Source organism: Sinohyriopsis cumingii, chromosome 7 (assembly GCF_028554795.1).
Source record: "Sinohyriopsis cumingii isolate HCF-2022 chromosome 7, ASM2855479v2, whole genome shotgun sequence".
In the NCBI taxonomy this organism is placed as follows: domain Eukaryota; kingdom Metazoa; phylum Mollusca; class Bivalvia; order Unionida; family Unionidae; genus Sinohyriopsis; species Sinohyriopsis cumingii.
Genome location: NC_142967.1, coordinates 63,061,126 through 63,133,214, shown reverse-complemented (window position 1 = coordinate 63,133,214; position 72,089 = coordinate 63,061,126). Strand labels below are relative to the sequence as shown.

Genomic DNA, 72,089 nt, shown 5'->3' with positions numbered 1-72,089 from the left:
ACTGCTTCAAATCCCACGTGTTTTGATGCACTCCATATTAACTTCTTATTGTCAATGATTGCGCTCGCCTCTTATCAGCTGCCGCGAAACCTTGGTCAATTTTTATCACGGATAGAAGTCGATGAAGACTAATGTTTTCTTGATCCCGGTGAAACATCCTTCGTTCAGAACGACACATTTTAGACTTTTCGATATTTATCTTTATCACTTTGAATTTCTTTGTTTAAATTTCAAGAGCAGACGGAATTAGGTGACGTGCTAATTTAGTTATTTGTTCATAATTTCCCAAACCCAATGATTATGGTTCGAACCATCTTACAGTAATCAAGAATACTTACTTATTGCATTGCACTTCATTTAAGAAGGCAATTATTTCTTCGGTTTAAATATAAAATCCGAACTTTATATAATTGAAAATCTATAAATTCCATTCAGCGAAGCACTGTGTTCTCTTAGGTATGTACGTACTAAGCTGAATGAAAAACATGGGCCATATAATGTTTGGTAACTTAATTCCTAATTGGCCTAAACATGGACCACATGAGTGTTAACTGAATTCTTACTCGGCCTCGAGCAAACCAGTAGTTGTCTGTTATTCACAAAATTCTGAAAGTATGTGTTCAAAGCAAATTGAGAGTCTAGTTCAAAACTTTCGTAATAGTTTATCCCAGATAAACTGTATCCTCTGACAAAATCGATCCATATGAACATAGTACATCTGGAGTGAATATTACATTCCGTATTATTTGTAAGCTTTATGTGACTGACTGGCCGACTTTCTTTGTTTCTTTATCTAAAGATGTTCAAATCAATCAAATATATTAACATATGGTCAACTACAGACCTTTAATTCAATACTTTATCTCCCTTTCGCGTGGAATCTGGATAAAGAAAGGGTATATTAGTATTTTTAATTTAACAAACAAAACAAAACAAGACAAAACACTGTTTAAGAATCAATGAGAAAAACCACACGAAAGGTCGTTTTAAAAAAATAATTAAAATGTATGTTTAATTGATTTTAAATTCAATGATAAAACATGTTAAAGGAGAGAGAAAATCGATGACGGATCAAGTAAGCAATATCTAATGATTGCACAATTGTTTTTACTGTTTTTCAATTGATAATTTTCTTCATTAATTAACACGTTTCCCGTGGATATCCCATGTTATTCAGATAAGTAAATAAATTCATTCTTTTTCTCTCGGCTTTTAATTATTTATTTTTTGTTGGCTTTACTATTGTAAGTTATTCTTTCTCTGCCTGTAGCTTGGTTAACTTGCAACGTTGGGAAACTGTTAGTAAGCTGTGTCGTTACAAATTCTTCCAATTTTTGAGCTTATATATGTACGTATTGCAATTATGGAGGTAAAAAAGAAAAAATATCAAATGTATGTCTGCTCCAGCTATTAAATGGTTTGATAAATGGTAGTGTATGATGGATGTTGTGCATAATTTGACTTAATGGTGACCGGTTTCGGACCTCTATCTGTAGCATTGTTTACATACTGCCGTCTGAAGCAAACACGGAATGGTTTACAACATTGATTGATTTCTCCATCCAGTCCATTATGAACCCAAGGCCGAATAATTGACTCATAGGGTCCGCTACAAAAGTAGTTGTATGATATTAAAATATAATCTTCATGAATATTGATCAGAAATATCAGTTTTAATACATGCTAGAGGTAAAATCTACATTACCGCCGTACCTGCTTTTAAGACGAGTGCAAACTGCACATACCCAGATCTACCGTCGCATAATGCGCCAGCGATCTGGAACTCCACAGCTTCTTAGGACTAATCTGCAGAAGAAACCCTGATCTGCAGGCTCATGATGCTATGACAGATCAGGATCTTTGTTGTTTTCAGTTTGACCCGACTTATATACGAGTATAATAATATAAAAAAATACGTATTTTGATTCAATAATTACAATGGATAAGCACTTCTTTGTACATCTGTATTACAATGCATGCACCTCTCATGTATGGGCTGGTATGGATTTGGAGATGTGTGGTTATAATTTGCTCTAGAATATGTCTCTTACATGTAAACATTTGAATCTAGTTCGTTTTGTCTTCGCAGTGTGTGGTGGTCGACGGTTTGCAGCCGCATAGGTTAACTTGTCGGCAGTTCAAAGAATACTCATTCCTACTATACATGTTCAAGGACGTGCGCCGTAAAATCGACCCATGAAGGTATCCATGGATTGCACATTATTCAAAACGTATCATGAATTTGTACAGTTTAAATTATCAAGTTCAGCGTGACACTCAAACCTGCAAAATCGCCTTTATAATCGTGCCTCTTTAAAATTATTGTATAACCGTTTGACGCCCTTTGTCAGGTAATATCAGTGTTCGGTAAACCCGTACACGATATGTGTTTCAGATGTTCTTGTAAGGCTCGAAGATAGAACTTTATTTGCATTTAGCTGATTGGACACCAGAAAATATATACATGCATTTAAGTTTCTTATAACCATTTATGGTGACGCGTTTAATACAGGAATGCAAATCTATCGAATATACAAACATTCCATAAATCCTGAAGATAAACTTACGTATAAATACACACATTTCCAAGGAAACTCACACTTGCATATATATATATATATATATATATATATATATATATATATATATATATATATATATATATATATATATACTCATTTAAAGACATACACACACATATAAACTTACATACCTTCATTCATGTATACATGGAATATGATACTAAAAAAAGTATATAACGCGTAATGTACGGCCCATAAAACACACCAGAGTGCTATTTCAATCACATGCCTGTACCTAAATACAAGCTATTTTGGGAGAAGACACAACGTGTAATCAGTATATAAACAGTACAATTAATAATAATAATAATAATAATAATGACAATAAATAAATAAATAAAGACGAATTAATTAAATCATGTAATTTTAAGCAGTATACGTTACTTAATTACGTTCAATTAGTGTTCTATGAAAATGATTTCACAAATTTCTAATTTATGTAGATTTAGTGAAATTTTTAAATTTCAACATATTCCAGAAACAAGAGTGTATATACTACGAATGTGATGGAGCAGTCATGGCGTCTTCTTTTGTTTTTGTTAGCATTGTTTTTTTATCCAGGTCCCAGCAAAAACAATGACATAAGTCGCAAGCCATAGGAAAAGAGAATGTAACAAATTTTTGCTCGTGACATGCGACGATGTTCCGGACTGTAAATGAGCTTTGCAATTGTTCGTTGGCTTAGTATATTTAAAGACTTTTGTAAATCGCCAGATTTATATGTGTTAAAAGTCTGTAAAATTCAGAATGCATATCCATACCGGAACTTTTTTTTATACAACATAGATTAGCTTTCTTTGTAATGAAACATAGAAAAAGAAAAAGCATTAAATTAGTTATTTTGTTTTGTTACTATCATTATGTATCTGGCAATTGTTCTCATCATGCATGTTTGGAATTTTGATGTCTTAACATCTCCATTTTTTGACACGTTGTTTGCTCTCTGTCACATTTTGATAAGTCCTGAATATTTTACATCTGCCGATTGATCCGCATCCGTCGTGATATATGTTGTTCTTAAAATGAAAATTGATGCCCCGTGTGATGGAATGGTCTAGCGCAATCAACAATATCGCACTGAGATTTGTAGTTTATTTGATTACAAATAGGAGCAATAAAATGTCTATCATTCATTGGGCCAAGCTAATCCGAGTCGATCTCTCGTCTAACCCAATATCGGCTCCTCGACAGCACTGTCATATTCAATAGACAGATAATGTTATGTATTCTGAGGCAATTCTCTATGAAACCCACCGTAACAGTTTTCCGTCACAAGCAGACAATATTAATAAAGGCAACAACATTCGATAACACAGCACTAACCGCTGCTGTTTCCTCTAGTCATTTTCCATTTATTCAAATAAAATATTTATGTAAGTGATTTGATATGATAAGAATAAACTTCAAAGTCAATTTTTCTAGATACCTTCAAATAGCAGAGAGAGAGAGAGAGAGAGAGAGAGACAGAGACAGAGACAGAGAGAGAGATTATACTATTATACCTTCACTACAAATTGTTTCCTCCTTCTCTCTATTAAAGAAATACCCTCCCCCCCCCCCAACAATAACAACAAAATTCCAACGTGACGAGAAAGTTTCAAAAATATATAAAGTGGACTAAAAGAACCTTATGAAAAATGTTGATATGTTTTCCGTCCCATTTACAGGGTAGTACGAGTAAATATCGTTTTTTTTTTTTTAGTTCTAATTTTTCAAGGCTAGACAATCAAACAGAGCTGAAATTCCAATCTCCTAAACTGCATTCCGATTGTCTCATCTTAATATGGTTAGTGCTATTTAGTAATTTAGCTTTAATGTGTACGGGTAACCTATTGCCTGCTAGGGTACAATCCAACAATGAACAATGAATTCAGACTATGAGCCTAATGTCCTTGAACATAGTATATATTTGGTAAAGTGCCAGGAATATTAGCGAATAATTTGCGAATGGTTCCTGGTTTTGTCCATTTTTTTTTGTTCAAATCCCAAACGCAACTTGTATCAGACGACACTAAATATGCATTTTAATCACTCTGTAATTGCATGGCGAACCTTAAAAATGTGGTTTCTGGTATGAGTACGAATTCTGGAACAGACAATTATGTCTGCTAACTTCCTTGCATAAATATATTCTTTTTTTCCTTTTAGCACTGTCACTGCTTAGTTCGTATATCTATAAGTCATTCTGACAGTAATGCTATGCATTTCTATCAGAACAATCAATTAATTAGTTAACCAATCAATCTACCTCTCAAAAAAGTGTCAGGCTGTCAATTTATTGTTTTTTTCTTTAATATGTATTTCTCACATAACTCTCAAATTGTTGTATATTACACATACATACATACATACATACATACATACATACATAGACATAAATACATACATACATACATACATACATACATACATACGCGTACGTACGTACACGTGTTTGGACATGAAAGTGAAATAGCGTACAAAGTGGACAGATGTTTCACCAATTTCCGTCACGTCTGGAAGAATTATTGTTTGCACACACAAAAATGTCTAATTTTTTCTAATGTTTGCGCCTGACTTGTACAGCAGCTTCCCCTTGACCTGTGCCGACATTTTTGTCGTAATTCTTATAATGTGGGAAGGAAGCATTTGATTAAAATTTCTAGGGTTAGCTAAATGTCGATAGCCATTAAGCTCCCCATCTTATAATCAACGCTGCGAATAAAACAACTTTCTTTATGAGCATTGCATCTAACGCAATTACAGTCCCAACAAGTTCGCAAGTCGATGCCTTCACCAGGCAGATATCGTTACTCGTATCATTGGTCATAACGGCGGATTGATACTGTGTACCAATAGATTTCAATTAGACTCGTACAGCAAATACTCAACATTAAATGGACAGATAACCACACTTTGCGACATGCGCATTTCTTTCTATTTCAATAGACAAGGAATACATTCTGAATCATTTCTACGATGTTCCCAATAAAATCACAAACCTATCAGCATTCCGGCGTCTGAAATGACCGGCAATGATTAACTTTACGAATAGAAAATTGTATGTTTTTATCTGATCAGAAGGATCTACGCTTTTCTGTGAAATTAAAAACTGTTTTATTTCCATCATCTTCATTTTGTTCACCTAATTTATTATGTTTTTATTCCTCATATCGGAGATCCGCTGCTAATGAAAGAAAGAAAACAAAAGGTGTAGCTGAAGAGGAAGAACATTCGTGAATTTTATTTTAAATTAAGAATTAAATTAAATTAATTAACAGAACGCATGGGATGGGGTGAATCTGCAAGGATACTTATTGTTTTTCCCTTGATTTATTTAAACCACATACCTTTAAACATGCTTTTGATAGATGCACTGCATATACCTCGAAATATAATTTGACAAATATTATTGAAATTAAAAGAACTTGCTTATATTTGTTTGGTGTACAAGAAGATAAAATAAATTCTGTGTATTATTTATTATTTTTATCAACATATTGGGGAAAAGGCACCACTGCCACTACTACTACCAATACCACTACTACAATTATTATTATTATTATAGATCTCTATATTCTGGATGCTCAAAATTGTTTATCAACACTATAAGTATATGTACAGGATGTGATGATTTTATTCAGAAGACTTTCCAACGCCGATCTCAGTTTCCAAGTCCAAATAAAGTTCACCTAGCAGTGATAGTCTCTTTGATTTTTAGCGCTCAATATCAAGAACGGCAACTCGTCCGAAAGGCGTATTGTGAAAGCGGTACATTGAAGTATTGTTGGAAAATGTTCAGTTGAGCGACTAACTAGTTTCGAATCCGATGATTAAAATGGCAAATAATTTAGTACTGACCTACAGTAGGAGGAACAATGGTGCTATCTGGTTTTTTTTGTTGTTTTTTTTTTGTTTTTTTTTTAAATATTAATGTAGAGTGATCGTAGATTATACCCAGGACAAGTCGTTGATTCTGTAATGACAATAGTGGCCATAAGAATACAAATATCAACAAGAACTACCAAAAACACATTAATAATTAAAGGCGAGTGAACAAATAGAGGCTGTAAATAGTTGATTTTATTTGCGTGTGTGTCCTTTTGGAGTTTTATTGGTTTCAATGTTCTATTAAAGCATCGTATCCTGTAAGATTCCATTTCTTGTTTCAGAGTGGGCAATTGCAGTAAGTGTAATAGCACTGAAAGTATGTCAAGGGGAAGATAAGTGTTCTTCAACTGAACCTCTGTCCAGCTTGTTTCTCATTAATTTAGATAGAAGATTTCTTGCATTACATGCAAATTAGTACAAAATCGCGACATAGTATTAGGAAGATTCGTAGCAGGCAATGGTACACTTACACAGTTAACCATAATCACGTATGCAATCGAAATAGAGAGCTTTGACTTTTTTCGTTGTTTTGGGCGGTACAATCACTTCTGCTGGAATTCACATAGACACGGTCTCTCTCCAACCCTATAACTCCAAAACGAAGTCAAGGGACTTCTATCGGGAACATGATCAGAAACCTAACTATTGCATGTGGAAGACAGAGTCTTGTAAAGAAAGACGAAATGTTGTTTGAAAAACAGTATGTACTATATTTATGTTCAAATAAGTGTTCATATAAATGTTTAAACCTTGCTTTTTACAGTTAACAGAACTAACATAGAAATTAATTCACTTTGTCTTAACATTGACTGATCGGCTAGAAACTAATCACGGGAGGTGTCAGGACATGAACGTTCTCCCTCCAGATGGAAATTATAAACTTCCTCCAGCACAAAGTGAAACCTATACGGACTATTTATGATAAAACATCTAAGATGTCCGGTCCAAGTCGCAAGAAAAGTTCATCATCCAAGCTTCTCTTGGGAGTGATAGATATAGAAGAGGCCAGAAGGTAGGATGTTCATAACTACAAGAGAATGAGGGAAAACGATCGGCGGTTGGGGCTGATATATTTACTAAACATTGAATTAGTGTCGTGGTTTTGTTGTGGGAGATACCGGGATGCCGTCCACAAGGAGGTTTTATTGATGACTATTTGCCACAGTTAGGCAGACATAATGTCCAATGTGTGTCATGTAGATAGCGAAGGTGATGATTTTATCAGAGTTACTGAAATTGACTACTGTGCAAAGTACGTAACGTTACAGTTGAGAAGGCTGTGTGCATACGCCTATTATAAATGTATCGCGTCAGAGATTTTCCTTTTTTCACGTTTTAACTGATGGTTTGTCGTTTGACATGGACTGGAAAAAACAATAAACACCAATCAAAAGTGAACGTAATATATTTACTGCCTGACATACCGGATGTGTATACTCTACAGTTCAATCCAGGTACACAAGATACGAAGCAACATAGAAACTCTGCGTTAAATTGGCTACGTAATGATTAGTAAATTACTTAAATCGTACACGACGAAAAATATTGGAGATTCTCGTTTTAAATTACAATAAATTGTGAGTGGCTGAAAGCGCCCATGGTATAACACATTAGCACATAAAGGGGTAGAGTTAACGGCATGAGTTAGAAACTTTATGTGTTTATTAATAGAAGTGGAATAGCTTTTGTCGTCAGTTTTAATTCCTTCTGCTTGTACGCGTGAATCTCGTGTACCGGAGCCTTAACGCAATCGTCTAAGCCCCCCCCCCCCACCGTACAAAAAAGGTTGTTAAAAAAAGAAACAATGAACGAAGACGAACATGACTCAAGAATTGGAATTGAAGGAAATTTCGCGCGCTCAGCAACAGGGATTTAAAACTTAGCATTATGCATAAACTTACTGGGTTTCTCTTTCGAATATGATGTGTATAAATGAAACAATAATTATAAATTAACACCAATGTACCAAACAAAGACTATATATATATATATATATATATATATATATATATATATATATATATATATATATATATATATATATATATATATATCGATACTTATGAGTCACGTGACACTTTTAGTAACTCAACGGTGTTGGGGTTCTTGGATATGAACATTTTCTCCACTCATTTGATGATTAAGTATTTGTCATTTCCCTTTAATAAGATTTCATGAGATTTCTTCCACAATGATATGCAACGAAAAACGAAATTTTAAACCAAGTGGCAACAATTTCTTTGTAAACATTAAAATGGTCGGAAAGACGATCGGTAATTGCTTTTACGCCTGATTAGGACCTAAGCGTCCAGGCGCATAATCTCAAAGCCAAAGTGAAAATGAAAAAGTAACATTAATGTTCAATAGTTCGATTTCCAGCTCAGCAAATTGTTAACTACTCGAGCTTAATGGCTGAAGCATCGTCGTCAAGTAAATAACACTTAATTAGTTCCCATCTTTAGCACAAAACCTTGCTTCAGTAAAAGTTTCCCGCCAGGGGAACAGAAGAGTTCTGACGGACGACAATTTAATACGTTATAGTTGGAATTACAAGATTAATTTCTATTTGAGGTCAAAATAATTCATCAATACGATGACACTTTTCTGGAATGGTTACCCATAAACAGGCTTCAACTGAATGGTTATAATGATATTCAGATATATTCTATTTACACGAAATAAATAAATAAATAAATAAATAAATAAATAAATAAAATTAATTGATAAAATAAAACAAAGCATAAAAAATTAAATTGCTCATGTTGAAATATAAAATATGATACGCTTACCTTTAGCAAAATGAACAATAGTTCTTTCCGCCATGCAAGCTTGTTATTACTATGTAAAAAGAAGAATAAAATTACGCATTGCTATCATACGTAAAGAAATTATTTTTCATCTTTCACAAGACAGTATAGATGTATAAGAACACAACTTAAGCAGACAGTAATATTATGCTATCTCTTATGTAGTATTTCACTGCTCAATTGAGATTTTATATATATATATATATATATATATATATATATATATATATATATATATATATATATATATATATATATATATGCATTGTCTCAATTGCGAAATGAAATATGATAGTTGTTTGACATATGCAGATCTTACCTCTCAATAAGTATTACAAAAGTGAGGTTTCTTTTATGAATTTATAAAAGTGTTTTATTTCTTTCTATTCACTATTGTATACTTGGCATGTCTTTGTATTGTGTACATTATAAAAAGATTTTTAAATTGTGTATTGCATAATGGGCATTTCTTTGTATTGTGTATTGAATAATGGGCATTTCTTTGTATTGTGTATTGAATAAGGGGCATTTCTTTGTATTGTGTATTGAATAATGGGCACTTCTTTGTATTGTGTATTGCATAATGGGCATTACTTTGTAATGTGTAGTATATAATGGGCATTACTTTGTATTGTGTATTGCATAATGGGCATTACTTAGTATTGTGTATTGCATAATGGGCATTACTTTGTATTGTGTATTGAATAATGGGCATTTCTTTGTATTGTGTATTGCATAATGGGCATTACTTTGTAATGTGTAGTATATAATGGGCATTACTTTGTATTTTGTATTGCATAATGGGCATTACTTTGTATTGTGTATTGCATAATGGGCATTACTTTGTATTGTGTATTGCATAATGGGCATTACTTTGTAATGTGTAGTATATAATGGGCATTTCTTTGTATTGTGAAGTATATAATGGGCATGAATTTGTATGGTGTATTGTATAATATGAATTGTTTTGCTTTGTGTATTTTATTATATATATTATTTTGTTTTCTCTGTAATATAATATGCATTACTTTTTATTGTGTATAGTAAAATAAGCATTTCTATCTTGTTGTGTATCGTATAGTAGTACTTTTTTTAAGTATCGTGTAATCTTTTTTATTGAGTATAGTGTAATTTCTTTGTAATGTGTATGGCATAATATACATTGTTTTGCACGTGTCTCTTATAATATGCATCCCTTTTTACTGTGGATCACAAAATAAGCATTTATTTGTATTGTGTATCGTATGATAGACATTTCTTTGTATTGTGTATTATATAATTTGCATTTGTTTGTATTGTGTATTGTGATTGATATAATAGGCATTTCTTTGTATTGTGTATCGTGTGATAGGCATTTCTTTTTAATATTCCCCATACATATGTGACCATGGATCGGGGAGTCATCCCACAGACTGCCTTACAATTCCTTTTTTTTTCTAAGTATGTCTTGTCTTCTGTATAAAGGCTTCAAAAAGCTCGGCTTTGAGATATTAATACGGGGAATAGGTACAATAAATAGCCTGAAAAAAGAAAAGTGAATGGAGAGTGTAGGAAAAGAGATTAAGAAATAGAAGCATTGTAAGAGTATAAGTATAACTATCAATCTTATTAAACTAGTTCTAGATGCTCTGTACAAAATAAAACCAAGATGTTAGATGTATCAATAAATATGTCTAAAACATTTCAAAGAATAGACAGAAAATGACTGTACTATACAACTAAATTAATAAATTTATGCAATTCAGTTTCAAAACATTATTGTTTCCTTTGGCTAATTCCATCTCGCAAATACAGTATTGTTTTAAAAATATTTTAAACAAAGGTAGGGATGTAGATTTTCTTTCATGACGTATATTGTTTCTGTATTTTTTTAGATATCAGCAGTATAAAATTAATTACATTGCTTTCTTCTAGCATACCAACAATTATTCCTGTAAGTGAAACGGTATGCAGGAAAGTAATGTTGTTTCCAATCCGCTGGCTTAAATCATTCAAAAACTGATTTACAGTTGCATAATTCCAAATAAGGTGAATTAAAGTTTCAGATGATCCATACAAAAAGAACATTTATTGTTATTTGCTATACCAGTTGTTTCTAGTAGAGTGTTTGTTGCAAGAATTCAATACATTAATTTATACTGAAACCAAATTAGATTAGAATCTTTTGTAATTTTGTACGTTTACTCACAATGCCTTGTCCAATTGGTGTCTTTTACCAAAATACTATAGACATTTCTGCAACCTTTCTTAGTTTCAAGAAGAAGTAAGGTCTTTTTTTAAATTAAAGATTTTTCCATAATTTCTTTCTGGGATTCGATAGATAATCTATTGACATATGATTTCACGGAATTAAGGACCCGTGCGTATTGTATAAAGTTACTGCCAACATTAGATATTTCATTAACTTTTTGACATGATATCCTTTACTGTGGACAAAATAAATCGAGCTTTTTCGAAGTCAGTCTGTAGTAGCATATCTTATATTTTCACAAATAGATCTACCAGCCATAAAACCAGTTTGATCGTCATTAATTAAGTACGATAATATTTTTTAAAGTGCTCATTACAATACATGCTGAGGCTACTTCATAGGTAATAGTAAGAAGAGATATTGGTCTCCAATTTGTTAAAAAGATTTCCATCTTTATCACCTTTAGAAATACAAGTAATAACGCCTTCCTTATGAGTTCCCGAGAGACTATTTATTTCGTAACCAAAGTTAATTAACCTAATTAGAAAATATCCCAAATTATTACAAAAGAACTTAAAGAAATTTAGCAGAAACTGAATTCTTAAAATTTGTAATGTTTTTAGGGCAGCTAAAGCTTTTAGAAAAAGAAATCTTGCCCACCCTTAATTCTTGGCTCTGTTGTGTATATAGTTTTGGAATATCAGAGTCATCGAGTATTAAGTCGAGATCTATTTTTTTAATCTATCTTGAGGCATATATATTTTCATACTAGGACTGCGTCTCTTCAACTATTTCTTTTTGTTTGTAAAAATATTGTTGTCACTTTTTATGATACTTTTCATAAATCTGCTCATATAGCATTTCTTTGTGTATCGTATAATATACATTCTTTGAATTGCCCTTCATATAATAGGTATTTCGTGGTATTATGTATGGTATAATATACATTCTTTGTATTGCCCTTCATATAATAGGTATTTCGTGGTATTATGTATCGTATAATATACATTCTTTGTATTGCCCTTCATATAATAGGTATTTCGTGGTATTATGTATCGTATAATATACATTCTTTGTATTGCCCTTCATATAATAGGTATTTCGTGGTATTATGTATCGTATAATATACATTCTTTGTATTGCCCTTCATATAATAGGTATTTCGTGGTATTATGTATCGTATAATATACATTCTTTGCATTGCCCTTCATATAACAGGTATTTCGTGGTATTATGTATCGTATAATATACATTCTTTGCATTGCCCTTCATATAATAGGTATTTCGTGGTATTATGTATCGTATAATATACATTCTTTGCATTGCCCTTCATATAATAGGTATTTCGTGGTATTATGCATCGTATAATATACATTCTTTGCATTGTCCTTCATATAACAGGTATTTCGTGGTATTATGCATCGTATAATATACATTCTTTGAATTGCCCTTCATATAATAGGTATTTCGTGGTATTATGTATCGTATAATATACATTCTTTGCATTGCCCTTCATATAATAGGTATTTCGTGGTATTATGTATCGTATAATATACATTCTTTGCATTGCCCTTCATATAATAGGTATTTCGTGGTATTATGTATCGTATAATATACATTCTTTGAATTGCCCTTCATATAATAGGCATTTCGTGGTATTATGTATCGTATAATATACATTCTTTGCATTGTCCTTCATATAATAGGTATTTCGTGGTATTATGTATCGTATAATATACATTCTTTGCATTGTCCTTCATATAATAGGTATTTCGTGGTATTATGTATCGTATAATATACATTCTTTGCATTGCCCTTCATATAATAGGTATTTTGTGGTATTATGTATCGTATAATAGACATTCTTTGCATTGCCCTTCATATAATAGGTATTTCGTCATATTATGTATCGTATAATAGACTTTTTTGTATTGTCCTTCATATAAAAGGTATTTCGTTGTATTATGTATCGTATAAAAGGCATTTCTTTATTTTGTGTAACGTATAATAGACACTTCTTTTTACTGCGTATCGTATAATAGGCATTTCTTTCTGTTCTGTATTATATAATAGGCATTTCTTTTTATTGTGTGTCATATGATATGCAATTTTTGAATTGTACGCATTTCTTTGTATCGTGTATCATATAATAGGCATTTCTTTGTATTGTGTATCACGTAATAGGCATTTCTTTGTATTGTGCATCATGTAATAGGCATTTCTTTGTATTGTGTATCATATAATAGGCATTTATTTATTTTGTGTAACGTATAATAGACACTTCTTTTTACTGCGTATCGTATAATAGGCATTTCTTTGTGTTCTGTATTATATACAGTAATAGGCATTTCTTTTTATTGTGTGTCATATGATATGCAATTTTTGGATTGTATGCATATCTTTGTATTGTGTATCATATAACAGGCATTTCTTTGTATTGTGTATCGCATAACATGTATTACCTTGAGGTATTCATGTATATTATGACTTGTACAAAAATAATAGAAAGAAAAAAAAAATAGAAAAATATATATTCACCCATACCTATAACAAAACATCTTTGAATAATCTTCAATAGATTAGATTTCAAACATACGACAGTATCTACCCTGACGAACATATGGCAGTATCTACCCTGACTATCCTGACAAATTTATGACAGTATATACCAAACATGAGAGTATCTGCCATGACAAACACATGACAGTATCTACCCTGACGACCCTGACACATTTATGACAGTATATACCCTAACAAACAAGACAGTATCTTCCATGACAAACACATGACAGTATCTGCCCTGACAATCCTGACAAATGTATGACAGTATCTACACTAATAAACGTATGATAGTATCTACCCTGATAAACATATCACAGTATCTACCCTGACTACTCTGACAAATTTATGACAGTATCTACCCTGAAAGCATATGACAGTATCTACCCTGACTACCCTGACAAACTTATGACAGTATGTACCCTAACAAACATGACAGTATCTGCCATGACAAACACATGACAGTATCTACCCTGACGACCCTGACAAATTTGACAGTATATACCCTAACAAACATGACAGTATCTGCCATGACAAACACATGACAGTATCTGCCATGACGACCCTGACAAATATATGACAGTATCTACCCTAATAAACGTATGACAGTATCTACCCGGACAAACATATCACATTATCTGTCCTGACTACCCTGACAAATTTATGACAGTATAAACCATAACAAACGTGACAGTATCTGCCACGACAAACATGTGACATTAATTTGTTCTGACTACCCTGACAAACCTATGGCAGGTTCTACCCCTAACAAACATTTAACAGTATCTACCCTGAAAAACATAGGTCAGTATGTACACTAACAAACATATGACAGTATCTACCCTGACAAACATATGGCAGGTTCTACCCTAACAAACATTTAACAGTATCTACCCTGAAAAACATGTCAGCATTTACCCTGATAAACATATGACAGCATCTTCCCTGACAAATATGATAGTATCTGCCATGACAAATATGACAGTATCTGACATGACAGACATATGACGGTATCTGCCCTGATTACCCTGACAAACATATGGCAGGTTCAACCCTAACAAAAAATTAACAGTATCTACCGTAAAAAACATAGGTCAGTATCTACCCTGATAAACACACGACAGTATCTACCCTGACAAACATATGATCAGTATGTACCCTGAAAAACATGACAGTATCTACCATGACAAACGTGACAGTATCTGCCATGACAAACGTGACAGTGTCTGCCCTGACAGTAATTCTGAGGCTCCATTGCTAAGTAACCACTGCCTGCTTGTGTCTTTTCTCTATATTAAGGGATTGTCTATATATTGAAAAATCATAATTAATTTTTACTTATATGAATTATGGATACACCTCGGACACAAAAAAAGATCACCAGTTCTATGACCAACGCATGGAAAACATCACTCAGGACAATTTGTCTAATATAGATACTATCTATTATATTTTAACTTTTTTTCTTCTTCGTATTCATCATCATCATCATCATCATCATCATCATAATTTTCTTTTTCTTCGACGCAGACTTCAGGGCCATAGAAGAAAAATCAGTTCATAAAAATAAATTAATACGTCACAAGAAACCAGAATAATTACCGTTTAATTAATAATCAGAAATTTTTTAAAATAAATTTTACTCGCTTTAAAATTTTCATTTGTTCAATGATGTCATTCATTCATAAACAATTTACCATAATAAACACGTGATATATTTTTCATGCCAATCTTCCATAAAAACATTAATCGTATCTCTTTGAATGCAATTTTTGTCCATTACTTTCTCATTTGATATGTCACATTACGGCGCGAAGGGGTTCGGGTGGGAGGGGTCATTTCCTTCGGGCGCAAATGGGGCGGGCGCGAGGCGCTGTTGGAAGGGTTTTTCTTTCGCTGACATTTTCATAGTATTTCACTTTTACCTCAGCGTAAAGGGGTAAATTCTTCACAAAACATATATTTATGAGGGGAGGTGTGCAATGGAGGAAGGATGATGTTAGCTGACATAAACAATTGTTCTCTGCAGCAAAGTACGGGGGTCACTAAAGAATATTGCCCTCGAGCGCCTCGAACCCTAGCACCGCCACTGCATTAGTCAACGCTATATAGAATATTAAGATAGAAGCTTTCAACGCTTATTTGGTTCTTACCTTCTGACAACAAGAGCAAATGAAAATGATATGATTTCAGCTTCTCGGTTCATATATTACATTAATACTGTTTGTCCCACAGCCGTCAAATTCTACATCAGCACCGTGTGTCCCATTATAGTCTAATTGTACATCAACTTCGTTTGTTCCATAATCCAATAAATGTTAAGAAAATGTACTTTCTGGCTCTGGATGAAACATAATAACTCTTTCAGTACACTGCCTTAGAGGTCAGGTGCCGGAATAAGTGGGCATTGTGTTGCGATGGGAATTTTTCCTGGGCTTTTAAATTTGCCTATTTTTTCAAACAGGTATTGAACAGTGCTGTGTATGCTGAACATTATTGGGCCATTTATTATCGTCCAACTGACAACTTTATGTGGAGGGTGTGCTTAGCAAGTGAAAAACTATTTACAGGGTTGAGGGGAACAGGGGGATGCGTGTGGGATTTCGGTGTTCGGATAAATCGGGGTTTTATTTAATTATATAACTTGCATCACGGTGCAAGAAAAACTCTGTTAAATTTAGTTATCAATTAATTTGACTTTAAAAAGTACAAAAATATTAGATTAATTAAACATTAAGTTCTATATCGTCTTTGTAAGAATTTTGTACCTGTTGATGCCAAAGACTCCTGTCACCCAAGGAAAAATTATTGATATCCATCCATAAATTTGGCTTATTCCTACGACAGTTGTGTATCTCAGCGTAGCTGATCCATCAGTATGTATGTGCGTTCAGAGATATCCATACTGGCCTACATTAGTAAATATGTTGATTGTAGTAGATGTAAGTAATGGTATAGAATGGATTTGTTAGAGGTATATCCGTATAACAAGTTATCTTGTGTGCCAGAGAATTTTTTCCAATATGCATATAATTGATTGTTCAATATGAATTGAATAACGGTATCTTATCTTCTTTGACGTTTGCAGAAATATGTAAAGCTCTTACTGCCTTGTGCATGCGCGAAAAAAGGTGAAATTGCTTGATTTAAAAAAGTTTATTATACACATGGAGAAGAATTGTGTCTTTGGAAGCTCTCGCAAATTTGAAGAAAAAAAAAAAGAAAAAAAGAAACAACGTTCTACAATATTAATGTTTTACACATATCCGGGCGTGTTTAGAAACTCACTACTTTGTTCCTGAAAAAGTTCCTATCCTTGATGGAAAGTATAAAACTTCAATATAAATGCCAGTGTTTTTGTAGACATATTTTACCGGCTAGCTGAGAAAGCTCGACTTTTCTCTCTTATTTCTAAGGGATTGAGGGATTTAAGCGAGTTCCGAGGGTTTCAACCTTACATCAAGAGATCGTATCTCCATTGCTCTTTGCGAAGAATTCTCTGTAAGTTAGGTCTCAAGTGAGCAGTTTACCAGTATTTCGAGAACAACACATAAAGATGTTTGGTAACAAACAAAGATCAAATTAAAATTACAGTAGATTAAGTAGGTGGTTTGCCTGTCTGGCACTTCATAGTTATTCGTTTTAGAAATACATCGGGGCAGAGTGATATAAATTTAGCTCCGCCCATCGCTGCCAATAAATGCGCGCACCCAATAAGCAATGAAGTCGTTCTACGGCAAGAAATTAAGTACAAATTTATCTGTATCAACCGAGAGGAGTTGAATTGTTAGAAAAGTAAGATTAAAACTATCACACAAAATGACGGGGTTAAACCCAGCGAGAAACATTTAGAAATAGCTTCGTATGCTTGCTCTTTCGCCATTTTTGGAACATTATAGATTCGACGTGGGTCTGTTTGGACCTAAGAAAATCTTGATAATAAGGCTTTCAAAAGATCTGAATGAATACGGAGTCTGAATTTTACGGCTACCTGTCGATGGGAATAACTGGAGAAATTTGAAAGAGTTTGCGGGATTTTATATTTCAGTGTTATATATTTTTTGTATAGAATGTTATAAGTGAACACTATATATATTTTGCTATCAAGACGAATTTAAATGTTATGGTTTTCTAAGATGCCCCTACATTTCTGGACAATTACTGAAAATCAGGAAATTTAGTATAACGTGTTTAAAGGCGTAAAACAAACAGAAAAACGACAATGTTGGATTACTGCTCCGTTGATAATTCCTTTGCTGGCTATCAAACGCCCTCCCCCACAATGGCATCGTTCTTCAACATGGGAGGGATGAGTCGGCCGTCGGACTCTCCCCGGCAGTCTGCCTTCGTGCTTAGCAGCCCACCATTGGCTGCCCTGCATAATTTGACTGAAATGAAGCTCCCTGGGACAGGGGTGGGTTCAGGAACCAGTGTAGTCCCAGGAGGCGGGGTATTCTCTCAGAGTGACTATAATTATACGCAGGAGACGCTCAAACAGCTTGGACTGGCTATGTCTCAGGCCTCTTCCTCCACCCCCCATGGAATCAGTGACATTCTTGGCCGCCCAAGCGTCCACGGCACCATCGGGCTCTCGCGGTTGAGTGGCATGTATCTCAATCCTCCGGTTCGACTCTCAAAGCTGGCAGAGCTGCCGGGGCGACCTCCAATCTACTGGCCGGGGGTACTGGGCAATCCAACCACGTGGAAATCAAATTGTAAGTATCTAAGTCTCGTGTTCCAACATCACCCCACCCCAATCTTTCTCTAATCTTGCCTGTTTTTTTGGGATGGGGTGGGGTGGGGGAGTGGTTTTCGTGTTTCCTTTCGCAAAAATATACACTGCCACCATGATTCAATAATATCTTAATATCATTATCTCAAACATGCGAAGTGATTGCTTTTTCCATCCGCGCTGTTTGGGTAAATGCGTGTTTAATAATGTATTGCATTCATTTGCCATAATTAATATATATATATATATATATATATATATATATATATATATATATATATATATATATATATATATATATATATATATATATATATATATATATATATATATATATATATATATATATATATGTTGGCAACAATATCAATTTCGAATGCATATTTTTCCAACTCTGTATTCTCAAATACTGGAATTTGTATTGAACTTGATTGAATGGTATAAGATGTGTAGCAGTCAAATGAAGTCGATCTTTTGTATACGTTTTGGACGTAATTCACTTTCTTTCCGAAATCTATCGGTACCGTCTATTGAGGTTGATCTGGGACATGATCGCAGACTGTATGCACATTGTTTGATAACTCCCAAATTTATGACATTTACGGAAGTATTATGTCCTAAGTATCCAGGAAACTAGACCAATACATTTGAAATTAATTAGAACTGGTGATATTATGTTTGATTTGACTGTGTTTTACTGGACTTATCTGACTGTTCCTGCAATATCTCAGTCACTACCACCCCTACCCCGTTTCAACCACTACATAGAAACCCAATTTCGATAAAGAAGGGGTCGATACCGTTCGTCAATAGAGGAAACGTAATTCCAATGTTTGTCTTAAGATTATTTTCCGGGCTTCGAGCGACAAAAGCCATGATAAATACGCGTATGTCAGAAGTGCATACCACCCTGAGTTCGATGGACATTTTCATGTAGAACTATGCTATAGAAACTTTATTTCTGTTTTGTTTAATAAAAATTAAACATGTAAGATGTGAGCGTAGTTTCTAGACTGTCTCTGAATAAAATAAAACCTATCTCTGACAACTTATTTTCCTTACAAAAGTGCCAAGATTCTGATTTAATAGAAGTCTGTTGGACTTACATCGCAAGATACGCATGTACCTTGTATATGCTATTTGCTTTTGCCCGACAACAATGTCTATTTTCTCAGAGTCAAAATCAAAATTAATTTATATAAAGAGCATCAAGTCCTTTGTATGCTTTCAATGCCAAAACGTAGAGGAAGTTGTTATTTTGTTCTGGGGTTCTCGAACCCTTATATTATTTGTAAAGGGAAACAAAATCTCCAGAGTTTTTGTCGATATTATTTTCAGAATCATGGGTATTATAATTAAGACTTCAAATTTCTGCTTGTTTTAACTGCATCAAACTTAATATTCAATAAATGTATTCAAGATTTATTACTTTTAAAGTTAACTAGTAGATTTACCAATTTCGAATGTTGACATAGTGTATAACTCCTGTTATCCTTCCATATATTATTGCTTCTTACTACGATGAACATTGAATTTATAGACTTGTTAATGCAGGAACCAATTCAAGATGTATCTATTTAAACACACATCTGAAACTCCTTTTTTAACGTGCGTCCATTGATGCGTTTTCCTTGACATTACGTCATACATTAACTGCAGAAGACTTACTCTACGCAGCTTCAAGCAGAATGGCTTGAGTTTATAATGCTATGGGTAAAATCCAACAAAAATATCATCTCTTCTTTTTTTCAAGTCTTTCTTGTCTGCAATTATCAAATGAAACATTAATTAGCTCGTAGCTCATAATCATTTGACAAAATGGAGCAACGTTTAGGGTTGATATTTCATAACAAAATGATAAGCTAATAACAGTATAAAGACAGTATTTAGTCTTTCCTCTTAAAACATAACTAATAAGTAGATTTTGTTCTTCTTGTGATACGAAACATTTCAGAACCGAAATTTTCAAATATCAGATGATGTTAATGAAGTAAAGAGTAAGACGAAAGCACATATATAGGGAAGATTTTAGGTCATAGGAAATATTGATTTCATTTACACAAATTGATAGATTTTTTTACGATATATCAACACATGAAATGTTTTGTCGTGCCCCTGCAACTGAAGCCAAGTATGCCTTGCTGTGCACAACAGCGGACGACCACACTTGGCCAGGGCATGATTCTGGGCTCGAGTCTGGCAGGCCAACCACTAAGCAATTGCGGGGTACATACATACATACATACATACATACATACATACATACATAGTGACATGAATGAACAAAAGTAATGTAATTATTCTAACTTTCCACCACAAACTCCAAATCTTTCCAGGCAGGTTTTGATCTTGCTGAGATAATAAATTATGTTTCTTTTCTAATGTTTTTGTTCATGATAGTAACTAGTTTTTTTTAAATGCATACTTGTCTAATTCCCTGAGCATAGAAAAAAGTTACAAAGTAGACTTGAGAATTTAAGTATTGTCCCATTTTAACGAATTTATTGAAACCAGAGAAATATGTATACATCAATCTCATAATCATGGGCGATGTATTTATGGTTGGGTTTTTTATTATTATAGGTAACTAATATTTCTTGTCATCACCACCGCAACAACAAGACAGCCACAAGTACCATTATTATTATTATTATTATTATTATTATTATTATTATTTTATTATTATTGTTGTTGTTGTTGTTGATGATGATGATGATGATGATGATTTTGTAAGTAAATATATCGTCTGATAGATGGAAATCGTTTTTACTATGTCTATGGCCAGGAAAGTTGTTTGTATCTTTGCCAGCCCAACAATGGGATTACCGGGATGTACAAATTTCGTGTCTGTAAACATTATGCAACAACACCACATATTGACATGACTTTAGCAGCTTAGGAGTGACACGGACCTGTGATATCGTTTTCCATAAATAACATTACATTTAATCAGTGTGTAATCGTTATTATTATTATTATTATTATTGGACATTGTCTTGTTGCCTACAGCTCATCACCGAATCGGTGTTCAAGTCCAGGGTTAAATATTGGGTCGCACGCAGATGAGAACAAATGTATAATTAACACCAATGTTCAAAAAGGATAAAGCAGACGAAGAGTTGAAAGTAGTAGAAAATCTGCAAATGTGAAATCTGCGTATTATATACAACTTTATGAGAAACAATCCGCTATGGGAGAAAACCACCTCACGTGATATGTTTCTAGCTCTGCTAAATCAGTTGACTTGATATCATCGACAAATTTGCCGTTTCTTCAGAATTAGACAGATGGAGAACCAATCTGTCTGCTCTAACTAGTTTAAATCTAAGTCAACGTGGGTGTTTTTTTTATAGGATCGGATAGAACTTTCATTTATTCAGAGAATAAAGGCATGCTTATTTATCGTACTTCTTTCTAAAACTTAACTACATTTACTTTTATTCACGGAATTTTTTTTGGTTCAAGTTCGTGCCCCCAAAACCAATGGTCATTGGGCAAAAAAGCAAAGGTTTGGTCAGGGGATTTGGGATTTGTGCCCCTCGTTCATTATGTTGTTTTCTTGAAATATCTTTAATTTCTTGACAGTTTTACGTGCACATTTATGACTGATTTACTTATCTGTAAAGCTTGGGTTCAGCTTGTAAAATAAGCCTTTCTCAATGTCTTGGATAATGTTATCACTAGCTAGCAGATTTTCGGGGAAACTCGGATTGAAAAGGAGGTTTGTGTACGTATTATAGTGCAAGCAGCAATGTGTGCATGCAGGTTTGTGAAATAGAAAGAAAGTTCTTTATCAATATTTTCTGAATATGATTGTGTATTTCTGAAAAGCTTTTCGTCATTTACGCTCCAATAGGTAATAACTGGCAAAATAATAATGTTAATGATACTGTAAAGTGAGTAAAAATAACAATAAAAAGAACAGAAACAATCATGAAGGGAAAAAATACCCCCGTCTCACTGGATGCGTTTCACACTATTGACAGCACCACCCGCACGTTCATTCGTATATAAGAATTATGTGTTAATGCACACAGTTCTTTCTTTTCGCGACTTTGATTCTTCTGAAATTAATTTAAAATATACACATATCTTAGACTGATGTAGATCTACTGCCTTGAAAGTATGTGCTATTTACATAAATTATCAACGAAAGCAGCCTCAATCTTTTCTGCCAAATTATAAGAAAAAAAAACTCTGGTGTATAAGGCAGATACCAATTCCAATTTGCAGCATATTGGTGCAGACAAAAGAAAAACAATATGTGTGCTTATGTTTATATGCATAACTCCAGTGCATAAGAGAATGTTTGAAATTGTATACAAGCAGCGTATAATGTCTATGAAGAACTGTGATTAAACAAGTTATCAAGATTTGAGAAGAGGTATGAAGACAAAATGGAAAGATAGATGAAGCAACATATACACAATACACAACCAGTAGAATATAACAAAGGCAGTACATTAATACATAATGCAATCGAAAATTTTCTATTAAAAAATATGAGAACAACAAACGCAATTTGTTGATGCAAGCCAAGTGATTGACTTCCATTACAGTAATTATTATAGTTATAATGTATGAACATGAAGACGACCAGGTACATGTAAAAACAGCAGAAGTAAGTTCAGACTGAAACCAGCTATGTATAAAATACGGACTTGTTTTTAAATGTGAACAAATTGTAATGACTTTAACCTTCGATGTTACACTTGCCAACGAATGAGTTTAATTGGCAGAGATAAACGACAATATGTACCTAATAACAGATGATATGCCAATGAAATTAAATTATAAATGTATAGGTGAGGTTAGAATTTGTTGGGCTGGGGTTCTGCCAGGATGGAAGGTGGGGAAACATTTCTAAATGCAGTTAGTTCACCTGAAGTCCAATAAGAATGTACTCAAAATGACGTTAAGCTCTAATTACTAAAGTCTCTGAGAAGGATTGCACAAATTCAATGGCTGCCTATAGCACGTGACCACAATACTGAGAGCTAATTGGTCCCCTTTGTTCCAAATTCAAATCCTACTCTTTTTGCATGGGACACAGCTACGCATGTGTAATTAATTGTATGGAGAAGTGTGCTTGAAGAAATTAGCAAGACTTGATAAACAGTGTGAACAGAAGATGAAAAGAGGTGTGAAGTAATGAAGATCCATGCTTTATATATTTTTATAGGATGACTCTTGTACTCTTTTATCGTCGTTGGCTTTTATCATTGGAAGATGGACGACAGTTGTTTCAGAAAGCACAGACCAGTCTATACCTGTCTGAATTTTCTGTTCACCTGTATGTATTAAAATCAATAATATAGAGGATCTCACTATCATGGTACGGATGTAACTTTCCACGATATTAAATTACAAACATTACATGGAATACAAATATTTATTTTAATATGTAACAAAATAAATAATAAACAAATGCTTCCGGTTTCTACTTTAAATCAATGCACTTGCGCAATAATGTATAAGACATTCTCTTCGAAAGACGTTTTGAACAAAGCAAATTAAAGAAAAACATTATAACATGGATCTTTAAATATTTGAACAAATTGTTTTGGTATTGCAAATTTATTTTGGAAAATACATTTTCATGCCTTGCTTGAATTTGCGGTAATGTATTGCGTTTATGGTTGTCCTCTTAAAATATCGACATTTTAAAAATAACGTTTAGAAAATATACAGGCTGAATAAGAGTCTTTGAATGATATCATGACTTGTGAAGGTAGATAGAAATGGAAACAAAAAAAGTAACACCCAAAACAATATCTGAGTGCTATATTCAAAGGAACTTTAGATATTCGCTTCCTTGAAACCAATACATTGCATCTACATTTAACTATATTTATGGTCATCTTAACTGATGTACTTGTTGTCCGCGTATCTGTGTTTCCATTAGCAGGCTTTTGTCATACTAATTTATGTATACATCATATGACGTGAGTGAGCTTCTGTCATGCTAATTTATTTATACATCATATCACTTAGTTGGTCTTTCGTCATACTAATTTATTTATACATCATATGACGTAGTTGGGCTTCTGACATACTAATTTATTTATACATCATATCACTTAGTTGGTCTTCTGTCATACTAATTTATTTATACATCGTATCACTTAGTTGGTCTTTTGTCATACTAATTTATTTTCACATCATATCACTTAGTTAGGCTTCTGTCATACTAATTTATTTATATATCAAATGACGTAGTTGGGCTTCTGTCATGCTAATTTATTTATACATCATATCACTTAGTTAGGCTTCTGTCATACTAATTTATTTATATATAAAATGACGTAGTTGGGCTTCTGTCATACTAATTTATTTATACATAATATGACATGCGCTTTCATTACACATCTCACCAAATGTACAATACAAAGTGTGTAAAGACTATGATCATAACATTGTTTACCTCACTTGTAATTAATATTCTTCTCGATTTGCTAGGTCTTGGTGGCATCAATCCACATAAAATACACACACACGCACGCACACACACACACACACCACACACACACACACAAGCATAATATTACTATTAATTCCAGTCTAATATTAGCAATAAACACAACAACAACTACAACAACAACAACTACAACTACAATAATAATAATAATAATAATAATAATAATAATAATAATAATAATAATAATAATTATTATTATTATTATTATCATTATTATTATTAGTATTATTATTATTATAATAATATTGATATTATTATTTTTAATATTATTATTATTATTATTATTATTATTATTATTATTATTATTATTATTGTTAAAGGAATTGTCTAGGAATCAGTTACTGGTAGAAATGTATCTAATCCGATTACATGATGTTCTTTAACTTCACAGCACATACCAATGTAGTCATTGACAAGGACGGGAGGAAGAAACACACCAGACCCACATTTTCCGGGCAACAAATTTTTGCCCTGGAGAAGACCTTCGAGCAGACAAAGTACTTGGCAGGACCTGAGAGGGCGAGGCTCGCTTACGCCCTGGGCATGTCTGAAAGTCAGGTCAAGGTGAGTGCCAATATTAATGTCTTACTTGTCCTTGAATAGTCAATATTTATGTCGTCCTTGACCATTCAATATTCAATATCCTTCACCATTTCATATTCAGTATCTTTAACCATTTAATATTCAACAGAAATTAGAAAAGTTATTTCCAAGCTGTTTGTTTATCGTCGTTATCTATTAAAATATCTGTCAGCGTTGGTTGATATTTATCTTTCTATTATAACAATAATGATACCTATCCATACAACATGCGATGCAATAAGATGTTTTACTGAGAAATAAAAGAACATCATATCTGTTCAAAGTTATATATATATATATATATATATATATATATATATATATATATATATATATATATATATATATATATATATATATATGAAAGTAATCATTATTGCATTTTTCGACTTGGATGAGATACAAGTATATATTACACAGTAATCACACAAACGTATTATTATTATTATTATTATTATTATTATTATTATTATTATTATTATTATTATTATTGTTGTTGTTGTTGTTACTACTACTACTATTAAATTGTTATGTTTATTATTCGTCGTATATAGGTAGCAGTAGTATTCTAATTCTAAACCCAATACAGAATTTAATATTGGCTACGGGATAGAGAGACACATATAAACTTAGAGAGAGACAGAGACAGAGACAGGGACAGAGAGAGAGAGAGAGAACGTGCGCAACAGAAAAAGAATTTATTGTAACCATTGTCTACAAGCACACATATATACACTAACAATTATATAAACCTACCCATACATATGTAGACAAACACACCTACATACATGCATGCATGCATACATACATACATACATACATACATACATACATACATACATACATACATACATATTACTACTAGATTCAAGAGTCATTTTTTATAATTTGTATACAGTAACTATTTTCTGTGTTCTTTTGACAATATTTACATTCTATTATCATTTTCAATGATTATTTTCTCTTATTATCAATATGCCAATAAAATAGATACATAAATTAGGAGTCAACTATTACTTTAACAATTTACTACATTAACTCCTTTGCAATTACTCTGCATTGTGGATGTGTATATTTTTCCTTTCTAATATACCCAACAACAACATAAATATAACTACAAATTTTTTTCTTTCTGATATACCCAACAACAACATAAATATAACTGCAAAATTTTTCCTTTCTAATATACCCAACAACAACATAAATGAGGTCATACCTCCATCACTGCACACATGCTTAATTTCATACATGGGCATATCTGAGCATAATTAAAATTGTAAGTGTGATTTGAAAATAAAGTATGAATCTTTCAATTGCCATTTGTCATCAAACTTTTTCCATATGCAATTGATATATGTATAATATTTTTGGACATAGGAGAGAACTTCACTGTTTTTAAATGGGCAATGTTGTGTGTTTCATTGTTAAAACTACAGTTTTATAGATATACAATTTCATTTGCAACAAAAGGAGATTGATCACTGTATCTCTTTTGTTTTGGTTTATTATACCAAAAATAAACTCTCTTTTTGAAACTTGAAAATTATGCAGATGATTACACTTACTCCTTATCCACCCAATAAAACCAGTAAGTAATGAAACAGTTTTGGAACTGTTCGGAAAAGGGTGAGATTAAGTCTCTAATGGGTCATTACATAAAGGGCACATGCTTTTATGGACTTTTCCAATTTTGTTTAAAAATGTATTTGTTGGTAAAATTCTATGTATTATTTGGCGTTGATATCATCTTAGTTTGGAATATTTAATTATTTCAAAATGCAAGAAAATGTATTCCTTCCAGTCACTCTCATCTATAAACTTATAATCTTGACTCCATTTAAATATTGATGTTGACCTAGAATTATTAACTTGTAGTTTTTGATATATACTTTTACAGTCCTTTTTACTTATGTAAAACTGGGCCATATGTATTTGAATTTGATGTTTATTTGTAGTTTGTTAGACAAAAAATAAATGAATGGTACTGAGCAAGCCTTGAAACTCTGTGATGTTGACATGCATTCAAACTTATTACAAACATCATCTATATTAGTCCATGAACCGCTTTCATTAACTAAATCGTTTACATATAAAATTGCCTTTTTCACCCAGTACGCTATAATTTCAAACTTTAATATTAGGATTCATCCATATTAGAATTTTCTACAATAATTTTTTTAAAATGTAATTCAATATTTGCTGCAAATGCATCAGTCCAGAATGCATTCAAAGTATTTTTCACCTTTATCACAAAAACTATACCAAAAGTAAAAACATGTCATTATTTGGCATTGATGTTGTTAAAATCTCTTTCCATTTAGGTTTAGAGGTGACAAGTCTTCTCACCCAAGCGAGTTTCAATCAATGTACAGACATGTTTACATCTAACATTTTCAAACCTCCTCCAAAATACTCTTTATATAAGACTTTCTGACTTTCTTTTTTACTTTATATTTTCCACCTCATCCCACCCGTGCAAACGTATGGAAAAGTACATCTAACTCATGAAGCTTGGCTTTAGGTGGGTTCGGTAAACTTAGAAATAGGCGAGTAACCTTAGATTGGGCCAAGCTTTTCGCAACTACAACAATTTTCCAAATGGGGTAAGTGATCTTTTTGACCACTGTAACAGTAAAGATTTAACGTATCTAATTTGGCTTTCATAATTGAGCTTGGCAATATCATCTACCTCTATTGAGAATGTTTTTTCCTAGATACGTACAATAAGATACATTACAATCTAATTGATATTCTTGGCAGTACATTTTGGTACTCGCACTTGTACTTCCTATCCATACACATTTCGTTTTTTTTTCTTTCTTCTTCTATAGTTATACTTAGCCTGACAATTTAGATTATTGCTGTTTAGACTAGTGCTGTTTAGACTATTGCTGTTTAGACTATTGCTATTTAGACTGTTGCTGTTTAGACTATTGCTATTTAGACTATTGCTGTTTAGACTATTGCTATTTAGACTATTGCTAGAAAGGATCCAGAGCTGGCTTAGAAGACTTCTCTGAGCAAATAGGAAAGTTATTTCCAAAATGTTTGTTTATCGTCACTAGCCGTACAAATATGTTTCGTTGTTAAATGATATTTCTTCTTCTTCTTTTATTATTATTATTATTATTATTATTATTATTATTATTATTATTATTATTAAAGTCTTTTGTAATAGTCCCTGGACAACGTTACCCTAGTTAGTTATGTTTTTCATTGTATGAAATTATTGTAGTACATTAATCGGATTATTGATTGCTACTATTTATGCATTTGTCTGAAACAAATCAACACATGTTTATACAGAGAATAAAGACATTCATTACACATTTGCTTGATTGGTTTCTCTGGATTCTATGAAGCTGCGCGAGTCTAAAATGATGGGGTTTTTAAACTCCTTTTAGGATGTAGTAAAACTCATATTAAATTATGACCTTATCAGCTTTTCATTATCCCATGTTTTATGCATGGAATCATTATCAATATTGGCCTGTGTGTCTGTTTTCTAAATGCATGTATTTTCTGTCTGTCTATCTGTCTGTCTGCATGCATGCATGCATTCATGCATGTATGTATGTATGTATGTATGTATGTATGTATGTATGTATGTATGTATGTATGTACGTACGTACGTACGTATGTATGTATGTATGTATGTATACGGTTTCACCTCTAATCATTTTAATCCTGGTAGTGCCAAGTAAAACTTACGAATTAAAAATAGTGAAGGTGAAAATAATTGCTACAATCCTTTTGTACGATAAACGCTTACGACTATAAGAAAACATATTTGTCTAAGATAAAACATTAAAAGTTTAAGGTTATTTAAAACTTCTTAGTAAGTTTAAATAGATGTGATAAAAGTTTAATGTTTTAATCGATGTGATACAAGTTTAAATAGATGTGATGCAAGTTTAAATGCTTAAATTGATATGATAAAAGTTTAAATATTTAAATCGATGTAATACAAGTTTAAATGCCAAACAAATAATCGCGATCACAAAGACAGGAAATTACCTGAAGAGTCATTAATTTGATACCGAGCAACCAAACACTAGAATATTTTTAGTTTAGTTTAAATATATTGTATTGCCGGGAATCAAATACAATCGGACACAAAAATCTGGTTTAGGATCACAATCGTTTTGGAACAAAAGCTAGATAAACTTACGAATGTTATTGTTTCTAACAAATATAAGACTTTATCTACGATTATATTAAAAGTAGAACGTGTTTCTGTTCAGAAATCTATTAGTTAAGACCAATAAGTTAATCATCAGAAACCCACACCGACGTCACCGCCATTTGAAGAGAAAATCCTACCTTCATATAGATTATCACGATATTAATCATATAAATCCTATGTTTGGACCAATGTTATCATCATAAAATTCTAAGCTATTGGTCAAATATTATCATCATAAAATTCTAAGCTATAGGTCAAATATTATCATCGTAAAATTCTAAGCTATTGAACCAATGTTATCATCGTAAAATTCTAAGCTATTGGTCAAATATTATCATCGTAAAATTCTAAGATACTGAACTAATGTTCAAGGTTTTGAAAGTCAGATAATCAAGACATAGACCGAAATGTAAGGAAAACAGGGCCTGGCCATGTTGCTCTATGTACAAAATCAGAGTCAAACTAAATTAACTCCCCTAAATTAACTCCCTTTCGTTTCCGGCAACCTTACTCCTGTAAATCTTGCAAGTATTAATCTCGTGATGCACGTTTTCGTGCAAGTTTATATTCCATCTGGATGGTTCTCTATTTTGGTATCTGTTAAATTATGCACCCGCATATTTATAAAGATGGGCATCAATTAGAACAAATGTATGTGTAGGAGATTTCTATTTTTAAGGGTAGTTTGTTCTTCTTCACGCATAATTTAAACAAAACCGTGACAGAACGAGCCGTTCCATTTTTCCCATTCGAGGTACTGCAAACGTCGGTGACAAATAAAAAAAGACATTGGTTAGTTTATTTATGTATTAAAAATAAACAAATACTACCGAATATATATTTGTGTGTGACATATTTGTTTTACCGGCGAAAGCAGACCAGCGACATATTATATTGAATCTCATTTCACAAAACCAGTCAGAAGACTGATCCATGAGAATAATTTAATATGGTTTACTTACAGTACGTGACCGAAGGAACTATGATTTAGATGAAGTTAGTCGATAAAACTAGCTATTATTTACACCATGTTTTTTGTTTAATTTTAAGAGCGGAGGCATGGTGCTCAAATTTTACAGAATTTTAAAGAATCGACTCTATTGGCTGAAGACATTATACCATAGTTCGGAGACTCTTAAACTTTCCTTGTTCGTCTTACTGAAATGTGTTTTTTTTTCCTTATAATTATTAAAATCATCGGAGTCATGAAAAAGTTCATTGATTCATTTAAAAGTGGATGCCATGAAAAAGCATGACAAGACGGTTGCCGCATGTACTCGTTTTTAGGTCAAATACAGCTTCAAACTTCATAGAGTCAGATCTGACGTCGAATGATGTGATATATCATAAAAAATAAGAAACTGAATACACCCTTATACATACAAGATTAATATACAATTTATATATATATATATATATATATATATATATATATATATATATATATATATATATATATATATATATATATATATATATATATATATATATATATATATATATATATATATATATATATATATATATATATATATTCGATCCCAGGCCGAGTCATACCAAAGAGATATAAAAATTGTACTAACAGCTGCCTCACTAGGTACTCAGCATTAAAAGGTTAGTGTTTGGACTTGTCGGCCTGGTGTCAGGATAATGTGCTTGGATGGGACATCATGCTACATGAAACCCCAGTGATATGCATCACTATAAACTGCTACACATTAGACATCGTATCGATATGACTGAAAAATTGTTAAAGCTACGTTAAAATCCAAATATCTCTCTCACTCTCTCACTCTCTCTCTCTCTCTCTCTCTCACACACACACACACACACGCGCGCGCGCGCGCACGCATATCAGCAAGGTTACTAATGATAATGGGAGACAATGAAAATCAAGAAAAATAATAATGATAACAGGGAAACACTTTGCATAGCAAGAAAGACACTACTGATCATGGGGAGACACTTTGCATAGTAAGAAAGGCAATAATAATTAGAGGAAAACACTTTGCATAGCAATAAAGACACAAACGATTATAGGGTGACACTTTGCAATGCAAGAAAGACGCTAATGTTAATAAAAGAAGACTACGCAGATAAAGAAAGACACTGACGATAATAAGGAGACACTTTTCATACCAAGAAAGAAAAGAGAAGTAAATAAGAGCCCCTCAAAGATGCATTGCAGACAATGTGTTCAAGGTCGTGATGAGGTACGCATTACGTAACTGTGCTCGAAATCGTGGAAACGTATCTTGTGAATTTAGATTTTATTTTAGATTTTACTTGGAGTTTACCATTAGTATTGTTTACATGAACTTGTTGAATATAAATGATGTTAAAACTTATGTTAAGAAGAAACACGAATTAATTAAACTAAATAAATAGATGACAGCCATTTTATGCTTCATTCCCATCTACAAAGAGGAATTTTGAAAATCTTCAGGCACGCTCTCAATTGCAGTTATGGGCATATATGACCACCAGCTTAAAATGACCTGAATATTTTTTCTTTGGTTTTGGTTTAAATCACCTCCACTTAAAGAAATAGAAAATAAAAACACGTACACACATTGCCTGTGCTCTGCTATGTATAGTAGGGGTCAGGAACGGATGTACCAAAACAGGTCATTGGTTATGTTCCCACTTCTTTGACTAGTACAACATGTAACAAAACTTATCAATATCTCTTATATTCTAACGATCAAATTCGTATAGTATCGCACCCTGAAGGAAGCCATACTACTGTACTAACAATTACTTAAAATTCCATACTCTCCACGCCCCATCTCCACCCGAACCAGACACTTTTATAAAAGCAGGTTTTCCATTTTCCTGACAGATGCATTCGGACAAATAGCTAGATTCAGTGAAATTGACATAACAGTAGCACACGCATGTGCTGTTGATATAAAATATTTCATTCATAGGTCAGTATTTGTCTCACAGCTACTTTTCTTGTTATGTTTAGTTCTAAAGATGTAGTTTTTGCATGTTGCTAATCGATAGTTCTGTGGACGTTTATGCATGTTGCCAATCGAGCATATAAACATAGAATACGGAAATCCATATTTATTCTCATTTCAAAATCGAGTGCAAAAATTAAGGCTCATATTCAGATTTAAACACAAATCTCCTTATGCAAAATCTCCTTCGATAAATTGAGTCCGAGGAATTACTAAGGCGCCTTTTAATTGTTATTCCCGTTTAAGCGTTCTATCATTATCGATTCTTAGATTCGCTGTCTAAAAGATAGTTGGTAGAGCGTCTGGTTCGTAATACATGGGTCGCGGGTTTAATACAATCCCATGTCGGCTGCTTCGGCGTGTACTTGGAAGGGCTCTGACATCATCGCCATAATGCAGCCAGTAATGTGGCACTTAAAACTAACCATTTAACAAATGACTCTATCTAAATTATTCATTTTAAAATTGTGTATGCCTTTGCTGTTTAAGTATTTGTGCTGTGTGCTGCAAAGGAGACTTAGTATTTGGATTTGGGGAGTTTGGATAAGAACAAATGTGATTTGTTACGTCAACCTTTTTCTTAACGAATCTCCACATCAGATTGAAGGTATATATCAGCAAATCCAGATGCTTGCCATTTTTAGACATACACGTACCGGTATTTCTTTTGTACTGCAATATCTCAGTCTTGAGGCAAGTGACACTATCAAAGGACAAATCGGTGGGGTAGGCTTCCGATGAATGGAAGAGTAATTTGTCTATCTTTAATACCAGAGAGCTTGGCAGGTACAACAAAAAAATACAAAGGGACGCAGACCCCGGCCCTGCTTACAAACCCTCACATAGCTCCCAGGAATCCAGAAGACCACCTGCTGTCATGGGCCATTAGGAAATTCCAGCTGTCCTTATTTTCACTACTGTATTTAAGTTCATATTCAAGTATCATAGCTGCAACTCGTCGTAAAATAATAAACGAAATTTATTTCCCCCATTTTAAGATTTTCACAGATTAGACTAACAAAGAATTATTTCTCCTGTTTTAAAAAATACGTTTTAATTATCCCCACTTTATTCAGGAAAAATCTGTGGAATAATGTAACAGTGTCCGTCTGCACGTCCTTCTGTCTGCTCATCTGAATGTCTGCCGTCTCCCATTCATGTCTTACACCATTGAACAGATAGACACCAGACTTGGTGAATTATTTGTATACGTGACGATAAGGTACGAGACTAGATTTTTGTATGCGTTCCGACAACAATAAATTCAGGTCGAGTGAAAATTCGAATCTGGAAAAATTCTACATTACATTAATGCTTTTGATATCAAGCAAGTAATAAATACACGTAGATTTATGACGATTACTGGGATACGATCATTTGGTAATGGTAGTGTGTGTTATTGGGAATCATATTTTTTTTTCTTCAGATAAATTACACTTAGATTTTGCTCCACCATTCAGACTGCATGATGAAAGCTTATGGATTTGCGAGCACTATCGAATTGCTGTGGTATTAATTTTTCAGTACACTTCATGCAGTTTAAAACTAAAAGGATATACCGTCTATACGATGAGCCCATCTGCAAACTGCATAAACCCAAGCGTATTATGCGCTGGCAATTCCTGATCTATGCAGTTTGTTATGAGCAATCAGTAGAATAAAACCATAGACCCAATTTTCTAGTGCATTATGCGATGGTAGATTATGGTCAATGTTATTTTTTGTAGTATATACGGTATTTTTGGCAGGAGTAGGGTAGCACTCATTTGATTTATGCTATCCTGTCATAAACATTGTGAGTTTGCTTTTCCATTTGTGCATTGAGAGGATTGCAGTTTGAGGTAGACAGTTTGCTTCTTTAGAACGTAAAGGATAGGTTAACGGAAATAGCAGATATAGATTAAATAAAATGCAAATGTCAATGATGATCGTAACACAAAATGTACATTTAAGCACGATCATTTTAATCTTATTGATGATCGTAGTACAAAACGTACATTTAAGCACGATCATTTTAATCTTATTGATGATCGTAGTACAAAATGTACATTTAATCACGATCATTTTAATCTTATTGATGATCGTAATATAAAATGTACCTTTAATCACGATCATTTTAATCTTGTTGATGATCGTAATACAAAATGGACATTTAAGCACGATCATTTTAATCTTATTGATGATCGTAGTGCAAAATGTACATTTAATCACGATCATTTTAATCTTATTGATGGTCGTAGTACAAAATGTGCATTTAATCACGATCATTTTAATCTTATTGATGATCGTAGTACAAAATATACATTTAATCACGATCATTTTAATCTTATTGCTGATCGTAATACAAAAAGTACATTTAAGCAAGATCGTTTTAATCTTATTGTTGATCGTAGTGCAAAATGCATATAAAATCAATCTCTTTTTTATTGTCAATGATCCTCGTAAGGTAAAAAGTACATTTAAGCAAGATCTATTTATGTAAATGATGAATTATCCTAGTGCAAAACGTACATTAAAGGAAGATCTCTTTAATGTCAAGATCTTTTCTTATCTCAATTGGATACTGGACTACAGCATTTAAGCACTACTTGAGAAAGAAAAAAAATATTTTCTTGTTATTAACTATCTTGTTAGAGATGTTGTGACTGGTCTTTAGCGTATTATGACGTAGAGATGTTGTGACTGGTCTTTAGCTGATTATAACGTACAGATATTGTGACTGACCTTTAAGCTGATTTTGAGACGGAGATGTTGTGACCTATGTTTCATCATATTTTGAAGTAGGAAATTTAACAGTTCCATATACTATTCCACAGGAAAAAAAAAAAAAGCACAAACACCGAAATTCAAAGTGAAATGGTAGGTGCATATAAATTATCTCTAAAGCTGTCGCCTACCTATAAAATAGGTATTGAGATAATACAATGGCTATAAACTACATATTTCAGACAGGATACAATCATCATAAATTTAAATGTTACCGTCTTGTTTGTCATAAACCAATACGCTTCCTTTTATTGTAACTTGAGTGTTTTTAATGGCTCGATTATTTCTTTATAGGACGTAAGTATTAGTCCAAATTTAATTTGATTGGTAGCATATGAAAACCTTGAACTTTCACGAAAGAATCAACCATTAAACTTGCATCTAAGCCATTTCTTATAAAAACAGCTTGGATCAGATTTGATTCTAGAATATTCAAATTTATCTAATTAATATTGGATAATAATAGGATGCATCGCGATTAACTTAATCAGCGCGTGATAATTACCGCTAACCGTGTTTAAGCAGACGACAACATACTAAATATCAGAACTTTCGTTTCCCAAAACTGCCCATATATTCATATGTATGTATGTATGTATGTATGTATGTATGTATGTACGTATGTATGTATCTATGTATGTATGGATGGATGGATGGATGTATGTATGGATGTATGTATGTATGGATGTAGGTAGGTAGATATTCATATGTATGTATGTATGGATGTAGGTAGGTAGGTAGGTATTCATATATATGTATGTATGTATGTATGTATGTAGGTAGGTAGGTAGGTAGTAGGTAGGTAGGTAGGTAGGTAGGCATGCCCATATATGTGTCTATGTATATATGCATGTATTTTATGTCTTTTTCATTGCCTTTGTTGAGAACCGGTGAAAGACGACAGTTTTCTAATCTATTGATCAAAACTAACTTACCACTATTGCTAAAAATATCTGTGTCTACTGTCAATAACAGGAACTCGGCTCTTTTGATTCTCACAAAACGATTCGGACAGGTTTATCGAACAGGTTTATCGAACAGGTTTCAGTCTATTTCAATAAAAATGTAAAGAACCATTAAAATACATGTATGAAAATACATGTATAAAATGCAAAAAAAGAAAGAAAAAGAAATAACCATTTTAATAAGTAATAAATTTGCGGTCTTTGACAATTGATGTGTTTGAAAAGTTTTGGGGTTTTGTAAAGGATAGTATAAGCATGTACGATAGAGACTATACAATTTAAAGATTGTGAGTCAAATACCATCATATCGAATGTTTTGAGCATTGTCATCTGCAAGTTAAAAATCATCAGTGGCTACATTAGTTACTATCGGAGTCTAATAAATTTTATAGAGTTTAAAACACACTATTGGAGAAAATTTTGCCTATTTCGCTAATTTATCAAGCCCTCCCCCCCAACAAAAACAAAACAACTACAATAAAACCCAACAAAAAAACAGAAGAAGAGAACAACCAAAAGGGCAAAGAATGTTCCAAATGTATAGAGCATAGTATGTCACTGCTCGTTTTGAGAAAAAGACTAAATCTCTATGAAAGAAGCACTTAGACGTTAATGCTTACATCATGTGATATATATATATATTACGTTTTCTTCACTTGAAGAAAAACCTCATATCGGGTTTTTTTTTCACAGGGGAGGTGGCAAAGTTTTATCCTGTTACATTCGAACAAGTGCACATAGGGGATGCTATTTATTTTATTAGTGAGAACCAGTGATACTTTCTATCTCAAGGAAAACCGTCTTGTTTTCGTAGTATCCATGACAGCAATTAATTAATTTCTCTCACTGGACATATAGTTATTTATTACTTGTACATACATACCACTATCAACGAATAGGATGAATCTGAGAAAGGAAAACACAAACTTCAGGTGCTATCTATAGATATCGCTGAGTAATGTTTAGACCAAAGATTACCGAAGTCTTATCATTAACAGTATGGAGGGCGGTGCATAGGTTTTCAGAGTTTGTCGGTCTAAACTAAATTTGTAGCCACTTTATTTTCATTAGAATTAAAAATGTAAACGAGGATCGATTTCTCGAATTCAATCTGACACCGTTCAAGCACTGAAATTTCTCCACCGCTAAAAAATGACCCTCTATACAATATCTGGAATTATTAATTATTTCAAATTTTATGCCACCTTTTCGGCTTAGCATCTCGTTCGCTAAATTTTAGAGCTCATAGATACTATTTTCTCAACATTCTTTTTTACCACCACCAGCTACTCTATGTGAAAAATTACACAAAAGTACGCGTTTGTTTATCTAGCATGATATTATGGATTACGCTCCGCAAAGATCTGGGCCCCTGGTGGCCGAGTGGTCTAAGGCATTCGCCTTTAAGGATCACTGATATTTCACCTATCTCTGCGTGCCTCGGCCAATGTGGGTATGTGAGAAAGCTTGCTAGTGGTCAGTGGTTTGTCCCTGGGTTTTCACTGGGTTCTTCCTCCACCAAATATATTGGCATATCGTGTGTTGAAAAATGACGCTAAAGATGACGCTAAAAATGACGACGAAAAATAAAATAATCCTGATGATAGATTATATAGTAAAAAAGGTTGTTTGTTCTCGCCTCTCATAACTAATTTGCTGACGCTACCGTGACATAAAACATTACTCTTAACTGCCAATTTAGTATTGCATTGTTCTTCCATTAGTATTGAAACCATAATGACGCTAGTTGCGCTGCTTAAATTTAGTTTGATGGATGATGTTCGACATTGTTGGATCTTGAAAATTTCAATCTTCAGTATATTATTATTATTATTATTATTATTATTATTATTATTATTATTATTATTTCTAACCTTATTGTATATTTCCCATTCAAATCATACTGTAAGGGTCATTTTTATAATGAAAATCAATTCGTGAAACTGGAAACAACTGCAAATCAGTACTAGACAGTTTATAAAATAACACACGTAAGTGTCTAGGTCCAGCAGTAAAAGATACTAAGAAGTACAGTACAGTATAATTTTTAAACCATTTCCCTATTTTGTTTTTTAAGTTCTTAATTCATTCCGCTATCAAAGATGCTTTTAATAAAACTCTTTAAATAAAGTGTAGAATGGCACATCCACATGATATGCCTCGAGGCGAGGGTCTCTCTCTGGCAATTAGAGTCGAATGCCACATCCCAATATATGCTTCGAGGCGAGGGTTTCTATCTGGCAATTAGAGTCGAATGCCACATCCCCATTATATGCTTCGAGGCGAGGGTCTCTATCTGGCAATTAGAGTCGAATGCCACATCCCCATTATATGCTTCGAGGCGAGGGTCTCTATCTGGCAATTAGGGTCGAATGCCACATACCCATTATATTTTTCGAGGCGAGGGCCTCTATCTGGCAATTAGGGTCGAATGCCACATACCCATTATATGCTTCGAGGCGAGGGCCTCTATCTGGCAGTTAGAGTCGAATGCCGCATCCCCATTATATACTTCGAGGCGAGGGTCTCTATCTGGCAATTAGGGTCGAATGCCACATACCCATTATATGCTTCGAGGTGAAGGTCTCTGTCTGGCAATTAGGGTCGAATTCCACATCACCATTATATGCTTTGAGGCGAGGGTCTCTATCTGGCAGTTAGAGTCGAATGCCGCATCCCCATTATATACTTCGAGGCGAGGGTCTCTATCTGGCAATTAGGGTCGAATACCACATCCCCATTATATGCTTCGAGGCGAGGGTCTCTATCTGGCAATTAGAGTCGAATGCCACATCACCATTATATGCTTTGAGGCGAGGGTCTCTATCTGGCAAAATAGTCGAACGCCAGGGTCTGGCTAAAGAGTCGAATGTCACATCCCCATGCTGTGCTTTGAGGCAAGTGTCTCAGCCTGGCAATTAGAGTTGAATGTTACGTCCTCGTGCTAGAGGCAAGGGTCTCTTTATGACTAATATATTAGAGTCCAATACCATGTCCTCATGCTGTGCTCTGAGACAATGGTCTCTTTCTGACACTTAGAGTCGATTGACACCTCCCCATGCTGTGCTTTGAGGCAAGGGTCTCGTTTTGGCAATTTGAGTTGAATGCCATGTCCCCAGGCTGTGCTTTGAGGCAAGGGTCTCTTTCTGGTAATTTGAGTCGAATGCTGCGTCCCTTGCTATGCTTTGAGGCAAGGGTCTCAGCCGGGCAATTAGAGTCCAATGCCACGTTCCTATGCTATGCTTGAGGCAAGGGTCTCTTTCTGGTTATTGAAGTCGAATTTTAAGACCGCATGCATTTGGACGTGGTATTCAAGCACAGCATGGGTACGTGGCAATCGAATCGAATGCCACGTCCAAATGCTGTGTTTTAAGGCGGGGATATCTTTCTGTCAATTATAATTGAATGCCACCTCCCCATGCTTTGTTTTAAGGCGAGGATCTCTATATGGCAAAAGAGTGAAAGAGTGTAATGATATGCCTCCAGGCTAGGGTCTCTCCATCGGTCAAAATAGTTGTTTGCCAGGTCCCCATTATTTGCTTCGAGGTGACGGTCTCTGTCTGGCAAAAGAGTTGAATGCCACGTCACAGTTCTATACTTTATGGTAAGTGTCTCTATTTGGAAAAAATAATTCACATGCTATGCCTTGAGCTGAAGGTGTCCGTCCGACAGAACATATGAATGCCTCTCTCCTATTCTATATTTTGAAGTGAGGGTCTCCGTCTAGTAAAATATCGCATGGGACGTCCCCTTTGTATGCTTTGAGGTCAGGGTCTCTCTGGCAAAATAGTTGGTGTCATTTCATGATCCGCTTTTTCACACCTTGGTTGCTACTTTATTTTCTCTGCAAAATGTCAAATAAATACCAATGTGCTGATATGATTATACCCATGTGTCATTATTGTTTACAGAGGATGTGGTCCCTTTATGATCAGTTTAAAATCCGACCATTGTATTTAGCACATTCAGCTAATTTTTTTGTCATTTCCTATGTAAATCCTTTCGTACGCATACTGCCCTGTAATGTTTCATATGCGTCTGTTTGGAACATATCTATTTGCACCCATTTATAAGTGAAATATCAATCCATTATAAAAAGAATAAAGACAAAAGTTGTTATCCATTATTTCTGTAACTAGGGGTAACGAAAATCAAACTATTAAGATACCGTTTCGTAATCAAAAGTTTAAAGTAAATGTACTTTGTGGGTTTTATATATCCATTTATGGGTTTTCAATAACCCTTCTTCTTGTTAACAGGTATAAGCATTTATCTTGTATTTTTTCATGTCCACCCAATCACTTTATTTATGCAGGCAACCTCGTCATATTCATCCTTTCCTACATGTGTATAGGTACGTTTTCATGAATGTCTTCGATTGTTTATATCCTGGAAGAGTTCTAGTCTTTAAATGGAATAGTTATGATCCTTTCAGTCGTGTTGTTTAATCTTAGTAGACAGATTCTTCTTTTCAGTGTTCCTTTTAGGAACAGTTACATATATTAGGCCCCAGAAAGTGGTTTAACTCTCATAGGACAGATTCATCTAGCGCCCCTTGGTAGACTGTGCCTTTCCTGTCAGTTTCTTTTTCTCACATATGTCACTTTTTGTTTATGCGATTCTGATTGAGTTTTTCGTAATGTATTTGTCCTTTCCACGTTTTTATATTACGTTGACATTCGAATCTTATTTGCTCTTCTTAATTTCTAACTTGCTTTAACCGTCTATTTAAGACGGCAGAGGGAGTTAGGTAGGGTTACATGCTAAATGCTAACATTACAATGTGACATTATATGCCCTTCATGGTAACGGAGTATGGGTAGGCATGAAAAATATTACGTAATTTTTTGAGACATTCATAAATAAGATAAACTAAGTCATTCAGTAATTCTACATAATGAAGGAAAATAGTTAATTATTATATTCCAGTTATTTAGAATCATTAGGGTGTGTGTTTGTGTGTGCGCGCGCGCGCGCGTTTTGGATTTTTTATGTAGCTTTAACAACTTTTCAGTCATATCGCTTCGATGTCTGCAGTGTGGCAGTATATAGTGATGTCTGGCACTGGGGCATCACGCCACAAACATGTAGCATGATGTCCCACCCAGTCACATTACTATGACACCAGGTCGACCAGTCATAACAATAATCTCTTAATGCTGAGCGCCTAGCGAGGCAGCTGTTAGTACCATTTTTGTAAGTCATTGGTATGACTCAGCCGGAGTTTGAACCCATAACCTGCCACATCTGAGGTGGATGCTCTAACCTCTGGACCACCGGAGCGGTTAAGACTCATTAGGTATCTTTCAATAAAGCTTCCCATTTTTCTATGCTGAACATTTGCGCAATATAATCCCCATCTACATACATCATAAGATACGGTAAAAGCAAGTTTCGGGCATATTTCAATTATTCTTAGCGAAACCATTTCGAGGAAGTGAAAGAAACGATCTTTTAATTAGATAATAAATAATCGAGAGTAATCGGAGTGCAATCTTAATTTAAAATTAGTCTTGAATCAACAGCGAACCTTCTATAAAAAAAAAAGTACGAATAGCTATTTACAAGTTTCTCTTCAAGAGACTTTCATTCTTAAGATGGTCGTTCAAATAAACGTTACTGCAGGGCCGTATGTTTGACCGATTGGCTGACATATTCGTAAGCTTATATTGATAACCGGAGCGAAGAGATTTGTTCGGAACGCGGCTGGTGAAAGTGGGTGGTCGTATATTCTCTTTATATTGATGTTTTGTGTAAATCATGGCCAAACATACGATACAAATTCATTTCTACGCCGTCCATTTCGCATTAGGAGGAAAACATTAGCAGACAGAGGACTTAGATTAAAATCGTGTTTCTCTGATGTGGCGACACTCTGTTACTACGAATAAACTCACCTGGATTCCGATCTCCTAGCATCCAGAGGCAAACCAGGACAAGGTGTGGTTTCAAAATTTATGAATTCACGAAGCACTGGTAGGAAATAAGTCAACATTTTCCAACTAATGCATATAATGACAATTGTAACACGTCTGTAACTACTATCACAAGTTTTAATTGTTTTTGCAGGCTTTATATCGACGTTTCATTCCATTACAATTGCATACTTCTCGTGTTCCCAGATATATTTTCTTTCTCATGTTAGTTTTAAACTAAAAGTGCTGTAGATGTTCCTGTTGTAACGTTGCACGAGGAAGATGATTTTTCGCCGGTACAATATGATGATTTCGTGCAATAATGCGTTATGCCCTTATGCGCGATATTTCCCATTTTTTCATTTGTTTCCTGCTCTAGTGTTCTTACAGTATGTCAAACGTAATATCATGTTTGACAGAGTCGTATCTGTTTGTCATTTATTCAGTTTTAAACATCTCTTTGAAATAATGTGCAGTTTACGGAACATTTGAAAAATTCATCCGCAAAGGAAAGGTCTTAGCGTCCATCTGCTGGTTCCTGACATCAGACTGTATTATAAATTAGTCAAAATCTAAACCTACGTGGCTGATGTGATGTTACCTTCAGAATATATATATATATATATATATATATATATATATATATATATATATATATATATATATATATATATATATATCTGTGTGTTTGTGTGTGTAGAGAGAGAGAGATTATGTTCATTACGGTGGCCCCAGTGGTATAAAGCTCTCGCTTTACCGATTACTGCCATCCCACCCTGTCCATGTAGGTTCGAGTCTCAGGCTTGACCAATATAGGTATGTGAGTTAGGTTATCGTGGGTCGGTGTTTCTTACCAGGGCATTCCCGAGCGAATTCTTCCTTAACCAGTTATACCGGCCAGCATGTACAGACTATCATGCCCTGAAAAATGGCGTTAAACCACAACAACAACAAACAAAGATAACAACCATCTTTAAAAGGTTCCCCATTATCGATTACAAAAACGAAACAAAACAAAAGAAGCAGAACAGAAATGTCACATCCTGCTGCAATATGGATATGAATCTATTACTAACAAAGCAACAACGAGAATTTATGTGATTATCCCTAGTCATTCTTTACTTCTTCAGCGTGGGTAAGATTTTACTTGATATTAAATTACTCAATACTTTTCAGGTCTGGTTCCAGAATCGACGAACGAAATGGCGGAAGAAGCACGCCGCTGAAATGGCTAATGCCAAGAAGAAACAAGAAGAGGACGAAAATATGGACGGAAATTCAGACGAGGAGGACAACGTCTCTGAAATTTGCAATAGTATAGGTGATAGAAGTCTGGATTTCGACTCCTTAAAAGACGTTTGATTGCAACATCAGCTAACGCAATATCCTTTGGTTCAAAACACGATGCACTCCAATTGTGTCCACACGAAATTATTCAAATACGAAGAAGCTCAAGGCCTTCTTCATGGATGAAACCAGGATTCTGGGAAGGCTACAATTAGGTCTTCTTTCGAGTGATTTGTGTGATCGTTATTATCGGAAAAAGGTGTTCTTTTATGACTAATCAAACTTGTTTTTATTTTATGTCGACCAATACCTCAGGAAGGCATGGTCAGTAGCATAGTCCACTAGAGAGCACTGGTTAGTTGGGACTGAGATGCTTTTTCTTCATACGATTTTGATGTTTGTAGATCGACGCAAGTTACATTGTGTAACCGATTTTAACATTATCAAGTGCTTGCAAGACTTATAGAACAGAAACATTTCTACCTTGAAATGTCGAAAATTTAGTGCTTGAAGACTAGGTCACATAAATGTCATATATTCTTTAGCAATGAAAGACGCCATCTTGGTAGCTTATCCGATTGTCCAGCTACCGAGGAATACATGTTTATTGGAATGGTTCAGCACTGTACATCGCATAAGATGTTATTGAAATGTGATTCTTCTTGTTTGCAGTATGAAAAGAGACAAACCTTTCCTCAAATTTTAAAGCCTATGAAATAGTATTATTCTTTCCATCATGAAACATTAGACAGGCCAATATGAGGAAATCTTTTCTTCTGTTTTTCCTTTGTTTAAAACTGATTTAAAAATTAAATATTGAAAGTAGAATATTGCACACATCCCATTTATCTTGCAGACAAGTTCTTTGTATAAAATTTGTATACATTATTATGTAAAGCTTTTCTCAAGATAAGAATCTATTTTTCCTAAAACAAAATTGACAGGCTTATATAAGAAATATCTTTATTACATGCTTGAAAACGAAATATTCTATTCAAAACGCTTTTGATGTATACATGAAATAAACATTATTTCAAAGTGTTTCTAAAGACTGAAGGATTTAGGAACAGAAAATAATCAAGAACAGTCTTTGAAAACTTGTTTAACAGATTCTTTTTTGCTGTGCATTTTTTGTCGTACATGAGTAAAATTATTTTCTCCGCACCCCCTCAGATAAGCTGAATCTCAGACGCGTGTATTTTGACCTTAGTTTAATTTGAAACATTAACTCCATTAAAAGTAGTCCATGTTCTATCAAGTCCAAACCAATCAAATTTATCATAGTCACCGCAGACGTTTATTGTATTTTCCATGGACTAAAGTTATGCCATCAAATCCCACTTTTATCCCCCAATTTAACTAAGTGCTGTAGATATATCATGGCAAATGTGCCTCGTGACATATCTCGCGAGATCTTTTGACCCCGGATTAGGAAATCACGTGACTAAACCGATCCCTATTCAAACCGTAACAGACTGATATTAGTTTGTAGTATCTATGTTGATACCACCTTATCAAAAATGCATGTTAGAAAGCATGTAGTTTTAAACTTTGTTAAAATGAAGACAAACAGGCGCGTAATGTATGACACTGATTAAAGGAGCTATGTGACAGAACGGTTCCGGCTTCCCTCCATTGATATTTTTTTTTTGATCAAACGACGTGCCCCATTTACGAGAGTCTGAAAGTGACCGCTTAATTTAGGGCTAAAACAATAATTAGTTTTGCTTTTATGTGCTGCATATCACAAAAGTCATTATGTATATTCCTGCATTGAATGGATATGTAAAATGCGATAATTGTCATTAAAATTTAATGTCATCGTCTCGTATTTTGTTATCGTTTTATTTTCCGTCGAAGAAGCAAAGGATGTTGTGCACTAACAATGTCCATTAAAAACAAGTATTTCTGAGGTTTGAATACCTGCTAACTATGTTTTTTTGAATTAAAGATCTGGCCAGGTGTCAGAAAGATATCTGAGCAGGCAAATTGAAATCAGACGGAAAACATTAAAAATTAATAATCACCCTTAGAATATCTCAAAATAATTTAAATCTGATTGGTAAGTACATATACAAAACATTATATAATGTGACAGGAGCGTATATATACGAAAGAGCAAATAATCTGACTGGTACGTACATATACGAAATAGATAATCTTGAAATTCTTTAGATCTTATCGTCAGCCTGAGGGAAAGTTTAGAGGACTATATTATACGGTTTTTGAGACAGTATCCAACTTTTTTGCTCAGTTTTTGTTGCCTGGGGTCCAGACTATTTATTTCAGTCACCATTAATATGTATACCAGTCTGTCCGTATGTATGTATGTATGGATGGATGGTGTGTAAGGATACGAAAATTAGATAATCAAACGCCAGTCGGATTGTGTAATTTTCGTATATATAGGTACAAGTCAGATTTTAATTATTATGAGAGGCTTTAAGTGTGATGTTTAATTTAGCAGTTTTCGGTCTGAGTTCGATTTGCCTGCTCAGAAATTTTCTAATAACGAGGCCACTTTCTTCATTTCAAAATGCAGTTAGCATACATACATACATGCATACATGCATGCATGCATCCATCCATCGATACATACATACATACATACATACATACATACATACATACATACATAAGTAGATACATACATACATGAGAATCAAACCCCTCATAACGGTCACCTTGTTCCGATGTCATATGGTCATAACGACCATTCTAATTTCCTACGTCAAATTTCCAATATAAATGCCCTGTATTTAATGACCAAATGCCTTCTGCAGTCAGTGGCCCGGTATTTCCTAACCATACAATGGTTTCACCTTGCCTTAAGTGGTCACTGGAGCGGAGCATCAGTGACCGCTGCAGGTATGTAAATTAAACACTTCTTTTATGTCATGACCAAGGCGTTGTTTATGTAAAGGCATAGCATGTGAAAAATGTTTTCTTTCGTGACACAATTCAGTCCATATATATTGTCAAGGGTGCAGATTGCTTTGTGGGGAAAAAGATCCATGGACAATATTACAGTTGCCTTTTGATCTCAGTGAGTTTAAGCAACTGCTCAATGCATCAATTGCTTAAAATGTGAACACCTGTTTTGCATGCCTCATTACAATAGCTGGCCTACTAAGGGTCCAGTCATGTGCTTCATTATCACAGGTAATGTTTCGAAGCGAATTCAACAAACTGCTACAAATTAGTCAAAACTTCGAAAATGTGATAATGATATGAGTTCATAATTATTTATTGTAAATGATCGATTAACGAGAGGATACGGTAATCTTGTGGAATTTTAAAAAAATATTATTGTTTTTGCCAAATAGATACACAAAATACCTGTGTCTTGATATCATACTACTATTACTAATAAGAACATATGCAGACTAATACTAATGATACTGCTAATAATAATGCTAATGTTATTCTGTTCGTAGTACACACATTTGACATGAAGTTAATGAGTGAGCCTGCCTTCAGTGGCCACCTGTCAACAGAGGCCACTTTCACATTTCCCATAAATGACCGCTGTATACTTACATTACCGCTTGCAATTTGTTTACAAGATTATGAAGACATGACGATGGACGTTTCTATGTGCTTTGTTTTCCTCGCGTTAATTCCGTGGCCATTGCTGGGACATATTTTGTAAACCTTTATGAAAGGAGGATTTTCTGTAAGATTTCTTTTAAAGATTCAGGTTGTGACAGATGTTTAGTCATTTATCAGGGTGACTTGACGTGCATATTTTTCCGCAAATTGTGGTATTTTCATTGAATTCAAGGATTTAAAGTGGTTTATCAATTGTGCATTTATTTCTAGTCATTTTGAAATGTGTTCTCTAATTATTTTAAAACTTCTTTATACTTTATGGAATCGTCTAGACGATTTCGGCCAATAAATGCGAAAAGCTTAGTTCTTGGTGTTTAAACTTGCAAATGTATGTAGACTGTGACATTATAGTACAGATAACTAAATTCAATGTAAAGTAAAGTTTTAACTTTACTGACGCCCTTGTTTCTTAGAAGGCAAAGGCAACAACAACAACACTACTTGAAGATCTTTAAGCTTTTGGATTTTGCAGTTGGGCACAAATTTGCAGATATTTCCTAAAAATATTGTGGTTACCATGAGTCATACAAAAAAATGTGAACCAAATATCGACATGCTGAACATATTGCAGATGGCACACAAGAAAATAAAGCAATGCACCACGAAAGAAAAAGAAATAGAAAACAGGCACCATATGTATTTGTCCATAAGTATGATTAAACATCGAACTGCATAGAACAATATAGATCCTGATATGTCGGCGTATTAAACGATGGCAGACCAGGGTCTATGTTGTATGCAGCTGGATAAGACTTGTACGTGAGCATCAATCTGCTTAAAATAAGATCTCCACTGTCCTACGTGAAGATATGACAGGGACCGCTTAGAGGTCATATTCTGGTGATCTTTCCATTAGCCAATGGTAATGCAGCTTTCCTAAATCTGAAAGAGAATCAAATCGTTCGGCACACATTAATGCTCTTCAGCCACACTTCTCTGTCTCCCAAATCCGAAGATATATGACTTCATCTGACTGGCTGATAAAATTGCGATTATGGTAATAACATAGGTCACCAAGAACATGACTTTAAGCGGTCGCTGTTAGATCTTCACGTAGGAAAATGGAGATTTGATTTTAATCAGACTGAGCATAGATAATAATGTAGACTCTATTGCATAGAAAGCATAATGTACATGCGTTAAACTATACAAAATAGGCTATTTTAGGTCAATATGTAAACAATACTAAGCAGTGCAATTAATATTTAAGATAACTAATAACCAGGGTATTATCTCCAATCATCGACCAATAAACAATTCTTTGCAAAGCTTATATGTACGTGTTATTTATTTTATTCGTAATGCTCAGGATACATAATAATGATTTATCAATTCGAACGTTTAGCCTTTCCGTGTCCACAGCAACTTATCCATTTTTAGCATTTGTTTAGGCAAAAAATGTAAAAGAAATCTTAGATCATGTTTGGATTCTACTGAAATTTTGGAAGTTGTCACAAATGAAATGGGCGTATTTTCAGGAAATTGTGATCTCAGCATGATTACATAATTACAGGTGTGCACATTATCTATCTACTTAACACATACATAATTGATGTAGAAAGTGTAGATCTGAAAACAAATATTGGCATTCGACATTCGATGACACATTCATTACAAATGATTCACATATGAATGATATGAATTATATTTGTATCTCCATTTTTCTCCTATTCTCTGTTAGAAAGAAAATAATGTATGATGTTTTAATTTGAAACGAGGTGTGGCCATTTTTAAAGTGCTACACTGGTACATATGGGTGCAGTTTGGAATCAAAAAGAAAATCCTTTGCTTTTGACAATTCTTTGAAAACCCCGCTGTGTTTCGAGAGCTTAGTCCTGAAATGGACGCTTTTAACGTTTGATCTGTCGATATGTAGAAATTTCCGGATGCATCAGTAATATCTTGGGATATCTTGACAATTTGTGTTTTTATACAGATTCATATTGCAAGATGTTTCATTTCCATATAACTAAATATGTATGACAGTTAAAATTGTTTTTAAGATCTTTAACAAGTATTGAACGTAGGTCACTGTTTCCTTTTCTTGGTATGAAGATAATCATGATACCCTATGACGGACGATCTTTTTATTGATGTATTCGATTGATGTTTCCAAAACTGAAATCGTTTAAATTTATCAAATATAGGTGTGTAAGCTTCTCTACAATTAGTTATTGTCAAGAAGTTTAAGTTCTAAAACGTAATCATGCTCTCGACAACGTCGATAAATCATGCCTAGGGTAGATGTGCCCAAGAAACGAACAGATAACGCGAATCCAAACTATTTGTGTATGCCTCTCACTTTCACTGAGTCATTTGCTTTTTTTCCCCTTCAGTTTGTTAGGTTTTGCTGTTGATTCTTTATGACTCGGCTTCGTTTCGGGCCGAGTTTCGGGGCTATCAGGTGTTGTCATTACAAGTACAAAATCATGAGGCGCTGGAGTTGGGTTCAATAGAAAGGGGTGAAGGTAGGCCGATAATCCTATGAGTTTCCGAGATAGGCCACTCCAGCTCTCCAATTATTATTGCCATATTGCGACCGATAAGATTCTTGCATCGACTAGCTATCAATGGCAACCCCATCAATTCGGCTTTTAACTCTATCAGAGCCTTATTGCAAGGAGAGAAGCGATTTAAATTCGAGTGAACACCGATCTCTGGTAGCCAGGAAGCTTATCGCTCGGATTCAGGACTCTGTTTAATATATTTGTTCAAGTCAGTCTGTCAAGTTCTCACTTTCTTTCACATGGCCCTCGAGCGGACGTCCTCGGTGTATGATAAATCCTAGCACCGGTCATAAATCATCTGGGACATAATCAGATGTGGACAATACAACACGTGGTCCAAGATACGGCATACCGTACCTGTATAAATATATGTGCACCCAAAAGGGCTTAACATATCTTTGAGCAAGGAAAGGAAACAGACTGAATAATCGTCGGCTTCTTTTCATATATTTAGCACAAAAATATCACGATTGGCAAAATAAGATATTTTTATACCCTATGTCTGACAGTTTCCTCTGTGTCCTGATAGATTTTGCCTCTGACATAACTGCATAATCTGCGCCGAGAATGTGGTAAAGGACAGTAGTTCATTCAACTGGAAGTTAAATCAGCTAAGCTATTATATTATGCAGATCATGTCGATATTAATTTTCATCGATTGGCTTCAGTCAAGAAACAAATGTACTTAAGCAAAGCACGTCTTGGTATTAATTAGTCAACATGCATGGAGCTTGAAAAGTACTTCTTATGGCACTTTTGAGTTCAAGTTGTCATCCATTCTTGAACGAATCCCCATGGGGTACCGTTCACGACGGAGAGAAGGATGTCACTCTCTATCAAGCCCATTAGGGGCAAAATTTGAGGTAAAAAGTCAAATAAGTGCAAAAAAAACCACAAAAAAAACAAACAAACATTCGGTCAAACCTTAGATTTTGGAAGACAATTCATTGCTCACTGTGTTTGATGTTATCCAGAAGTGAATTCAATATTGGCAGAAACAACCCGCGTCAATGTGTACAGATCGTTGAATTTGGTTGTGTGTGTGTGTGTGTGTGTGTGATTAGGATATTTAACGTAGCTTTTAACAATTTTTCAGTCATATTGCTACGATGTCTGCAGTGTGACAGTTTATAGTGATGTCCAGCACTGGGGCATCATGCCGCAGATTTGTAGCATGATGTCCCACCCAGTCTCATTATCCTGACACTCGGCCGACCAGTCCTAACACTAACCTCTTAATGCTGAGCGCCTAGCAAGGCAGCTGTTAGTACCATTTTTAGAAGCCTTAGGTATGAATCGACCCGGGTTCGAACCCACGACCTCCCGCATCCGTGGAGGACTTTCTAACGACTAGGATACAGGAGCTGTCGTTGACTGAGGTTAATTGATAGTCGAGTTTGTACAGAAGGTGATATATACGGCATATATACTGCTGAAAATCAGGGAGAATGGCGAATTAGCGAGCGTGGCATTATTCACATTAAGTCATGGTGTATCACTGAAAATAAAACCGCATCTTTTTTCTGTACTTAAGTTGATAAATTGCTTCAACATTTAAGTGTTGGCAGAAAATATTGTCTTCTTATTTGAAAGTAAAAATAACTATTGCATGCGTCATATTGACAGAAGAAAACATTTTCCTAAGAGCAATAGTATGGTGTTGATAGTGGAGTCTTCGATAGTTACCGTCACATTAAAGCAATTGATTATGAAATAAAAGAAACATATTGGAACAATGCATCTCGTGTGTAAACAGCAATTATTCAATCTTGTTGATTCGACTGCTAGAATGCTACCTAAAGTGGCAAACTAATGCACAGTTTTTTCTCCAAGGGCGTTGTCATATAAGCCCGTTATCATCTCTACATGTCATCATAATGACATGCATAATTGAGACATTGCACTTCGACGTAAATGGCATCCTAGTCCGCCATCATTAGTTAGTTACGTGTTAAGGCTCGAATAAACAGTAACACAAAAAAGAGTGAAAACACTAAGCTTTGAAAAAATCTAACAAAGTATTTATTTATTTCCCTGGAAAAATACTGCAAAAATGTAATAAAAGAAAATATGACAAAAAATAATCCAAGAATAATCCACGAGTAAAATTTTAGAAGTCCTAATATTGAAATGTTCTAATGAATTCAAGTTCCAGTCCCGACGAAGAATCCAAGATGGAAGACGTATGCTGTATCATGTACTGTGTTGAAGTCTACATTTCTTTGTATAAACACAAGAAATAATCCAGTGTTTGAATTAATGAAATTTCTTTGTTCAAGAATTTTGCATGAGCGCTCAAAATATTTCCAGACAAAAAAGAATTAATCCTTTGGAATCCAAATAATTCGAATACACATCAAAATGTAATTCCCAAAATGACACAACAAAAGAAACACCATAACGTTTCAGCGTTTAGAAGCCCAACTGCGAGATCTGTAAGCAATGGTTTAATACTTGAATATCGCGCAAAACAGATGCCCGGATAAGGGTCACGTGATCATGTTTATATCACGTACTCTCAGCATGGCCCTGACAAGAACCAATAATTTTACTAAAAGAATAAAATAGAAAAAGTTGTTTACTTCAGTAAAGCTATTTACAAGCCTAGGGTCACGTATTTAATACAGCTTCGATCTCACTCTTATTATTCCTAAAATTAAAATAAATTTTAAAAACAACTTGTTGACGTGACTGTAACCAATTTTAAATTAAGGTCGGGAACTAGGTCAGCTTTATGTGTTTACAAAATGAACAGTCAAGATCAAACTATTTTCTGTAATCCATTACACACCATCTTTTTGCATTAGTTTCCATGCTTGTACATCCTTTTTGTGACCATGCCAACTGTAGGTCCATGTCAACCTGTATATCAACTGCATGTCCATGTTAACCTGTAAATCAACTGTAGGTCCATGTCAACCTGTATATCAACGTAGGTCCATGTTAACATGTATGTCAACTGTACGTCCATGTCAATCCATATATAAACTGTACGTCTATGTCAGCCTGTATATCAACTGAACGAAATTGTAAGCCTATATATCAACTGTAGGTCCATGTCAATCTGTATATCAGTTATAGGTCACTGTCAACCTGTATATTAACTGTAGGTCCATGTCAAATTGTATGTCAATTGTACGTCCATGTCAATCTATCTAAATATCCATCCATCCATCCATCCGTCCGTTCGTCTATCTATCTATCTATCTATCAACCGTACGCCCATGTCAACCTGTATATCAACTGTACGACCTTGTAAGCCTATATATCAACTGTACGTCCATGTCAACCTGTGTCAGAGTTTTTTTTACAGTTTCATTTTGACGCATCCTTACTGTCAAGCCTCTGTGGTTGATGGCAACAGTGATTAAACCTTTCTGACTGTAATGAAGATGTTTTATCATACCGGATTTTTTTCAAGCTATGTAATCACTAAATAAAAGAATGTAACACAATATATGGTCTGGGGAAAGCGTTAGCTAGTAAGATGTATTTCCGCTACATTTGTCAAGAACAGAACAAAATAATGTCGAATTAGGTCATTTTAAGACATAAAACCCATGGATAAGTTGATGCCCATAAGTCGAGGTTTCGAAAATTCATATCTAGCTATTTTTTAAATAATTGTAGCCATTCTTATGACGATGCTTACTAAAATGTATTTTAAACCAGATTCAAAAGGAGAGGGAAGAAATATCTTGTGTGCTGTAATTTGAACATTTTTTATCAATTCTCTGTCTGTCTGTCTGTCTCTCCGTCTGTCTGTATCTCTCTCTCTCTCTCTCTCTCTTCCTCCCTCCCTCCCTCCCTCTGTTACAGAAAGGCACATTTACAGCTTGAAAACTTAGCAAATATGGCTCAGTTTTCGTTCGTTGATTCATTTGAAAGGGTATGCCACAGTTGATTCTTGAGAGAATTTTCAGTAAGAACTTGATGTTTTTGTTAATTTTCTCGCGTTTCTATACGTATTATGTGATGAAAGATTTAAACAACAATCATACCAAACCAGAATGGTGTGACTTGCACTCGTTCGACATTTGATCTTTATATTTGTCCTTGCAATTCAAGATCAGTAGTGACAGCCCTTGCAATGTAAGATCAGTAGTGACGGCCCTTACAATGTAAGATCAGTAGTGACGGCCCTTACAATGTAAGATCAGTAGTGACGGCCCTTACAATGTAAGATCAGTAGTGACAGCCCTTACAATGTAAGATCAGTAGTGATATCTACATCTGCTCTTCGCAATACCCACTGTAGATTGTTATTATCAGGAATGGATACAAGCTTTCACTAATTTTTATAAAAAAACAGAAACAATATTTCTTTCAGGATGAGTATTTGTTTACTGTGCAAACCAAATGACCATAATTAGATTTTAACAGGGGCAGGCATTCGGACAAGCAAGTGATTTTACATTTTGAATTCCATAGACGATTTGTCTTGATTCGTTAAAGATTCGTGTCAAAATTTGTTAAGATTTATTTTCAGAATGCACAACTATGTGGACGTCTTCTTGTACTTTGCTTTCGCACTTCGTTGACCTTTGTCCAATTTATAACTTTTCAGGAACAATATATGATTTTGGCAGCTATCCATGTTATTAAAACAATAAAATGAGTGGATGCTTATGTTACAATAAAACAAATGCCGTCAGAACGCGGACCATGAGTTTCTTAATAGCAAATGACATGCTAATTTCATTTCCTGTCACTTCAACAAGACACAGGTATGTGTGTATTCAACCATGTAATGGATAGTTTTAAAACATATTTCAGATACAAATTTGCATCTAAATCGAAACATATTAGGTTCGAAATAGTACGGACAAAACACTTTCTTGGGAAAAAATCCATATTTCTTTTCGCGGTTTTAAAATTGTTTCCTCTAATTGAAAACAACCCGAGCACGTGTGGAAAGTGTAAGATAGGTTTCTTTTAGCAATGTGTAGTGGTAGCCTCTAAAGATTACATTTTCGACGTATTTGTAATGTCCTTTCAAGATTTTTTTCTACCTTATATATATATATATATATATATATATATATATATATATATATATATATATATATATATATATATATATATATATATATATATATATATATATATATATATATATATATATATATATATATATATACATATATACATACATATATACATATATATATATATACATATATACATACATATATATGTACATATATATATATATATATATATATATATATATATATATATATATATATATATATATATATATATATATATATATATATATATACGTATATACGTATATATATATATATATATATATATATATATATATATATATATATATATATATATATATATATATATATATATATATATATATATATATATAATGCATCAGAAATAAATTATTTCATATTAGTTTAAATATCACAATTAAAATCAACAAACGATATAATTATACATCTTTAAAGATAGCTTATTTTAGTGACTAAATCTCCCTTCTTCGAAACTCGAGCAGAAAGCGAATGAAAAACCGTGCTATGTCAACCGCTCCTGACAGCTTGTACTAATCTTAAGCTGCAATGGATGCAACATTAGCCTAACAAAGATATTGCAATGTATATTCACAAAGTTTCCGTGAAAAGTATAACAACTGGACATCAGAAAACTGTTACTTGTTTCATTGCCGAGCCATAATTACAAAAAACAATGATTATTTACATTGTCCCGAGTTTAACGTATATACCTTGAAAAACGTACTCAGTGCATAAAAACCACGACCTGAATTCAAAGAATGGTCTTAACGTCATAATGTTTGAAAGCTGATGCGGACAACGAAAACAAAAATCAAAGTGGAATTTTGCCTAAGAAAGGAAATCAAATACTTGCGTGTTCAGTGACGTATAGACTCAGAAAATACACTTTAAACAGAACTTAGAAATATTGTCTTGAGTTATGATTTCCTCCGAAAGGAGACTAAAATGAGATTTTGTTCCTTGTAAGTACTTGTCGATCGGCTACCAACACTTACGGCTCGAATGTTATGGAAGGAAAAATCAAACCAAAGATAAAATATTTATAGAAACATAAATGTACCGTTTAGTGTAGACAAAACATCAACATCTCCTCCCGAGTTCATACGGCAATATAGGAACTAGGAAATTTAATGGACGAAATTATAAATAGCAAATTATTTTTAAATCAAAGACCTGATTGGCATCATTAAACAAATATTATCTAAATAAATAAACACATTAATTAATTAATTAATTAATTGCTTAATTAATTAATTAATTAATTAATCGATTAATTAATTAATTGCTTAATTAATTAATTGATTAATTAATTAATTAATTAATTGATCGATTAATTAATCAATTAATTAGTTAATGTTTTGAATCAAATAAACATATTAATTAATGAATCAAGTATGTAATATATTTACATTCGTCTGCGTTGTGTAGTAATTCAATAAAGTCAGTGATAAGCAGAGTCAATTAATCCTTTTGACACGTATTTACAGTCATGATTTTGTTGCATTAAACTTGTGTTGTGGGCGGAGAAATTGTTTTACCGCATACCATTTATATATTTATTTAAATGGCACCCTCTTCCACATAATACAACTGCTTAGTTTTTTTCCGTGAGGGTTTGTAGCTTTACGTCAATAGTAAACTCAGGAATATTGAAGCGTAGTTGCAAACATTCCATATTTTCGCCCCTACCGTGGCATTTCTATAATATAATCCTTGATATAAATGAGAAAGAAAGTTAATTAGGTTTCACGTTTACTAATTTATTTACCTAGGAAATACCAGAAGGTATTTTATTATGAGTCGGGGCGAGTGACTACTTCTCCACATTGTATTGCAGACGGACACGGGCCTTCAGTCCGATTATTTGTCACCGATAGTTGAATGTTATCTCGCACTATCTCGTCAGATTTTGTGTATGTATACATTGTCTCGTGTTTGCGGGACTGTCGACGATATTTGGAATGGTATCCCGACAGGTGGAAAAGAATCCACCGGAAACTTGAGTTTAATTGCTGTTCAGGATAAGTGACCTCTCCTTGTGTAAATATTGATGACGAAATCTGCATGCTTATTGGGAAAGTTAAGGCAATTATTCATAATAATAATATTTGTGTCTATTGTAATAACATGCGTTTCAACGATGAAAGCTTTCGTCAATAAAAATCAATGACACGTGTTTGTTCGTATCAATAAATTCAACTCACGACCATAACAGTTACATATTTGTTGTGGTAAAAAATATTTTTATGCAAAGTATAAACGATTTTTTTCACAATGATATCATCAAAATTGTTGCATCCGTTAAATTTTATATATTTCATTTTGGCGCATATTCTCAGGGACGTCGTCCTGTGAAATTTTCACTGAGAGCAATTGTTTGATGAATAGGGAATTCTTTGGGATCGTTGGGCTATTACTCTTTGGGGGAATTTATGTCCTTATATGTTCGCATGAAAATGATTTACAATGATTTCTGAGTCGTTCGAATCTGAGAAAAATGGAGAATTTCTTTCATCCATTTAACTGCCATTTTATGGCAGTGCATCAATCTCTAGTCTTCTCTCATTCAGAAACGTAGTTGTTCCATACCAAGGGAAATCAATTGTGTATTGTAGTGTATTTGTTCTTTATTAAGACAGTCCCGGGAGGAAATCTTAATGGCCCGTCGTTTAATTTGTATTGTGAACATATACTAAAGTCTTTAAGCTGATGCCTCTCCTAATCAGCTATGATGTTTCCCAAAGCAATCGGTAAAGCATTGATAAATGAAATTGTAAAGTGGCAATTTATCTTCGTAAACTTTCTGACGTATTCAGTAGCACTCCAATCATATCCCAATTGATTAGACCTAAGTTCATCAAATTGAGGGTAATTTGGGGACTTTTGCACGTTATTCTCACCAATTCTCATTTTTTGTCTCGCGTTCTAATTCAGATACCCTAACCCACGACGATTTTGTTTCTGGTTTCTGTATCGGCCAATATATGTCACTCGTAAACGTTATTATCACACACACTGTGAGGGTCGCTGACAAGTTACATCGGTATTCAGGGACTAAGCGAGTCAGTGAAGTTAAACCTCACATTCGAGTGAATGATGAGTATTGGAAGTTTATATACATATATTTATATACACATATACACACACAAGGTCTTTCCTGATCTGTCCTAAGAAAATATATACGATTCAGATCTGTTCAGAGGCCCACATATCAGTTCATTTTCCTTATATTTAAATATTTTTAATTACTATCAAGAAGCCTTAACAAATCTCATGATGTACAGGGCATGATTGACATGCCTGTTGTTAACTTTTTCTTGTAACCTCCCATGCGTGTGTGTATATGAACGTATCACTCTCTTGTCCAGCAAAATGAAAAACCTTGTAAAAACTCAAGACATTACCAATGAAACTGTTGACAGTCACCGCGCAATCAGAAATAAAATCTTTGGAAGAAAGTGTAATGTTGTGTTGTCGCCAGCTGGAATCGCGGGGCGGAGTAATCCATTACGATCTAATCACTGTTGATAGATGTGGCGTGGCTTTCTGCCGCAGTTGACACGGGAGCGGATATAGGGCGGGATTAAGGCTTCATTACAGACTTGTTTCGCTATATATCTTCGTCAAAACGCGTATACAACGGTATCAACACACCAACGTCTACAGCTACACTCACCATTTCTGATAATGACGGAGTCGGTAACCGGAGAATGTTTCCTAAATCCTACATGACCCTTTTCATAACCGTCTGACACCGCTCCGATAAATTATCCTTTCTTTCAGAGACAGTTCAAGGGCGGGAAGAAAAGGATGGATCAGCCACCTTGTACGGAATCATTTTCTATTTCTTTAAACGCTAAACATTTGACAAAAAATAGATAAGTATCATTTTTGTATAATTTTAAAATGCAAAATAATACATGTTTACAATTTTATTTCTGCCTTAAAACATTGGCATGTATGTAATTATATTATGAATCATGGGGATAATATTTCCAAGAGAACTCACAAACTATAACACATAAATGTAGACATAACAACTACACAATATGGACCATAATTTAAAAAGAGAATGCGAGTCTATCATAAATATTTATTGCTGTTTTAATACAAAAAAAGAACCTAGAAGATAAGTAAAAAATTCGAAAACGAAACTATTGAATCTGAAGCCAATATTCCCTGCCATCCAAATGCTCTACAACATACGTCAAATACTCATTTACATAAAGAATTCCCAAAACTCATCTAACAAATATATTTTTAAACTGATGCGCACCTGCTAAAGTTTAGATAAATAGTTTTTGGATGAGGATTCTGATTTCGATCGTATATCTTTATAAAGTCGGTGCCACCTCTCTACACATCTAGCAGTATTAATTTATTGTTAACTTACAGATGCTTAAAACAAAGAACTCTACGACTGTTTTTGTGAAGGCAGTTCTTTTTGCCACTGGGCTCGTCAGACATTATACGAAAGATATCAAAACATATAGTGCATAATTACTGTACAAGACGTATGTTTTAACCAACATATTTGCCTATCAGATACCTAACGAAAAGCTATTGTTTTAAAAAATCTCATTTACCTTATATTACAGATAAGTAAATAGATAAGACCGCATTCTCCAACTTATACATCCTTGCGAAACGTTGATGATCACTATGAAAGGTACGGCACAACTGGCATATTACCAAGAATTCGCAGTCTCTTCTTCAGTCCATAATATTTGTCAGTCATCTTTTCTCTCCTTTTATTAAAAAAACGAATAGTGTAAGATTTTACCTTTAACTATCCTTCACATTAGCGAATAAAATCAAAACGCCGTAGGTCATAAAAGTTAGAAGTATATCATAACAACTGAATGTACATCTTAACATGTACTCAAATAGTCAAACAGCGAATCACCACGCTTGTATACTTTAAAGCACCGTTTGCATATAAATGAATTTAATCGTAGCTATGTCAGATATCGGTAATATCCAACAAAAGGATTATTAACTAATTAGTCTTAATGTTAGGCTTTTCATTCACGTTTGCTGAAACATTACTAAGGTTACGTTGCAAAATATAAACAGTATGTTTGTGAACTGGTATCATGAAACATTCTCTCTCGCTTAACAAAGGGAAAGGACATTTTATGTTGTAGTCTGTTATTTCTTGATGTATTTTCAGGCCGCCAGGAAGACAATGCGTGACATTTTCTCTGATATTAAAGTGTAATAGGTTATAGGTGTTCTATTTTTTTTTTAAAGACAAATCCAGATCTGTAAAGGTTTCATCAATAAGTGACTGTAACTTAAATTCCAAAAAGTGTCATGTGCCTGACTAAATCTCATAGTTCTCTTACAAATGTGATCGCCATTTGAAACACATGTAATAATAAAAATGATGTAGAGGTTTCCAACTCTTTATTCTAAATCATCAAATCGTGTGCCTAGGTTAGAATGTTTGTGTGTACATGTGTGCGTATGTCCAAAATTATAAACATGAAAATACATGTATAAACGAGCGTTTACAGTGCAGTACAATGCCATAATAGGTTTTCGTCTTCAGTTGCATGTTTCTTGAATGTTTCTTTGAGTGTCAAATGGAATGTTACTATAAATATGGTGTCCTCATTAAATATTATTATTATTATTATTATTAAGTCAGATAACAAACGCACTTCAATCCATTTAGCTGTATCTCGAAAAATACCAACAGGAGATCCGCTCCGATAAATCATCTTTATTTTCAGAGACACCTCAAGGGCACGAAGGTAAGGATGGATTAGCCAGCTTGCGTGTAATTACGTTCTATTAAACGATGACCATTTGGAACAAATGGGCATTTTGTATACTTTCAAGATGCAAAATAGCACATGTTTAGCATTTTATTTAAACTTGACAACATTGATATATATTTATTCATATTACGAATCCAACTTTCCTTGAGATCTCAATGCCTATAACATATACATGTTGACATTGCAACAAATACACAATACGGACCACCATTGAAAAGAGAATAAGAATCTATCTTAAATATTAATAGCTGTTTTAAAAAAGCCAGAGAAGATAACCCATACAATTTGAATACGAAATTATCGAATCTGAAGCCAATATTCCCTGGCAACAAAATTCTCTAAAACATACGGAAAATACTATTTTACATAAAGAATTACAATAAGCATTTAATAAATATCTTTTAAAGGGACACACACCTGACAAAATTATGATATAGATTTTTGGATGAGGATTTTGACTTCGACTGGATAAAGTTGTTGTTGCTGGTGCCGGTGTTGTCATTTCCTTCCACATTTTTTAAATTTCTACAGGATGGAAGTGATGATCTTTATCATTCTTTATTTATTTCATCAATATTATTATTATTATTATTATTATTATTATTAGTAGTAGTAGTAGTAGTAGTAGTAGTGTTGTTATTGTTCTTGTCGTTATTATTGATGTTCATGACCAATATACGTCAATTCCATAGGTGTAATTCTCGAGAAAGAAAAAACAGCAGGAGTTGCGTTGCTAATTTACGATATGTTTAATACACAGCTGATGATATTTTCGTTCACGGAATAAAATAATAATAACGAAGTTGTGATTTTGAATTAGAATTTCCTGATTTGCTTATATATACTACGTCTGTTTCACAATATCATTCGAAAGGAATGCAGCTTTAAAAAAATGTGTTATTACTTTGTTTTTATTTATCTCATTATCTTTTTTGTATGTGGTAATAGAAACAGCGGAAGACACAACTATTTCCATCATAAATGAAAAATTTTGAGAGAAATATACATCAAACCTGTAAATAAACTAAACCCTGTCTAGATCATGTTATTGTTATATTTCAGTACCTTTAAGTGACTAACAGGTTTTGTGTGTCTGGAGATCACTCTTTTGTCCAATTCCCCACACAAAAAAATAAAAAAAATAAAAAAAAAAAAACAAAAAAAACAGGTCAAGGATGTCACGGAAAAATGACTTACGACTTTATTCGTTACCTCTCTACAATCGGGTGCTTTATGTGAAATCTTCTCTCGTAAGATAATATACTATTCAAATGAAGCCTACAGTTCGGACGTATCCGAGTATCACGTTAGATATTTCATACATCCAGAATTGTCTGTTCCGTTGCTAAAACAATAAATAAGAGTTGGCACTATGTTAAATAGACGGTTTTTTAATTGGAATATGATTGCGCCAGAAACACATTAGTGGTCTATTTAAATAAGGAGGAGCAGTTCCGTTCCCCAGATTCGGAGATCACTCCGCTCTTACGCCATCTGCAATAAACAACACGTCAGGGAATGATGGAGAGCTGGGCAAGCTTGGACCACTGACATTCGTGTTTCATGTTTACGGGCTTCTGTGAAGTTCATAATTAATTTTGTTACCCATTGATCTTTATTGAAACTATCTTAACGACAACGATCTACACAAAGAAGACATAACCTATTGTCGGGATATTTAAAGTTAAATGACGCAAAGCTAAGCGTGTTCTAAAGCCTTACGACGCGTATCCGAATTTCCCTTAATTTGAAAATTAAGTGATCGAGAAAGGAAACCAACACTTCATTTTGCGTTGTCTTTGTATATACACGCATGAATTACTTACAATGTCAACCTGAGTTTGGAATAGTCACAAAAGCTACCAACACAAAACTCTCCAACGATTTCGATTCTGCCGGACACTCTGTTCTGTCCCTCGAAATGGTGCCGATTCGGCTAAATTACAGATGGACAGACAATAACATGGCTATACAGCAAGCTATAGGATACTGCAGATGCGAACACATGGCGAATTTGGATTAAACAACGACAAAAACTCAAGTCCAACAGTGCTGTTTAACATACCTTGCGTCAGAATCCTTCCTGTCAGTTTGATCAGACACACTCTCCACTAATGACATGCATTTGTTGTTGTTGTTATCGCTATTATTATTATTATTATTATTATTATAATTATTACTGGTAGGAGCGATGGCGGTAGTAGTAGCAGTATAGTTGTAGTAGTATTATTACGTTTCTCCAACACCTTCCCTTGTAATTTAAAAATGTTCATATCTTTTCTCGAAGTGGCAATTATACCTGAGATGTAAAGTGAAAAACGAAACAAAATTCACCGCTATATATGGGGTACATTAAAATGGAGTATCTAACTCACTCCAAACACTACTCTCACAGCTTGCATCAAAACTTATCCCCCTTTTCCATTGCTAATTGATCTGATTCTAGACATAAAGCCTTTTTTTATTATTTTGTTCTCTGGTTTAGAGTTTAGACTTCTTCATTATTCTGAATATTTTTTTCTTGTTGTGCCAAATTGTATGTATGTATGTATGTATGTATGTATGTATGTATGTATGCATGTATCTATTTATGTATGTATGTATGTATGTATGTATGTATGTATGTATGTATGTATGTGGGTAGTGTTAGATTTTTGAACGTAGTTTTAAACAAAATTCAGTCATACCCCTACCATTTCTGCAGCTTGGCAGTTTATAGTAATGTCTAGCACTAGGGTATCATGCTGTAGACATGTAACATCATGTTCCACCCAGTCACATTATCCTGAAACCAGGCCGACCAGTCCTAGACTCCTAACACTAGCCTCTTAATGCCGAACGCCAAGCGAGGCAGCTGCTAGTACCACTTGTATAAGTATTTTCTATGACTCGGTCGGAATTCGAACCAACGACCTGCCGCATCAAGGGCAGACGCTCTATCCACGTAGGCCACATGAACGATATATATATATATATATATATATATATATATATATATATATATATATATATATATATATATATATATATATATATATATATATATATATATATATATATATATATATATATATATATATATACATACATACATACATACATACATACATACATACATACATACATGCGTGTTTGCGTGTGTTTACCGGGCAAATATACAGATATTGATGATTTGAACACGGGAAATAATCGTTGGAAGAAACAAATTGTTGTTGTTACTTTGTCTCTTTGGTAACGTTTCTTATATGTTTTCTCTTTCTCCCATTTTGCTTTGGTGCTGGTGAATGTGCCACAAATACATCGGATTTGTCTGACATTTTGACAGGCACCTCTTCTAAACTGTACAACCGCCACCAAAAGCCTCGTTGTGGATCTCACTGTTGAACGGAGGTCATTTCCTCGCCATTTGTCTCCTCTTTGACATGACATCGCTTGACGAGGCAGAGAAGAAAGAGGTGAGCGAATTTCGGCACCTGGAAACCATTTAGAGCTATAAAACTATGTTGTTTTCAAGAGCCAAGCGTGATAGGAATTGACTTTCCTAAAATATTATGTCTCTTTCGGCCATTTACTGAACAATTATTCGTGCTTTTCTCGGTCTTTAAAGACCCGAGTTAGGTAGATGATTTGAGCTTATGAGCTGAGGATGAATTTTGATGACGGCTGGAGGATAATCGTTTCCGCTACATCTATCAAATTTAAAGGTCTATGGATTTATTTCAACAATAAATAAGAACTGATTGACTCAGACGCTGGGGCTATAATATTGATATAGTTGCTTGCCCTGTATTGCCTGTTTCGTTTCAATTTTATTGTCGTATTTTCTTAGTCGTCCCACATCTCGTAGCTGCAGTATTTGAATCACAATGCCTTTAGAATGAGTCCGTGTTCATATCTGAAGATTTTCTCATAAATTTTAAGTAATTGCCACAATTTCCTCGGCATCTCCTCTGTATTATTAGTTCATCCGCCATAACGCCAGCTGACGCAGAAAATGTGTCGCTCGAAAAGTGGATAGAAAAACTGGGCTGCATTGTGATTTTCGATTCCCTGATGTTTCATTTATAGACTTTTGTATGGCTAACATTATGGGTTATGCTGTAAACCGTTCTATACATCCCTGTAGGTAAATTGTTGCAGTGTGTGAAGCAAACATTGGCTTAGAGGTGTATAGACTCCCAGGACGTAAATGGCTGCACCATTTAAATGAAGTTAATCGATATGTTTTCGTCCAGTTTCATTACTAAAAGAATTGCCACAAAAGCTACAACTTTTTCTGCAATTTATTTTCTGCCAAAAATATTTGTAATGTAACAAGCCATCCTTTAAAACTTTCGTTAGCATTAAACGGTATATCTTGCGACACGTTGCACCTTTTCCGACAGACCTCATTTGTTTTGTTATTAATTATTTATTATCAGAAAAGACATCTTTTCTTTATTTTCCAAGAAAGTAAAATCACCATGAAGACGAAAAAAGTGTTTCAGCGTTGTTGAAACGTTTTAAACATGGTTTAGATTTAGTCTTTCATGAACTGCAACATATATTATATACGACTCCACATTATGACACATCACCCAGTCCATTGCAAACAATCTAGTGTGGTAAAGAATTTGGAATGTCATTCTATCAGCTATCTCTCCCGTAGACAGTGTTCCAGGAAGAGTATCATTGTCAACACATCTGTAAATGGATGGAAGCTCCCTTGTACGCAATCACGTAGGTATGTCATTCACTAGTATCACAACATTCTGATCTCTGTCCATTTATTTTATGAATCACATTGCATTACGAGAACAACGGAGTCGGTTTATTTTATATAGAGATATTCTATGAATGGACCCTCTCTGAATGAAATATCAGACAGTGGTGTATCTCTCAGGGCGTAATGGTTTATTGACCACGAATATTTAAGTCTTCTGACAAATAAGTATAGGATAATGTTGTCTGTGTTGTCGTTGTTGCCATCTGAGTCTTGTTGACTTGCATACCATATCCAAATGAGAAAGAGCATTTGCAATCCAGAACAATTAATGCTTTAAAAATTAAATGGCTCTGCAATAGACAAAGAAGAAAAAATGACACACTCAATCACACCTTAGAAATTTAAAATCTTCAACGTAGATATCTTGAAATACGATATATCGTCATTTCTACTTTCCTGCAAGAATAATGAATATTTGTATGCATAGACATTTGCTTACGAAAATCTTTGATCTTTATAAATTTGTATTTGGTATTCGCCAGAAACAAACACTGCAACTGAATAATTCCACAGGTTTTGGGCAATAGCTTCTTTGGTTGTTGTCTTGTATTGGGCTCTAAATATCGGCACATTTGTAAAGTTTTCATTTTATTTTCGCAAATAATTTAAAATTCTCAGCAAATATGATTATATATGGTGAGGCCAAAAGCACGAGATATGACTGAAGTATTGTTAGACTATGGTTATTTCCTACGTGCTAGTGGAATGCCAATGCATTATAAATTCTGCTTGACAGAAACAAATCCTGTGTTCGAGTTACACTCTGATTAAGAACTATAACATCAATTTCTCGACACTCTTATGTCGGATTGCATATTTTTGTTGTTTTTTTTTTTTTTTGCTTTTTTGTTGTGACAAGGGTTATTCAGTAGAATGATAAATTTTCATGCAAACATTTTTTAGAAATCCTTGACATTGTTAATTCACACTACAAAATTGATACATATTGAATTCACATTACAATACTAATACATATTAAATTCACATTAAAACAGTGACACATATTAAATTAATATGACAACATTGATACATACTGAATTCACATTTGAATATTGATACATATAAAATTCACATTACTGATGCATATTAAATTCACATTATAATATTGATACATATTGAAAAAACATTACAACATTGATACATATTAAATGCATATTACAACGTTGATAAATATTGAATTCACATTTGAATATTGATTATATAGAATTCACATTACAATACTGATCCATATTAAATTCACATTACAACATTGATACATACTGAATTCACATTACAACATAGATACATATAAAATTCACATAACAATAAAGATACATATTAAAGTCACATTATAATATGGGTACTTATTAAATCACATCACAACATTGATAGATATTAACTTCTACTTTGAATGAGATTTGTTAGTTACAGCAGATGAATTTATACCTGACACATCTCATCATGTTATAAAAAAGCACTGATTATACTCGCTTATAAATCGGGTCCAACCGTAAACAACACAGACCTTGATCTATCGTCGAATTAATGCGCCGGGTCTATGATGTTTGTTCTACTGATATGTCCTAACCAACTCTACAGACTCGCTGGCAGATCTGGGTCTATGCAGTTTGCAATTGAATTTGCCTTATAAGTTGGTACATACGGTAATATACATAGCAGGTCCATCAAGGGGCTCTTTTGAAAATGAATTCGCCGCTCCGTTCGGAATATCCCAAGGAATATACCTTCCAAATGGACACAGTCAAGAAGTTTTTACAAAATATGGTGGATATTTCAACATGTAGGGTTTAGTCTTTCTAAATCTAAACGTTATGATGAAATGTATGTACCTACTTATAGAAAAATGTTCACATATGTAACTGTTTCCCAGTATAGTCATCATCATCATTATCATCATCATCATCCAACCTTTAATCCAAGATGTCGTTGGGGCACATCAGGTTACTTTACAACCGATTCCCTCCATTTTTCCCTTTTCTCTACTGCCCTTTGGGAATCTCCAAATCCCATGCCTGTCCACTTCTTAATGTTGTCTTCCCACCTCCTTTTCTGTCTGCCACTTCTGCACCCTCGCACTGTGCCTTGCAAAATTGTTTTTTTCCGCTCCAGATGACCCTGAGACATGACCATACCACTTCAGTTTACGCTTTTTCTTTTCTACAGTGGTCAAGAGGTCTTCATGGGATCCGATGGCTCGTTGGATCCTATTGTGGACTTCTTCGTTGGTTACATGGTCAATGTTTGAGATGTTCAGGATCTTGCAGTAGCATCTCATTTCAGAGGTTTGAAACCTTCTTTGTAGATCTGGTATGAGTGTCCGTGTTTCACAAGCATTTTAGAACCAAACGAAATGTTGGTCTCTTTCCATATTGGTCTCAGATTTGTTATTACTGCTGTTGTATGGGCAATCCTGCAAAGTAGTTCTGATTCTGTCCACTGATCTTTATTTCTGCAATGATGCCGTTGGTGTTGTTTGTCATCAGTTTGTTTTTTTCGGCGCTAGTCTCCATACCGTTTGCTGTGGAGGTTGTGTCAAGGCTCTCAACCAAATCAGTCAGTTCTTTTTCCTCTCCTGCTAAAGTCACACCAGGATTAAAATATAGTCACACATATTCATTCATTTTAAATATGTATGAATGAGTGTGCGAGGATTCCTCAGTATGTGTGTGATTAGTTTTGTTACTTTTCACAAAACCAATTACAAAAAATGAGGACCACATGATAGATGTGTCATTTATGACTAAATGTGTTATCCTCGTTAAAGAAAGTCGGTTATGATTATTATTATTATTATTATTATTATTATTATTAGAGAAACTGAATAGTCTGGTGTTATTCTTTATCCACTGATTATCGAATGAGATCCCATTTCACACTAAAATTCCGTTTTGGGACAATGTGGGTTGTTTTAGTCACTACAAATAATAAGAAAATTCCTAATGACATCGTTTTAGTCCTGTACAGGTTTGACGTCAGGGGCCCCGAGTGGCCGAGTGGTCTAAAGCGATCATCGTTCCGGATCACTGCCATCTTATGTGTCTGCGTGGGTTCGAGTCTTGCCGGTAGATTCTCGTGGGTCAGTGGTTCTTTCCGGGATTTTCCCGGGTTCTTCCTCCACCATTAATACTGGCCGCCACGTATAGCCTATCTTGTGCTGAAAAATCGCGTTGAACCCTATAACAACAATAACAACAATAACAACAACAGGTTTGACGTCAGGTTACTCTATCAAAATAACCAGGCATGTAATTGACTAATCGGATGCTTGTTTACAGGTATGTTCACTTAGGTCAGTTGATCCTGGACTTATAGGACAGCCCTGTCTATACACGTGTGTGTGTGTGTGTGTGATTTTTAACGTAGCTTTAACTATTTTCAGTCATATCGCTACGATGTCTGCCGTGTAGCAGTTTATAGTGATGTCCAGCACTGGGGCATCATACCGCAGACATGTAGCATGATATCTCACCCAGTCAAATTATCCTGACACCAGGCCGACCAGTCCTAACACGAACCTCTTAATGCTGAGCGCCAAGCGAGGCAGCTGTTAGTACCATTATTGTAAGTCTTTGGTATAACTCGGCTGGGGATCGAATACATAAACTCCCGCTTCCGAGGCGGACGCTCTAACCACTAGGCCACCGGAGCTGTGTCTATACACGTATTTTTGTGGGTGAGACAAAGTTATGTTAACTAAGAAACAATGAAACATTTAATGGAAGAAGTGATTATTCCGAGCTACATAGTTATGAACTCTTTAAAGACAAATTTCACTCTGTTAAAATTATATTTCACTATTTTGCATGTAAATATTTAAAATATTTAATAGGAACCTTACTATGATTAATTGCATCCAAAGTATAATTAAATACTATTAGTGTGCATCTTCTTTGCTAAAATGATTGTACCGTGAACAAGATGTTTTACGAGTATCTGAGTGACTATGTAATACATTCTGTATTTACTCGATACGAGTCTCTGCGGGACTATGTGATACATTCTGTATTTACTCAGCACGAGTCTCTGCGGAACTATGTAATACATTCTGTATTTATTCAGTACGAGTATCTGCTGGACTATGCAATACATTCTGTATTTATTCAGTACGAGTATATGTGGGACTATGTAATGCATTCTGTATTTACTCAGTACGAGTCTCTGCGGGACTATGTAATACATTCTGTATTTACTCAGTACGAGTCTCTCCTGAACTATGTAATACAATCTGTATTTATTCAGTACGAGTATCTGCGGGACTATGTAATACATTCTGTATTTATTCAGTACGAGTCTCTCCTGAACTATGTAATACATTCTGTATTTATTCAGTACGAGTATATGCGGGACTATGTAATACATTCTGTATTTACTCCGAACTAATCCTTCCTCGTCAGCAATTTCTAGAAGGAATCTAGTGTACGTAACCGTATTAAGTGACACACATTAGTGGTTTCACGTTGAATTACAATCATAGACCTTCTCTCTCTCTCTCTCTCTCTCCAGAAAAGTGCAGTATTTCATAATGGATTAAAGACATGACGGACCTGCACTGACTGTCATGTTACCTCTTGGTTGCTGAGGTGGACATATGTGACTTGCTTTCAGCAACATCCATCATTTTGGCGCAATGCTGTGGCAAGGAGTTCGATTTGGGGATTAGTGATGACACCAGACTCAAAAACATGGCGGGCAGATGGGAGATAGATTAGGGAATCATTACTCGGATGACAAAACGATGGCGAGGCCAACCAGATGTTTCCAAGACAGCCAGGTAACGACAGGATGGGAAAGAAAAGTGATTATTTTTAGATGAAACGTTTACCCCATTTGATAAACGATAATAATTTCAACGTAGTCCATCATGCAAACAGATGTGTCCAAAATACATGCAGAAAACACTAGCATGCACACAGGAAGCGGGATATAATACTTTTAGAAGTACACGGAGATTAACAGTGACGGTTTCTGACACTGTTCTCGCAGGATGACTCAGTATAAATCAATAGGACATTGCTTTATAAGTAGTTCCAATTACAAATTAGACAATAGCATTTTAATGAACCATTTTTATCTTTAAACACACGCCTTAGTCTATACGTATTAAGAAACTACCTTCAAGATTTTAATGAATGAAAACCAATCCCTGGTCTGTATAGTGTTAGCTGTTTTAAAAAAATGTTTTTCTTTTTTAAAACATAACGTAATTAATACCGTATTTACTCGCTTATAAGACGAGTCAAACTGCAGAAAACAAAGATCCCAATCTTCTGTAGCATAATGCACCTGCAGATCAGGGTCAGTGTTGTTTGTTCTACTGATTACTCCTATGAAACTACACAGACCCAGATATACATGTGCATAATGCGACAGCAAATCTGGGTCTGTGCAGTTTGCAATAGGACACGTCTTATAAGCGATAATAATGGTATGTATTCACAAATTCATTTGCCCGCCAACCGTACTTAAGATCGTCGTAGGGGGAAATGTTAACTGCATTAATAAACCGCATTTGTTCATATTTTCAGATATAATCTCGGCTACTGCAACTGTATACAATCCATCAAGAGACTAGATACAAGATACAAAGACACGAATTTCATGACACCCATATTACTTTGAGGACTATAGGAACAATGGAGTGGATATATCGGCATCCGAGTCCAAATAGCAATTCGTTAATAATAATCTTTCTATATGGGACGAATGACGGTAATATACAACTAGTAACACGAGATGACGTTGTCAGTGTTCTGAGAATATATCACATATGTACAGGCCCGGCCCTAGGACGTGCGCGGCCGAAGGCAGCAAATGATGAGCGCTAGGCCTCAAGCAAAAAATATTGCATTGCAAGGTTGATTTCCTGACAGCCCTGGGCCCAAGGCGGTTGCCTCGTTCGCCGGCCTGGCATATGTACTAAAAATACAAAAGAAGCGCTTGATACAAAAACGTTATGAGAGGGAAAATTTTAAAAAAAAAAAATTATTGTGCAAAGAAATAAATACTGCTAGATGAATAAAAGCGAGGAAAGATACCAAGATATAATGTACGAAGAAAAAGTACATGCATCTCTCTGTCGGTAAGTTTTAATCAAGAACGAAAGGTTTTGCATGAGACAGAAATTATAAAAAGGAAAAAACAATTAAAGGCAAATGAGATATCTTTATATATATATATATATATATATATATATATATATATATATATATATATATATATATATATATATATATATATATATATATATAAGCTTCTCACAATACATGTCATATATAGGTGTATAAATGAACTTAGTTATTCATATTAAAGTTTTCATAAAATAAGTGGTTTCAAGACCAAATGAATTTATAAATTATCATATTAGAACCTAACAGATACTTTCTTCACATCCGTTTTGCATAACAATTTTAGTAGATAATGTAAATTAGAATATTACAAGCCCAAACAATAGGTGTTCTGTCGACTTAATTCTTCCTTTAGTATAAGTCAAGAAGATTGAT

At 34.1% G+C, this 72,089-nt stretch overlaps 1 protein-coding gene across 1 annotated transcript; it reads left to right on the top strand.

Moving 5' to 3' along the window:
- The first annotated feature begins 17,853 nt into the window (after positions 1-17,853).
- Positions 17,854-45,713, top strand: LOC149795388 (homeobox protein Nkx-6.2-like). The gene is made up of 3 exons (XM_089965174.1): positions 17,854-18,724; positions 25,611-25,783; positions 43,776-45,713. The coding sequence occupies exons 1-3, from the start codon at positions 18,232-18,234 to the stop codon at positions 43,959-43,961; spliced, it is 852 nt and encodes a 283-aa protein (XP_089821300.1). The 5' UTR covers positions 17,854-18,231; the 3' UTR covers positions 43,962-45,713.
- Positions 45,714-72,089: the final 26,376 nt, after the last annotated feature.

Coding starts and splice junctions, on each gene's coding strand:
- LOC149795388 (XM_089965174.1), top strand. CDS start 18,232: ATGTTGGATTACTGCTCCGTTGATAATTCCTTTGCTGGCTATCAAACG. Junction 18,725..25,610: donor AACCACGTGGAAATCAAATT/GTAAGTATCTAA, acceptor TTAACTTCACAG/CACATACCAATGTAGTCATT. Junction 25,784..43,775: donor TGTCTGAAAGTCAGGTCAAG/GTGAGTGCCAAT, acceptor AATACTTTTCAG/GTCTGGTTCCAGAATCGACG.